The sequence below is a fragment of the Leptodactylus fuscus genome, chromosome 11 (genome assembly GCF_031893055.1).
Source record: "Leptodactylus fuscus isolate aLepFus1 chromosome 11, aLepFus1.hap2, whole genome shotgun sequence".
Lineage (NCBI taxonomy): Eukaryota > Metazoa > Chordata > Amphibia > Anura > Leptodactylidae > Leptodactylus > Leptodactylus fuscus.
This window is the reverse complement of record NC_134275.1, coordinates 10,389,705-10,461,793: the sequence shown is the minus strand read 5'-3', so window position 1 is coordinate 10,461,793 and position 72,089 is coordinate 10,389,705. Positions and strand designations below refer to the sequence as shown.

General features: G+C 45.5%; 1 protein-coding gene across 1 annotated transcript; it reads left to right on the top strand.

The window, feature by feature from the left end:
• Positions 1 to 48,760: 48,760 nt before the first annotated feature.
• AIF1L (allograft inflammatory factor 1 like) lies at positions 48,761 to 71,145 on the top strand. The gene is made up of 6 exons (XM_075260765.1): positions 48,761 to 48,932; positions 49,379 to 49,440; positions 58,107 to 58,173; positions 65,111 to 65,152; positions 65,466 to 65,628; positions 70,728 to 71,145. Exons 1-6 carry the CDS (start codon positions 48,908 to 48,910, stop codon positions 70,813 to 70,815), a joined length of 447 nt encoding a protein of 148 aa, XP_075116866.1. The 5' UTR covers positions 48,761 to 48,907; the 3' UTR covers positions 70,816 to 71,145.
• The last annotated feature ends 944 nt before the right edge of the window (positions 71,146 to 72,089 follow it).

Genomic DNA, 72,089 nt, shown 5'->3' with positions numbered 1-72,089 from the left:
CCAAGTGTACCCCAATAGTGTCCCTAATAGTAATACTGCTCCCCAAGTGTACCCCAATAGTGCCCCTAATAGTAATACTGCTCCCCTCAGTGACCTTGTCCTGCTCACACAGCTGAGAGTTTGTCACATTTGTATCCAGTCTAGACAATCTAATACTAAGGTGTATCATTAGGGGGTGTTCTCTTATATTGATTAATAAATTGGGGCCCTGATGCCAGTATTTGGGGTTCTGCCCTTTGCCTGGGGGTCACTCATTGTATATTACCCAATATCTCTTATCTCAAGGCAATGTCCGCAGCTCCCAGCTCATTCCTATGAGATATTTCTTCCCCGGGGAATTGTTGTGGTGGTGTGTGGGGATGCGGTGGGAGGGGGCTCCTGGTGTGTAGTGGAAGGGGTGTAGTGGGGGGGTGGGGGGGGGTGCTGTGGTGTGGTGGGTGGTTTTACAGCCAAGTTGCTGCAGACTGAATTAATGGTGCCAAATCCCAACCAGATTAATATGAGGGGCTGCGCCTTAATCTATGACCCACTGTGGCACGGCGAAGGTTAATGTTCCAAAAATTGAGATGTCAAGGTAGCATGCGGCTCCCTAGAGACCCCCGAACAGTCCCAGCCCCCCTCCTTTACCCAAGAAATAAATAAATATATTATCTGTCAGATAAATGGCCGCCAAAAGCCAATTGTGCGGCGTAATGTGCGTATAATTGTATCATCCCCGGGGTCCTTATATTCCTGGAGATATTACTCTGGACCGGCGCTGGCGGGATAACTGGATACAGGGGAGGGGGGCGCTGCCCGCAATCTAATTATCAGGCGGAATTTGGAACAGTCAGCAAGGCAAAATCTATCTGATTACCCAGAATTCTCCGGGGAGTGTGAATGAGCCAGAGATGGTTTAAGGTTATATCTGTACCCAGAAAAGCTGGGTGACCACTAATAAGGCCGCAGCTCTCACCCAGCTTTCCTAGCGTCCTGAATACATCATTGCCTTCGATCTGTGACACTACAGACCACGTCGGCCATCACCCAGCTCTCCCAGAAGCAGATAGAAGTGAGGAAATATAGTAATTATGACTTGTATAAAGTCCTGATAATCCTGCTCTCCCCGGGGAGTCCGGCCGGCTCGGGGGGGGGGGGGGGATTCTGCGGATTTGCTCTGTTTTGTCGGAGTAATTATTCTCGCTGCACACAGAACAATGTTGCCAGCCGAAAATAACAATTTGCGACGTCTTTTAAAGCTAAATGCGGCCGATCTGTAAGTGGCGGCTCCAGAGACGACTAATTGTCCAATGGGAGGTAAGCTAATTAGCATGCGGCACAAAGACCCGGCAAGCTAATTACTGACTAGCGCAAATTTAATTTCATTATGCCGGTGGAGATCAAGTCGTAACGGAGCGGCCGCTTTATCAGTGACTCGGCGTACTCCGCAGACCGCAGACCTGGACATCAGCCGTGGAGGAAAGTACCAAAGACATTGCTCAAAGTCTGCCTAATGTCCTAGTACAGATTCTCTACTCCAGTCACATCCAAAGCTGCACCCACAACCAGAGAGCAGGCCGTATATTACTAGAATTCTGGATGTTGCTTGGGATGTGAATGGAGAAAAACATTCAGATAAAAAAAAAGTGCAGCTGCAGATTTGAGGTGAAGTCTCATTAGGGAGCGGCTGATGATGACGGAGAAGCTGCAGAAGCCGCCAAAATTGTTCAAGCTCCATTGATACTTCCATTTATTTAAGGTGGAAGCCGCACATTCATTCTATTTAGATCCAGGTCGCCGCCTCCTCATCTGCATAAAGTGCAAAGAGCGGACGCAGATCCCGGCGCAAACTATATCGAGATCTAATAAAAGTAGAAAAATCTATGACAAATAATATTCAAAGTGCTAAAATAAAAAAATACGTAAAGGTAAAGTAAGTGAACCCCGTGGAATTCTGCCGACGACTGATACCATGTGATCTGACTGTATCTAATGGATACAATGTATCTAATCTGATAACTGACTGTGGTGCCCATCATGTCCATCAATGAGCACAGCAAATAACACCTACAGTGCAGGGAGATAAAGTAAGTGAACCCTTCAATCAGGGGAGTAACTACAGGGGTAGCAGCGGTAGCGGCTGTCCCAGGGCCAGGGACATTAGGGGGCCCGGCGGGCTCCTGATGTCTATATTTATTTTTTAATAGGCTGTTACCTGCTGGAGTAACCCCATCAGGTAACAAGGCCTATTTATTTACCAATCCCCGCTCCTGCCCACGGGAAGCGGATGCGGCTGGGATCAGGAGAGGGGATGGGTAAGTGAGACTGCAGGTCCGCAAACCCCACAAACACCGTATGGTGGTTGGGAGGGTGGCTCAGTGGTTAGCAGAGCGGCACAAAAGGTAATATGGTGGCTGAGTAGTTAGCAGGGTGACTTAGTGGTTAGAAGAGTGGCTCAGTGGATAGCAGGGTGGCACAGTGGTTAGTACAATGGCACAGTGGTTAGTATGGTGGCTCAGTGGTTAAAAATGTGGCTAAATGGTTAGTACAGTAGCTCAGTGGTTAGCAAGATGGCTTAGTGATTAGAAAAGCAGCTCAGTAGTTAGCAGAGTGGTTTAGCGATTAGTAAGGTAGCTCAATAGTTAGCAGGTTCACTCAGTGGTTTAAACTGTAGCTCAGTGGATAGTAGGGTGGTTCAGTGGTTAATACAGTAAGATACTGTGTAGCCAGGTGGCTTAGTGGTTAGTACAATAGCTCAATGGTTAGCAGGATGGCTCAGTAGTTAGTACAGTAGGACGGTGGGTAGCCAGGTGGCTTAGTGGTTAGTAAGGTGACTCAGTGGTTAGCAGGATAGGTTAGTGGTTACAGTAGTATCTCAGTAGTTAGTACAGAGGCTTAGTGGTTAGTATGGTGGCTCAATAATTAGCAGGATGGCTCACTGGTAAGTATGGTAGCTCAGTCAATAGTAGGGTGGTTCAGTGGTTAGTAAAATAGGACAGTGGATAGCCAGGTGGGTTAGTGGTTAGTATGATGGCTCAGTGGTTAAAAGTGTGGCTCAGACGTTAGTTCAGGGAGTCTGGATTGAAACCTACAAGGGCACAATCTGTGCAGTGTGAACGCCTCAGGTTTCCATGAATTAATTTGGAATTGCCCCAGTGACTCAGTGAGCACAACCTGTGTACAGCGCTCTGGAATATGATGGTGCTATTAAACCACAGAAATCTCACACCCATGTGGATCCAGCCTGAGCCTACATCTGCCATAAGGCCCGGGGACCCCTGTATGATACATATATGGCTGTATACTGCGCACCCTGTTGTATTTGGCCGGCGGCCGATCAGAACACGAATCCCTTATACATCTATGTCAGGATATTTATTTCCTTAGTTCCCGCCACAGACCATTACCCCCGAAGATTTAATGCCACCTTACACCTGGCAGGAGATTTTACACAAGAAAAGGAAAGAAAAATATCTAAAGACTGATATCACCCCACCGAGAATTAACCAATTCAGTGCCAGGGGTGGCAGCAAGATCGGAGGAGGGGATACCAATGCTGAAAGCTCCAGGAAAGGGTTAATGTTATAATATAGGCAGGTGGGGAGGGAGCGGCTGTAGGGCAGGATGTAGGGAGACGATCGGCAGCGGCTCGATATTAAAGGTGCTGTCCCCGGTTGTCTCAGTTTTATTAAATGCCCTCCTCACCTAATGTTTTCTGATGAAATGGACGTAATCCTCGCGAACCGCCGCAGACGTCTTATGGAAATCTCACGGCACACTTCATATCCTCTGTAGACAGCGACACTGATATATGCGAATTACTAAAGGACAGAGATTTAAGGGGATGCGGAAATCAGAAATCTACAGCTTATAATAGTGGCGGAGTGTAATATCAGAGGAGCGGCCGAAATCAGTCACATATATATATAGAGGAATCTCTGCATGGAGATATCATGTATAGTAGTGACCATGGGGGCGAAGAGGGGAATAGATTATATCTCACTTATCACTGCCTGATAACAGGGAGCAACAGAATGTATTCAATGGTCCTACAGTCGGGCCGATAACAGATAGTAATAGATTGTATTCAAAAACTGTTTGAATCCAGCATCCACGTAGAATAAAATAGGAAATCTTTATTTATCCATTAAAAACATATGTCCATACGACTAGAGGTGCTCCCTACCCCCATACACCAAGAAACAACTGACGTCGGCTAAGTAATAGATTGTATTCCCCTGTCCTACAGTCAGCCTCTCCTGACATGGCTGATAACAGATAGTAATAGATTGTATTCCCCTGTCCTACAGTCGGCCCCTCCTGACATGGCTGATAACAGATAGTAATAGATTGTATTCCCCTGTCCTACAGTCGGCCTCTCCTGACATAGCTGATAACAGATAGTAATAGATTGTATTCCCCTGTCCTACAGTCGGCCTCTCCTGACATGGCTGATAACAGATAGTAATAGATTGTATTCTCCTGTCCTACAGTCGGCCTCTCCTGACATGGCTGATAACAGATAGTAATAGATTGTATTCCCCTGTCCTACAGTCGGCCTCTCCTTCTGCTGACTCAGACCTCCAGATTCCTCAGTGCATGCAGTCACCACTAGGTGGAGCTCTGATTGCTGTATTCTCACTCTGCACAGAAATACAATATGGAAGCTAATAATGACTTCTTCATAAAGGGGATTCACATTAGATCCTGCTCTATGGCTAATATTCTCTATGAGGACTCCTGTATTATAGGTATCAAGTGTGGGAAATACCAGACATCATAAAATGCCCCATCAGTGTACATGGGGGTGAAAGGAGGATCTATCAAAAATCACTTTACAGACCCATCAATATAATGTATGAGAAATAAACTCCGGATTTATTCACCTGATAGCGGTGGAGGATGTCAGAGGAGCTGAGGAAAGAGCTTCATATTGAAATACTTCTGTAAGATGAGAAAACAACCTCTAATGTTGTATCTACAGAAGAACATTACTGAGCCGCGTACACACATCAACCTGAGTGCTGATAAAAGCTGCGAAGACAAGTTAGCACTACATCACCATAATAGTGAGCGCAGAGCGGAGGCCGCAATAACACACCACGGTGAGAGGAGGGAAGAGGAGAGAAATATATAAAGACAGAGACAACAAGACTATACTGCCTGTAAGTAAGGATAATACTGACCCCATATACCAGAATATAACTACTATAATACTGCCCCCTATTTACAAGAATATAACTACTATAATACTACTCCTATGTACAAGAATATAACTACTATAATACTACACCTATGTACAAGGATATAACTACTATAATACTACTCCTATATACAAGAATATAACTACTATAATACTACCTCCTATGTACAAGAATATAACTACTATAATACTTCTCCTATGTACAAGAATATAACTACTATAATACTGCCCCCTATATACAAGAATATAACTACTATAATACTGCCCCCTATATACAAGAATATAACTACTACAATACTACCCCCTATATACAAGAATATAACTACTATAATACTACCTCCTAGGTACAAGAATATAACTACTATAATACTGCTCCTATGTACAAGAATATAACTACTATAATACTGCCCCCTATGTACAAGAATATAACTACTATAATACTGCTCCTATGTACAAGAATATAACTACTATAATACTACTCCTATGTACAAGAATATAACTACTATAATACTGCCCCCTATGTACAAGAATATAACTACTATAATACTACTCCTATGTACAAGAATATAACTACTATAATACTGCTCCTATGTACAAGAATATAACTACTATAATACTACTCCTATGTACAAGAATATAACTACTATAATACTACTCCTATGTACAAGAATATAACTACTATAATACTGCTCCTATGTACAAGAATATAACTACTATAATACTACTCCTATGTACAATATAACTACTATAATACTGCTCCTATGTACTAGAATATAACTACTATAATACTACTCCTATGTACAAGAATATAACTACTATAATACTGCCCCCTATGTACAAGAATATAACTACTATAATACTACTCCTATGTACAAGAATATAACTACTATAATACTACTCCTATGTACAAGAATATAGCTACTATAATACTACTCCTATGTACAAGAATATAACTACTATAATACTGCCCCCTATGTACAAGAATATAACTACTATAATACTACTCCTATGTACAAGAATATAACTACTATAATACTACTCCTATGTACAAGAATATAACTACTATAATACTACTCCTATGTACAAGAATATAACTACTATAATACTGCCCCCTATGTACAAGAATATAACTACTATAATACTACTCCTATGTACAAGAATATAACTACTATAATACTGCTCCTATGTACAAGAATATAACTACTATAATACTGCCCCCTATATACAAGAATATAACTACTATAATACTGCCCCCTATGTACAAGAATATAACTACTATAATACTACCTCGTATGTACAAGAATATAACTACTATAATACTGCTCCTATGTACAAGAATATAACTACTATAATACTACTCCTATGTACAAGAATATAACTACTATAATACTGCCCCCTATGTACAAGAATATAACTACTATAATACTACTCCTATGTACAAGAATATAACTACTATAATACTGCTCCTATGTACAAGAATATAACTACTATAATACTACTCCTATGTACAAGAATATAACTACTATAATACTACTCCTATGTACAAGAATATAACTACTATAATACTACTCCTATGTACAAGAATATAACTACTATAATACTGCTCCTATGTACAAGAATATAACTACTATAATACTACTCCTATGTACAATATAACTACTATAATACTGCTCCTATGTACTAGAATATAACTACTATAATACTACTCCTATGTACAAGAATATAACTACTATAATACTGCCCCCTATGTACAAGAATATAACTACTATAATACTACTCCTATGTACAAGAATATAACTACTATAATACTACTCCTATGTACAAGAATATAGCTACTATAATACTACTCCTATGTACAAGAATATAACTACTATAATACTACTCCTATGTACAAGAATATAACTACTATAATACTGCTCCTATGTACAAGAATATAACTACTATAATACTACTCCTATGTACAATATAACTACTATAATACTGCTCCTATGTACTAGAATATAACTACTATAATACTACTCCTATGTACAAGAATATAACTACTATAATACTGCCCCCTATGTACAAGAATATAACTACTATAATACTACTCCTATGTACAAGAATATAACTACTATAATACTACTCCTATGTACAAGAATATAGCTACTATAATACTACTCCTATGTACAAGAATATAACTACTATAATACTGCCCCCTATGTACAAGAATATAACTACTATAATACTACTCCTATGTACAAAAATATAACTACTATAATACTACTCCTATGTACAAGAATATAACTACTATAATACTACTCCTATGTACAAGAATATAACTACTATAATACTGCCCCCTATGTACAAGAATATAACTACTATAATACTACTCCTATGTACAAGAATATAACTACTATAATACTGCTCCTATGTACAAGAATATAACTACTATAATACTGCCCCCTATATACAAGAATATAACTACTATAATACTGCCCCCTATGTACAAGAATATAACTACTATAATACTACCTCGTATGTACAAGAATATAACTACTATAATACTGCTCCTATGTACAAGAATATAACTACTATAATACTACTCCTATGTACAAGAATATAACTACTATAATACTGCCCCCTATGTACAAGAATATAACTACTATAATACTACTCCTATGTACAAGAATATAACTACTATAATACTGCTCCTATGTACAAGAATATAACTACTATAATACTACTCCTATGTACAAGAATATAACTACTATAATACTACTCCTATGTACAAGAATATAACTACTATAATACTGCTCCTATGTACAAGAATATAACTACTATAATACTACTCCTATGTACAATATAACTACTATAATACTGCTCCTATGTACTAGAATATAACTACTATAATACTACTCCTATGTACAAGAATATAACTACTATAATACTACTCCTATGTACAAGAATATAACTACTATAATACTACTCCTATGTACAAGAATATAGCTACTATAATACTACTCCTATGTACAAGAATATAACTACTATAATACTGCCCCCTATGTACAAGAATATAACTACTATAATACTACTCCTATGTACAAGAATATAACTACTATAATACTACTCCTATGTACAAGAATATAACTACTATAATACTACTCCTATGTACAAGAATATAACTACTATAATACTGCCCCCTATGTACAAGAATATAACTACTATAATACTACTCCTATGTACAAGAATATAACTACTATAATACTGCTCCTATGTACAAGAATATAACTACTATAATGCTGCCCCCTATATACAAGAATATAACTACTATAATACTGCCCCCTATGTACAAGAATATAACTACTATAATACTACCTCGTATGTACAAGAATATAACTACTATAATACTACTCCTATGTACAAGAATATAACTACTATAATACTGCTCCTATGTACAAGAATATAACTACTATAATACTGCTCCTATGTACAAGAATATAACTACTATAATACTGCCCCCTATATACAAGAATATAACTACTATAATACTACTCCTATGTACAAGAATATAACTTCTATAATACTGTTACTATGTACAATAATATATCTACTATAATACTACTCCTATGTACAAGAATATAACTAAGTTTTCAATCCACTCAAACCGAAGTTTGATTGACGGGTCAGCAACTCTTTAGCGGTAAAAAAAACTTTTTATTTCATCTGTTTAAAACTTTTTCCTTTTTTTCTTTTGTCACCCTTGGCTGGGGTACACATTTAAGAACAAACAAACATAGTGAAGACAAAGACACCAGACAATGTGAATTAAAAATCGCTGTCCATTTGGTCCATTTGTCCATGGGTTCCAGACTTAAGGCAGTGATTGCCTCCAAAGGATTCACAACAAAATATTGAAAAAAAAAATATTTTGTTTGGGTTATGTTTATTTGTCCAATTACTTTTGAGCTCCTAAAATGTGGAGTGTTTGTAAAGAAATGTGTACAATTCCTACATTTTCTATCAGATATTTTTGTTCAACCCTTCAAATTAAACGTTACAATCTGCACTTGAATTCTGTTGTAGAGGTTTCATTTCAAAACCAATGTGGTGGCATGCAGAGCCCAACTCGCGAAAATTGTGTCACTGTCCAAATATTTCTGGCCCTAACTGTATGTACAAGAATATAACTACTATAATACTGCTCCTATGTACAAGAATATAACTACTATAATACTGCCCCTATGTACAAGAATATAACTACTATAATACTGCTCCTATGTACAAGAATATAACTACTATAATACTACTCCCTATGTACAAGATTATAACTACTATAATACTACTCCTATGTACAAGAATATAACTACTATAATACTACTCCCTATGTACAAGATTATAACTACTATAATACTACTCCTATGTACAAGAATATAAATACTATAATACTAGTCCTATGTACAAGAATATAACTACTATAATACTACCTCCTATGTACAAGAATATAAGTACTATAATACTACCTCCTATGTACAAGAATATAACTACTATAATACTACTCCTATGTACAAGAGTATAACTACTATAATACTACCTCCTATGTACAAGAATATAACTACTATAATACTACTCCTACATACCTCCCAACTTTTGAAGAACTGAAAGAGGGACAAAATGTGCGAAGCGCGCCGCGGGAACTTTAGCCCCGCCCACTTTTGTGTTGACTCCGCCCACTCATTAACTTTTCATGTGCCCGCACACAGTATAATCCTCCTACAGTCACCCGTAAATTATATGTCCCCCCTCTATCTCTCCCCCAGTTTCATATACACCCTTCATCTGCCCCCAGTTTCATGTCCCCCTTCCATCTCTGCCCCCAGATTCATGTCCCCACATCTCTGCCCCCAGTTTCATGTCCCCTCCATCTCTGCCCCCAGATTCATGTCCCCTCAGATTCATGTCCCCCCCCATCTCTGCCCCCAGATTCATGTCCCCCCTCCATCTCTGCCCCAAGATTCATGTCCCCCCTCCATCTCTGCCCCCAGATTCATGTCCCCCCTCCATCTCTGCCCCCAGATTCATGTCCCCCATCTCTGCCCCCAGATTCATGTCCCTCCATCTCTGCCCTCAGATTCATGTCCCCCCATCTCTGCCCCCAGATTCATGTCCCCTCCATCTCTTCCCCCAGATTCATGTCCCTCCATCTCTGCCCCCAGATTCATGTCCCCTCCATCTTTGCCCCCAGATTCATGTCCCTCCATCTCTGCCCCCAGATTCATGTCTCCACATCTCTGCCCCCAGATTCATGTCCTCTCCATCTCTGCCCCCAGATTCATGTCCCCACATCTCTGCCCCCAGTGTCATGTCCCCCCATCTCTGCCCCAAGTGTCATGCCGTCCTCTCCTTCTTCTGCCCCCAGATTCACGTTCCACCTCCACATTAAACTTACTTTCTCCTCCACTCCCTTGCCGCTCTCTGCGCGCCTCTCTCGCTGACACATGCGGCTGAAGAAAGGAGCTGACACAGGTCAGCTCCTCGCTTCAGCCGCAGACACATCGCGTCTGCAAGCCAGGAGCCGGCGGCAGCGGCGAAGCGAGGAGCTGACACAGGTCAGCTCCTTCCTTCAGCCGCATGTGTCAGCGAGAGAGGCGCGCAGCAGCGAAGCGAGGAGCTGATCTGTGTCAGCTCCTTGCTTCAGCCGCATATGTGTTCAACTCAGATCCACGTCTTCTGGACGCAGAACTGAGTTGAAATCGGGACATACCTCCCTCCAACCGGGACCGCGGGACATGTCACCCAAATCATGAATGTCCCGCGGAAATCGGGACGGTTGGGAGGTATGCTCCTATGTACAAGAATATAACTACTATAATACTACCTCCTATGTACAAGAATATAACTACTATAATACTGCTCCTATGTACAAGAATATAACTACTATAATACTACTCCTATGTACAAGAATATAACTACTATAATACTACCTCCTATGTACAAGAATATAACTACTATAATACTACTCCTATGTACAAGAATATAACTACTATAATACTGCTCCTATGTACAAGAATATAACTACTATAATACTACCTCCTATGTATAAGAATATAACTACTATAATACTACCTCCTATGTATAAGAATATAACTACTATAATACTGCTCCTATGTACAAGAATATAACTACTATAATACTGCTCCTATGTACAAGAATATAACTACTATAATACTGCTCCTATGTACAAGAATATAACTACTATAATACTACCTCCTATGTACAAGAATATAACTACTATAATACTACCTCCTATGTACAAGAATATAACTACTATAATACTACCTCCTATGTATAAGAATATAACTACTATAATACTACCTCCTATGTATAAGAATATAACTACTATAATACTGCTCCTATGTACAAGAATATAACTACTATAATACTACCTCCTACGTACAAGAATATAACTACTATAATACTGCTCCTATGTACAAGAATATAACTACTATAATACTACCTCCTATGTACAAGAATATAACTACTATAATACTACTCCTATGTACAAGAATATATCTACTATAATACTGCTCCTATGTACAAGAATATAACTACTATAATACTACCTCCTATGTACAAGAATATAACTACTATAATACTGCTCCTATGTACAAGAATATAACTACTATAATACTGCTCCTATGTACAAGAATATAACTACTATAATACTACCTCCTATGTATAAGAATATAACTACTATAATACTACCTCCTATGTATAAGAATATAACTACTATAATACTGCTCCTATGTACAAGAATATAACTACTATAATACTACCTCCTATGTACAAGAATATAACTACTATAATACTGTTCCTATGTACAAGAATATAACTACTATAATACTACCTCCTATGTACAAGAATATAACTACTATAATACTGCTCCTATGTACAAGAATATAACTACTATAATACTGCCCCTATGTACAAGAATATAACTACTATAATACTACCTCCTATGTACAAGAATATAACTACTATAATACTGCTCCTATGTACAAGAATATAACTACTATAATACTACCTCCTATGTACAAGAATATAACTACTATAATACTACTCCTATGTACAAGAATATAACTACTATAATACTACCTCCTATGTACAAGAATATAACTACTATAATACTACTCCTATGTACAAGAATTTAACTACTATAATACTGCTCCTATGTACAAGAATATAACTACTATAATACTGCTCCTATGTACAAGAATATAACTACTATAATACTGCCCCTATGTACAAGAATATAACTACTATAATACTACCTCCTATGTACAAGAATATAACTACTATAATACTGCTCCTATGTACAAGAATATAACTACTATAATACTACCTCCTATGTACAAGAATATAACTACTATAATACTGCTCCTATGTACAAGAATATAACTACTATAATACTACTCCTATGTACAAGAATATAACTACTATAATACTACTGCTATGTACAAGAATATAACTACTATAATACTGCTCCTATGTACAAGAATATAACTACTATAATACTGCTCCTATGTATAATAACATAGTTGTCAGATATGAGGTATTGGGGTGGGTGTTGTCAGCTCCTCTGCTTCCTTGTCTGTGCCCAATTTGCTGGTATGACTTGGCCCCGGTTCGGTGTTTTTGCCCTCTTGAGTCTCTACTCATGTCTCTGGTCCCTGTTCACATTTGCCTGCAGTTTTCCGCCGGTAATGATATCGGTGCTGCAGGCAGTAGGGATTAGTATCGCTGGCTGTCTTGATGAGTTGAGGAGGTTGCAGGATTTGGATGGCGTCTGACAGAGTCTCCTGGAGATCTCGGCCCCTTCCTCTTCCATCCTGCCAGCTCGGGGCACGGCGCCAGCTCTCATTACCTCTTCCCCCGGTCCCCGCTTCGCTGCCTCTTCCCAGGAATACTAACACAGCCGCCGGCAAGACTCTGCCAGTAATACCGCTCTGAGCAATACCCCCTGCCCTCCAATCACACTCAGCCGCAGCGAGGGCAGCCAAGACCACTGTGAAGGTCGTGTGTGAACACGGGGGAATGACTCCTTCTGCCCTGAGGCGAGGCATGTGGCCTGATGAAGGGAAAAGTTACTCCAGGATCACCCGCCTTAAAGGAGAAACTGCACAGTAATGCCCCATATCAGTATTATCTACAGATCTCCCCCATAACAGTGCGCCATGGTAGCCATATTTGTTGTCAGTCGTTTTTCCACTTGGGTGCAGTACTGTGAGTGGCAGCTCTTGTGGAATATTCTAGACTCAACGCTCAGAAGCTTAAAGGACCTTGATAGAAATGTCTAATATCAGAGGAGGGAGCGAGAGGAAGATCAGAGGAGACAGATGAGACTCCTGAGGGGTGGAAGGACAGCCCTGGAGGGGGACCTGCGGCCTCTCTGCCTTCATCCTCTGATCAGACGTCAGCGCTGGCACAGCCACTTAATTCTGGGTGACAGGAGACTAAACTGGCAGGCAAACCCCCAGCCATCACCGTCCTGTCCCTGATAATCCTGCCCGGCTTCAGGGACAGTGTGGAGGTCACAGAGATATAGAGCCGCAACGTACCAGTATATCCAGTGAGGAGGGGAGACCCTGTGTATACATATAACACACTATATCACCCTGAATAACATCCTGTATTATACTCCAGAGCTGCGCTCACTATTCTACTGGTACAGTCACTGTGTACATACATTACATTACTTATCCTGTATTATATTCCAGAGCTGCGCTCACAGCGCCGCAACTCCCATGAGGCGACCTGAAGCGACTGCTTCAGGCGACGCTATGCCGGGCCCCCCCGGGGGGGTGGTGGTGGCATTTTTGCTGACCTAAGCCAGTCCAGGACAAGCTGTCCTGGACTGGCTTAGCGTCACCGTCTCGGCAGCCCGGCACGGGAAGCGAGCGGTGGATTGGGGAGGCCCTGTGGACGTAGCGCTGCTCCACCGGCCTCCCCTGACGCTCATGCAGAGAGCAGGTCCTCTCCCTGCCTGCTAATGTCGCCCCGTCCGCTCCTTCCCGCCCCCTCCTCCCGGGGAGGCGCGGCTTTCTGTCGTCCGCCTCAGGCGGCATAAAAGCTAGGTTCACCCCTGTGCACTCACTATTCTGCTGGTACAGTCACTGTGTACATACATTACATTACTTATCCGGTATTATACTCCAGAGCTGCGCTCACTATTCTGCTGGTACAGTCACTGTGTACATACATTACATTACTTATCCGGTATTATACTCCAGAGCTGCGCTCACTATTCTGCTGGTGCAGTCACTGTGTACATACATTACATTACTTATCCTGTATTATACTCCAGAGCTGCGCTCACTATTCTGCTGGTGCAGTCACTGTGTACATACATTACATTACTTATCCTGTATTATACTGCAGATCTGCGCTTACTATTCTGCTGGTACAGTCACTGTGTACATACATTACATTACTTATCCTGTATTATACTCCAGAGCTGCGCTCACTATTCTGCTGGTGCAGTCACTGTGTACATACATTACAGTACTTACCTGTATTATACTCCAGAGCTGCGCTCCCTATTCTGCTGGTGCAGTCACTGTGTACATACATTACATTACTTATCCTGTATTATACTCCAGAGCTGTGCTCACTATTCTGCTGGTGCAGTCACTGTGTACATACATTACATTACTTATCCTGTATTATACTCCAGAGCTGTGCTCCCTATTCTGCTGGTACAGTCACTGTGTACATACATTACATTACTTATCCTGTATTATACCCCAGAGCTGCGCTCACTATTCTGCTGGTGCAGTCACTGTGTACATACATTACATTACTTATCCTGTATTATACTCCAGAGCTGTGCTCACTATTCTGCTGGTACAGTCACTGTGTACATACATTACATTACTTATCCTGTATTATACCCCAGAGCTGCGCTCACTATTCTGCTGGTGCAGTCACTGTGTACATACATTACATTACTTATCCTGTATTATACTCCAGAGCTGTGCTCACTATTCTGCTGGTACAGTCACTGTGTACATACATACATTACTTATCCTGTATTATACTCCAGAGCTGCGCTCACTATTCTGCTGGTACAGTCACTGTGTACATACATTACATTACTTATCCTGTATTATACTCCAGAGCTGTGCTCACTATTCTGCTGGTGCAGTCACTGTGTACATACATTACATTACTTATCCTGTATTATACTCCAGAGCTGCGCTCACTATTTTGCTGGTGCAGTCACTGTGTACATACATTACATTACTTATCCTGTATTATACTCCAGAGCTGCGCTCACTATTTTGCTGGTGCAGTCACTGTGTACATAAATTACATTACTTATCCTGTATTATACTCCAGAGCTGCGCTCACTATTCTGCATTTACAGTCACTGTGTACATACTTTACATTACTTATCCTGTATTATACTCCAGAGCTGCGCTCACTATTCTGCTGGTACAGTCACTGTGTACATACATTACATTACTTATCCTGTATTATACTCCAGAGCTGCGCTCACTATTCCTGTATAGTACTGGTAATTGGCAGTGTGTGGCGGTATTATTTACAGCCTGATAGTACTGGTAATTGACCCTGGCACCCGTACAGACCTCCCTCCTGCCCCCCTCCCCCCATGTGTAGTGTTTCTGTGTATACTGCCGCGCGGTGCTCGCCCCGTCTCCCCCTCCTGGGACTACAATCACATCAGAGCAGGTAATCGCTTCCTGCCGCAGACACAAATAGCTCACAAAGTAATCGTAATCCGCAGTAACCGCCATTATACACAGATCTGAAGAAAAATGTCATTTCCTCCTCCAGTATGTAAAGTAACACAATATTATCTCATTTTAATACCGCGTTAGCCAAGTACAGGCGGCGTCCGCGTAGGAAAACGGCGAAATTATACCTGCCGAGAAGAGTCGTTACGTAAACTTCCATTAGGCAAATGGAAAACGGCAGGTATTACTTGTGTGGAAGAAAGGGCCATTTATCTAATCTTCTAACATGGCCGCCCTGCACGCCGCGCCCCATCCCTCATCGCACCCCCCTAATTCCTAATTACGCCATTCTTACCCTGCATTAATGCTGTTTATGCGGCGGGCCCGAACCCTGCAGCACAGTGGTACAGCATGTATTGTATATGAGCCGCTACTGCTCTCTGTAGTCAGCCACACCACAGGCTTTCTATGGAAAGACACCGATCGCTCTCAGCCGATTACTGGGAAATCCAATAATCGCAGCATCAGCCATAAAGTGCAATCACATCAATGTCTCCCCATGTCCGGACACACGCCGATCCGGCAATTACTGGTAAATATCTCATTAACCCCTGAACACCGATCACTAACATAGGTAGGTGTCACGGAGCAAAGGTATACGTCTTCCTCCGGATGGTCTTTTGAATCAACACGGACGCAAGAGGTCGGGAGACAACAGCAATTTATTGTAATCCACAAAGTTAGTAGCCGGCGGCGGTCACATCAACCGTAATAACAATAAGTCCACAGAAGTCACAATCCAATGATAACTTTGGTTCCTTGGTCCTGTAACTATATCCTGGCTCTCTGCAGAGCTGTGCACAGGCCGGCTAACACATACTAACTCCAGCTACAACTATATACTAAGACTGTTACACCTATATCTGTGGGTGGGAAGGGCTGAGTCACAGATCCTTCCCCCCTCACCTATACCAAGGAGAGCAGACTCCCTGTCTACTATGGACAATGCACCATCCAACCTCTTCTTGGAGACACTGATCAGATTATCTCCACCCATTGTCCTCACTGGTCCTCACTAGTTAGAGGTATTTGCATACAATGTGCTAACACACTAGACCCTAATCAGCCAACTACACATTGATGTATATAACAGGTTAGAGAATACATTCCACATGAAATATATATTACACATGGCCTATAGTATGGACTCTAACCATCCCGTGACAACCCCTCCCCCTCTCAAAACATGTGCATGACACAATTGGCCTACACAGGTAAATTGGGGAATGCACATCAGTCTCTATAGCTCATATGTCCTCCTGCCGGGATAACCCATCTGCGTTCTGGTGTTGGTTCCCTCGGCGGTACTGAATGGTAAAGTTGTAGAGTTGAAGGGCTGGCATCTGGCAGAAAATCCGGTCGATCCATGTTGGCGTCTCTCTGAGCTTGGCTTCGGGTCACTGCTCCCACAAAGTGGCACTGTAGATTTCCAACATCGTTGCCTAACAGAACATCGGCCGGCAGCCCGCTCATCACACCAATTGTGCATCGTTTTGGTCCATAACCATAGTCAAGTTCCACGGTAGCTTTAGGAATACGTTTCCGAGTACCTCCTGCCAACTCGATAGAAAGGCCAGGGCCCTCCTCTAGGGCCTCGGGTCGAACCACTCGGGGGTCCGCTACCGTTAGGAAAGCTCCCGAGTCCCGGAATCCAACAACTGTTCGGCCATCCAGTAGGACCTCCTGCAAGTGCTTCCGCTGAAGGTTTGCGGGATGTGTGGCGGAAGGCTGAATCCCATAGACCCCTGGAGGTGGAACAGATGGGTCATTCATGGAGTCATCTGGAAATGGGGCCAAACTTTCAGTCCTAGGGGTGGTTCCCAGGTAGTGAATAGGCCGGGATGCCACGGTGGCCCGTGCCCCCATGTTAACAGGGCAACTAGCTTGCAAATGTCCAGGCCGCCCGCACCCAAAACATCTGCGCTCTAGCATTCTTCCAGTAGGTCGTTGTCTAGGGACAGGGTTGTTCATAGCTGGAGGCCGATGGGCTGGGGCAGGGGTAGAGGGGGAATTGTAATCCTGAGGCCGGGCACGAAAGGTGGGTGGCTGGATGAAGGGTGTCTGGCGGACTGTGGTAGTTTTCCGCTCCTCTGCAAACAACCTCTTCCACTGCGGCTTGATGGTCAGGCCCTCATCTGCAAGGGAAGCAGCTTGCTCCACTGTGGCTGGGTTCCGTTCCAGCACCCACTCACGGATCTCAGCGGGGCACTGGGAAAAGAACTGTTCCTTAAGTATGACTTGGAGGATCTTATCGACTGTGACAGCCTCCTCTCCTTCTAGCCAGCGCTTGCATGCTTGCTTCAACTTGTGGGCGAACATGTGGAAGGAGCTTCCCCCATTGTAAGACAAAGAGCGGAATTGAACTCGGTAGGTCTCTGGAGTGACTGCATAATACTTCTGCACCGCTCTTTTAATGGCCTCATAGTCCCGCTGATCACTAGGGTCCATGGCTCTGAGAGCTTCCGCAGCCCCATCTCGTAGGTGCCCCACCAGATACCGGACCCAATCCTTCTCTGGGACTTCCATCAGGTGGCACTGGTGTTCGAAGTCCTGAAAATATCCATCAACATCCCCAGCCGCTTCATCAAAGGTCTTGAAGTGTTTATGGGAGACATATGGTGGTTCTCTCACTGTTGGGCTGGGGGTCGACGTTTGATTATAATTCCGCGTAGTTATCTCAGCCATTCGCATTTCATGCGCCATTCTTTCCTTTTCATGCGCCATTCTCTGTTCCTCCTTCTCCGTTTCCTGAGCCCTCTGTAATGCTCTACTCCTTTGCTCTGCAGTTGCTCCTAGCCCCAGCACTGCCAACTCCTCCTCATACAAAACAACCCATCTGCTCTTTTGGGTCAGTACCTGCCACTCCCGTATCTCTACTGTCTCCTGGGGGCAGCCCTCCTCATGGTCGCTTTGCAGGGTCATCTCCTCCAGTGCCTCGATCAGTTGCTCTTTCGTTCTTCCCTGGTAACTCAGGTTTAGTTCCCGGGCCCTTACTTGTAGACTTGCCATAGTCCAGTTCCTGTATTCTGAGGTTGTGGCTCCATTAATCGCTGGGCTGTTGTAGTCCATTTCGCTGTCCGCTGTCGATCCCACCGCTGCCACCAGTTGTCACGGAGCAAAGGTATACGTCTTCCTCCGGATGGTCTTTTGAATCAACAGGGACGCAAGAGGTCGGGAGACAACAGCAATTTATTGTAATCCACAAAGTTAGTAGCCGGCGGCGGTCACATCAACCGTAATAACAATAAGTCCACAGAAGTCACAATCCAATGATAACTTTGGTTCCTTGGTCCTGTAACTATATCCTGGCTCTCTGCAGAGCTGTGCACAGGCCGGCTAACACATACTAACTCCAGCTACAACTATATACTAAGACTGTTACACCTATATCTGTGGGTGGGAAGGGCTGAGTCACAGATCCTTCCCCCCTCACCTATACCAAGGAGAGCAGACTCCCTGTCTACTATGGACAATGCACCATCCAACCTCTTCTTGGAGACACTGATCAGATTATCTCCACCCATTGTCCTCACTGGTCCTCACTAGTTAGAGGTATTTGCATACAATGTGCTAACACACTAGACCCTAATCAGCCAACTACACATTGATGTATATAACAGGTTAGAGAATACATTCCACATGAAATATATATTACACATGGCCTATAGTATGGACTCTAACCATCCCGTGACAGTAGGTCTCTGTACTCAGCACTCTAATCACTACACAACCAGCACTCTACTCCTCTATCTCTCCTATCTCTCTCTGCAGTCAGCTGGCTCTGTCCTCTCTCTGCAGTCAGCTGTCTCTGTCCTTTCTCTCTCTGTAGTCAGGTTTCTCTGTACTCTCTCTCCTATCTCTCTCCGCAAGCAGCTGTCTGTCCTCTCTCTCCTATTTCTCTCCGCAGTCATCTGTCTGTCCTCTTTCTCCTATTTCTCTCTGCAGTCAGCTGTCTCTGTCCTCTCTCCTATCTTTCTCTGCAGTCAGCTGTCTCTGTCCTCTCTCTCTGCAGTCAGCTGTCTCTGTCCTCTCTCTCCTATCTCTCTCTGCAGTCAGCTGTCTGTCCTCTTTCTCTCTGCAGTCAGGTTTCTCTGTTCTCTCTCTCCTATCTTTCTCTGCAGTCAGCTGTCTCTGTCCTCTCTCTCTACAGTCAGCTGTCTCTGTCCTCTCTCTCCTATCTCTCTCAGCAGTCAGCTATCTCTGTCCTCTCTCTCTGCAGTCAGCTGTCTCTGTCCTCTCTCTCCTATCTCTCTGCAGTCAGCTGTCTCTCTCCTATCTCTCTCTGCAGTCAGCTGTCTCTGTCCTCTCTCTCTCTGCAGTCAGCTGTCTCTGTCCTCTCTCTCTCTGCAGTCAGCTTTCTCTGTCCTCTCTCTCTCTCTGCAGTCAGCTGTCTCTGTCCTCTCTCTCTCTGCAGTCAGTTGTCTCTGTCCTCTCTCTCCTATCTCTCTCTGCAGTCAGCTGTCTCTGTCCTCTCTCTCTGCAGTCACCTGTCTCTATCCTCTCTCTCTCTGCAGTCAGTTGTCTCTGTCCTCTCTTTCCTATCTCTCTCTGCAGTCAGCTGTCTCTGTCCTCTCTCTCTGCAGTCACCTGTCTCTATCCTCTCTCTCTCTGCAGTCAGTTGTCTCTGTCCTCTCTTTCCTATCTCTCTCTGCAGTCAGCTGTCTCTGTCCTCTCTCTCTGCAGTCACCTGTCTCTATCCTCTCTCTCTCTCTGCAGTCAGTTGTCTCTGTCCTCTCTTTCCTATCTCTCTCTGCAGTCAGCTGTCTCTCTTCTTCCGTGTGTTATTGGTGAGACGTAATATTGGAGTGTTTTGCGTTCCCCATGCATCCGCTTATTTGTATCTGCAGTTAGTGGTCTCTCGGGGACGCTCTTTGTCAAATATGAGATTCCTGTTATAGCAAGAAATATTTTGTTAACATCCTCTGGCGACTGCTTCATTCTGGGCTGATTTATAGAGCGTGGCGCAGTCACTCCGGCAGGTGTCTGATGTCTCCATGCTAGATTGTTTACATTGTGTGAGGAGGAGACTCCGCCAATATTCACATGCAGGAGTCTGCGCTGGAGAAGGCAGACTACAGTGATCAGCAGTGATCCAGGTGTCGTATCCGCCATGTATACATCTAGTGGTCCAGACTGTAACAGCACCAATGGTCCGCACCATAGCAAGAACTGTCAGTCAACTCAGGCTCATGTTCTTATACTGTCAGTCATCTCTCCTCATTCCCATCAATCATCTCCCCTCATTCCCATCAATCATCTCCCCTCATTCCCGTCAATCATCTCTCCTCATTCCTGTCACCTGTCAATCATCTCTCCTCATTCCCGTCAATCATCTCCCCTCATTCCCGTCAATCATCGCTTCTCATTCCCGTCAATCATCTCTCCTCATCCCCGTCAATCATCTCCCCTCATTCCCGTCAATCATCGCTTCTCATTCCCGTCAATCATCTCTCCTCATTCCCGTCAATCATCTCTCCTCATTCCCGTCAATCATCTCTCCTCATTCCCGTCAATCATCTCCCCTCATTCCCGTCAATCATCTCTCCTCATCCCCGTCAATCATCTCTCCTCATCCCCGTCAATCATTTCTCCTCATTCCCGTCAATCATCTCTCCTCATTCCCGTCAATCATCTCCCCTCATTCCCATCAATCATCTCTCCTCATTCCCATTAATCATCTCTCCTCATTCCCATCTCCTGTCAATCATCTCTCCTCATTCCCATCAATCATCTCTCCTCATTCCAGTCACCTGTCAATCATCTCTCCTCAGTCTCGTCAATCATCTCTCCTCATTCCCGTCAATCGTCTCTCCTCATTCCCGTCAATCATCTCTCCTCATTCCCGTCAATCATCTCTCCTCATTCCCGTCAATCATCTCTCCTCATTCCCGTCAATCATCTCTCCTCATTCCCGTCAATCATCTCTCCTCATCCCCGTCAATCATCTCTCCTCATCCCCGTCAATCATCTCCCCTCATTCCCGTCACCTGTCAATCATCTCTCCTCATTCCAGTCACCTGTCAATCATCTCTCCTCATTCCCGTCACCTGTCAATCATCTCTCCTCATCCCCGTCAATCATCTCTCCTCATTCCCATCAATTATCTCTCCTCATTCCAGTCAATCATCTCTCCTCATTCCCGTCAATCATCTCTCCTCATTCCCGTCAATCATCTCTCCTCATTCCTTTCACCCGTCAATCATCTCTCCTCATTCCCGTCACCCGTCAATCATCTCTCCTCATTCCCATCTCCTGTCAATCATCTCTCCTCATTCTCGTCAATCATCTCTCCTCATTCCAGTCGCCTGTCAATCATCTCTCCTCATTCCCATCAATCATCTCTCCTCAATCCCATCAATCATCTCTCCTCATTCCCATCTCCTGTCAATCATCTCTCCTCATTCCCATCTCCTGTCAATCATCTCTCCTCATTCCCGTCAATCATCTCTCCTCATTCCCGTCAATCATCTCTCCTCATTCTCGTCACCTGTCAATCATCTCTCCTCATCCCCGTCAATCATCTCTCCTCATTCTCGTCACCTGTCAATCATCTCTCCTCATCCCCGTCAATCATCTCTCCTCATTCCCGTCAATCATCTCTCCTCATTCTCGTCACCTGTCAATCATCTCTCCTCATCCCCGTCAATCATCTCTCCTCATTCTCGTCAATCATCTCTCCTCATTCCCATCAATCATCTCTCCTCATTCCCGTCAATCATCTCTCCTCATTCCCATCAATCATCTCTCCTCATTCCCGTCAATCATCTCTCCTCATTCCAGTCGCCTGTCAATCATCTCTCATTCCCATCTCTCCTCATTCCCCTCTCTCCTCATTCCCGTCACCCGTCCCTTTCCTCGCGGTCTCTCCTCCGTCCCTGACTTACAATCGGTCTTCCATTTCTCCCTCCCAATCTCCTTGCACTTCTGTCCTGCCCGCACATTTACTGCTAGAATATCTCATGTCTCCTTCTGATGTCTCTATCTCTCTCCTCGTATTTCCGTCACTTCCTTCTCCCGTTGTTGCGCCACATGTCCACATCTCGCCCCCCCTTCCCTCCCTCATTTTGCCCAGCTATAATTAAGGGCGCTCCGTCTTCTCCCGCCCGGGGGACTCTGCCATCTCCTGTCTTAATTAATGTTCATTAAAGATGTCATAATAAATGCTGACTTGTCCCCGTTAACTCTTTCCAGGCAACCACAAAAAAGCTGAAATATTAGAAGGATGCATCGGCTGCGACACCCAGCTCCTGCAACGTGTAGGTCAATGATTATTGAGCAGCCATTGGGGGGGCCCTTGTGGGTATAAATAAGTAGTCTGTGCACCGGGCGAGTGCGGCTCCGACTTCCCTCTCATCGTACCAACGCTTTTTAATTTACAAATCAATAAAACGCATCTTCCCCTGTCGAACCAATTATATTTGATTTAGAAGCCTCCTGTACAATTCCGGCTGCTCGCCACAGACAATGGAATTCATTGTTCACAGTGAGATCGCCTCCCCCAGATTTATCATCATAGCGCTCCATAGAATAGAATATAATTCTCCTGTTATTACGCCATCAGGCAGATTCATCAAGCATGGAATTGTTTTAGACACTCCAAAAAATACAATAAAATATATTGAAAAAAAATATCCAACACATAAATATCATCTGACTGGTAGAACATCAGCCCCTTACTCTACAGAAGGCTCAAAGATCTGAAGACCCTGGAGCCCCTTCTATTAGACATCTTTATACAACCTTAGCTTTCTGATACAGAGCTCAAAATCCTCTACATAGACAGTTACATGATAAAACAGTAACTACCTGCAGCCACCACCAGGGGGAGCTCAGGAGCAGACTGCATACTGCCTACACATTGAGCCCAATAATAGCACAACATGGAGTGAGATTCAGAGTCCCCTCTAGTGGTGGCGGCAGGTAGAGACAGGGTAGAGAAGTCTGGAGGACGACAGAGGAGTCTAGAGGGGAAGAAAGGAGCTTAAAGAGGAGACAGAGGAGTCTAGAGGGGAAGAAAGGAGCTTAAAGAGGAGTCTAGAGGGGAAAGAGAGGAGCTTAGAGTGGGGACAGAAGAGTCTAGAGGGGAAAGAGAGGAGCTGAGAGTGGGGACAGAGGAGTCTAGAGGGGAAAGAGAGGAGCTGAGAGTGGGGACAGAGGAGTCTAGAGGGGAAAGAGAGGAGTCGAGAGTGGGGACAGAGGAGTCTAGAGGGGTAAAGAGAGGAGCCAAGAGTGGGGACAGAGGAGTCTAGAGGGGAAAGAGAGGAGCTTAAAGAGTGGGGACAGAGGAGTCTAGAGGGGAAAGAGAGGAGCTTAAAGAGGAGTCTAGAGGGGAAAGAGAGGAGCCAAGAGTGGGGACAGAGGAGTCTAGAGGGGTAAAGAGAGGAGCCAAGAGTGGGGACAGAGGAGTCTAGAGGGGAAAGAGAGGAGCCAAGAGTGGGGACAGAAGAGTCTAGAGGGGAAAGAGAGGAGCTTAGAGAGGGGGCAGAGGAGTCTAGAGGGGGAAGAAAGGAGCCTAGAGTGGGGACAGAGGAATTGGGAAGGAGAAAGAGAGGACCCTAGAGGCAAGGCAGAAGAGCCTAGTGGGGGAGCAGAGGAGCAGAGAGGAGGGATAGAGGAATCTAGAGGGGACAGAGAAGCCTTAGGGTGGGGCAGAGGAATCTACAAGCGGAAAAAGGAGCCTAGGGGGTGAGGCGCAGGAGTCTAGGGAGGCAGAGGAGTCTGGCGGGAACAGAAGGGTCTGGAGGGGACAATATTGTGATTATGGGATCAGTGTACACAATAATAGCAGACAGAGGAGATTGGAGGAGAGATCAGAGTTAGTGACTGAGTGACTAAAAGCAGCTCGCCACGGCTTACAAAATGTCTGACGCTAGCTTTGTATCATCCTTGTGACAACTTTGTTGCAGACTATGATTTAGATCAATGAGTGTCGCCATGATATCTCGCCATCCCCACCTAAAAGCCGCCATCTTGAATCTACGTAACACAGAATTTATATATGGCCCTCATTTCACACGCGGTTTCTGTAGTATTGATGTATGTAAAGGTCACTATCATCACTTCTCCTGCGGCTCCCTGAAGGCGTCCCTTAGCCCGTAGCTGATTAGGATGCCTCTTTTTTGCAAGGTAAGGCGTTTTTGCCGCTCTTCTTCGCTTCCTTTCTCTACTCTCGATAATATAGTGAATGGCAGGAAATGATGATATTGACCCATCGACATCAAGAGGCTGAAATAAAATCATTACGGTGATCTACGTCTTAAGCACGCGCCTGACAGCCGACACAAGGAGTCTTCTGCTGGCTCTTATTTATCAGTCATGTCTGGCGGGGGGAGGAAGGGTGTTGTATGTACATAGTAATGGAAGCTGACAAATAGTCATCAATGCTGGCCAGGTAATCTCCCACCGCAAGTCTAACAATGTGCAATGCAGCGGTGGGGGATGGTGGCCATGGAACGTTCTAGCAATACAACAAACCACCAGCGGTCTGTGCTATGGTCCACATAACATGGATGGCTCTTCTAACTTAGGGACTTCTCTATCAACGTGTGGGTAAAGGGAATGGACAACCACTGTGGACCTCATAGTAGTGAAGTTGTCACGTTCACCACAACTCCCATCCATCCAAGTCTTCTTGTAAACTGAGGATCATCTTGGCTCTTTTTGCTTTATATGGGACATCTAAGTTACCAAATCAATGATGGTTAGATGGTCAAAGAAGACCTTCAGCCAATGAAAGTAATGGAGGGAAGGACTAACCAAGAAATGGAAGACGGCCTCTTGTCTAGTTAGAGAGCTGGTGCAGGTAATGAATTCCTTCAGTGGTCCTGTGTTTTTGATGCCAATATTTGGTGGACACCACTAAGCACTTGGTATCTTCTGCCTAATATGAATGGTTCCTTTACCATAGGGACTATAATATGTGGGGGAAAGAAACTGACCCCAACCCATTTCTGTCCCAGACAACTCATCATCTGAGGATCATTGTGGTTCCTTTTGGACTTGTATGATACCACCAAGCCAATGGTGGACGTTAGATGGTCATTGGAGACCACAGTTCAGTCCTTAAAGACAGAGAATGGAAGGCCTAACCAAGAAATGGAAGATGGCCTCTTGTCCACGGTCCACTTGTCCCAAGTTCCTTGGGTTCTTGATGCCAATAACTGGTGCACCCCACTGAAGATCATGTCTACCAAAAAAAAGTCAGAGGTTCATTACATTATGTATTTTTTGGGGGCAAGGACTGAGTCAGGAGAGACAACACAGCCCATGAGATAATTGTTGGGTGGACCCGTCCAAAGTTTGGGTGGAAAATGTTAACTAGGAGATGCTGTGAAGGGCCACCAGGGGGGTCTGGACTCCATTACCAGGACAAATGTCACAAGTGATCAGATCACCGTACTCCAGAGGTCGGCTCATCCCCTGTTGATCGCCGGCCTTATACAATTACCACGCGAAGATTGTCATTGTGTCAGAGGGGCGAGATACAATGTAACACGCGGCCTCCATATCAGCGCCTGTATATCATATATATATGATGCACAACATTCACAGAGCTTCAAGTACAAGACGTCTTCCAAGAAATCCATGTATAATTCATTAACCCTTCTGTTACCAGAGGGGTGAGGACATGATCTACACAATTCTTCTACAGAGGTCTATCTGGGGCGGTCCAGCCTGCACCTCCAGGTCTCCGGACAGTTCTAGGGCAGTGCACAATAGTCAGTGATCTGATGCCGCCACCGCCAGTGAGTGGGTGTAGAGCAGGTATGTTTGTGATTACTATAGCCTTCAGCTGCCGGGTAAATAGCCTGTGTGTATGAGCGAGCGTGCAGAGTGAGCGAGCGTGTGTGATTGCTGGTTTGTTACCCCCAGGGGTTTCTTGCCGTGTTCTTTCAAGAATGCACAAAGCTTGCTCGGATTTTCTGTTCTGCAGCCAAGGGATAGGGGAGCGCAGATAACCTTAATCTATAATGTAATCGCGCCTCCTATGGTTGCCGCCTCCTCCCATCTTGTTTTCGGCTTTGCACTCTCCGTGGCAATGACTTCATGACGCCCGTTTCCTCCTCAGCACTCTTTCATGGGGTTGTCATCTAGCTTTCCACCTCTCCACTCATCTCGCTCCTCTCCAGGGGCCTCCTACTCCGTGTTTGTAGAGGTTTTTGGTTTACTTTTTGCTTTCTCTGTCCACATCCTGGCTCATACCATTCCAAGACATCTTCTCGCCCCCCCCCCCCCCCCCCCTCTAGTGAACTTCGTGTCCCATAGGTAATGGCAAGGAGATGGCTCCTCATGATCTGTACAGTATGGCCGACCATGGCTGTATCATCTCATATTTGTCCTCTTCTTGGACCGTCCTCTTCTCACCAATATTTTGGACCCTTTCTTTTTCTTCTTCCTCCGAGGTGTCTCCTTGTCCTCCTCTCTTACCTGTAGTCTGTAATACTTGTGTTTACCACCATTGTATCTAGTCTTGAGCTATATCATCAGCAGCCTGAATCTCTTAGGCCCAGTTCACATCAGCGTTCAGGTTTCCATTCTCAGGAGTCTGCTTGGGGACCCCCGAACGGAAACCTATACTCCTAAAAAGTGGTTAGCTAAGAAACCACATGAACCCCATAGACTATAATGAGGTCTGTGTGGTTTTCGCTCGGTTTCCACACAAAACATGTGGAGAGAAAAGTCCTGCAAGAAGCACCGAACGCTGATGTGAAATGGGCCTGACTTTGGCTGATAGCTTGTTACAATGTATCAGTGCCGATCCTGACTTTTGCTGATAGCTTGTTACAATGTATCAGTGCCGATCCTGACCGTTTAGCTCACAGAGGACTGTCTAGACTGGATGTTATTGTAACAAACACTCAGTTGTGAGTAGTGTTCGGTTCAGATGGTTTTTCAACTCTTCATGTACATAAACTGAAAACCGCCTTTTAACCACCTACTGGTCTTGTACCAATCTAGAGTTATATGTCTTATACTCAAGTCGCTACCAGAGCTGCAGGCAGAATTCCTGTTCTTACTGATTTCACGACTTCTCTGATGGTTTGTGCTCAGCTGTAGTGCACTGTGGGAGTAGTAGTGTCTATGCCAATGCTCAGTGCTAATAGCGATGGGTGTGTCAGATACCGAGCTGCAGCTTTGGCTGTGACTAGAGTAGAAGTCTCAGTAGCAGTGCAGGTCAGTAGATGATGTGGATTATATGAGTGCAGTGATGTTGGTGCTGGAGCGTCCTCATTATCTGGCTGCTTGTGCAGGGGGTCTCTCCGCCTCCTCCTCCAGTTTTCCTCATTATTTCTCCTCCGCTGATATCACACGTGAGGTTTCACCACTTTCTGCATTTTGATATTTTATGGGCTCAGCTCTTAGTCGTGCTTCGCCTTCTCTCAGAATCTCTGTTCCTAGACTTCAGAGGTGTCAGGGGAGACTCCGAAAACTGCCGTCCATCATATGTGACAAGGGAGTCAGGACGGACTAATAGACCAATAGACACAACTGTCTAACACTCCCCACCCCCAATGAACTGCAGGCACTGTATGGTGCTATTATACAGTATATGATGTAGGCACTGTATGGTGCTATTATATATAATGTAGGTACTCTATGGTACTATTATATATTATGTAAACACTGGATGGTACTGTATGGTACCCAGCTTTCTTGGAGACCTGAACAGTCAACCTGTCCAGTGATACGCTCTACCCTTCTACATACTTGCCTGCTCTATGGGAAAGCTGGGTGACCACCACTACCAGGGTAATAATGGCTACCCTATTGCTCTGGACCCCCCGGTGATGTCCGCCTCTCTCCTCACTAGATTGTCAGTTCCTTGGGCTGCAGATCACAGTGCGGGTCGGAGCACTTACATTATTCCGTGTACTGTCTCGCTCCCCATTATCTGTCACAGTGACATTACGAGGATTGCGCTCGTCCTATCTGCTTCCCGCCATATCGCCGCCACGTTATCTACACCGCTCATTTCTTTACCCCTCCACGTCTTCCTTTTTATCTTTTTTTTTTTCTACTTTTACTCTTTCAAACTTTTTTCCTGCTCGGTGCCTCTGCTTGTGCCTGGGGAGCAGCGATCCAGGAGGGTGGGGGCCAGCGGGCGGGTGGGGGTCTGTCCATGCATTATAAAGGTATTAGGGAGCTCCTAAGCCTGATCCCACAGCTCCACATTTTCAAAGCCCCATTAGCATATATTGAGCCGGCATCTGACAGCCTGAGCTGCTGCCAGTCCGGGCTCGGAGAGATGAATTGCTTATGGCTCCCTGGTTGGCAGATGAGCAGCGGCGGCGGCTGCAGGGGTGGGGGGCGCCCCCCGTCTGCTTCCTTCTTAAATTCCCAACACCTGTTGTCTTCTCTGCTGCTCAATGTGCCTGGGTGTCTTAAGGTAACACCAGTGACTTATGGGAGGTCCGCTGGGACCGGCCACATGACCACACTTGACGTTGGAGTGGGGTGCCGGCCAGGTGGGCACAGCTGCTGCAGCCAAGATAGGACAGCGGACCGCACATCCCCGTACAAGCCAAGAGGTTTTCTATTCCAAACGCCATTATAATAAGAATTGTTTTTTCTCTTTTGGTTGTGGGGGAGGGCTCGCGCCTTACTCTGGGGAAAACACAGGAAAAGCGAGCCAAGAGCCGGCAGGTTGTGAGAAGTGGAATTTATAGCAGAACCTCCTCTCTAATTCAGCAAATCTGGAAATAGGGAGTTTCTTTATTTCTGGTCTTCAGGGGTCTGGACCTATAAGGTCAGGGATAATGGGAGTGATACATTGTGTGGTATAAGGAGATTAGATTGTCAGCTCCTGGAGTCAGGGATAATAGGAGTGATACATTGTGTGTGATATAGAGATTAGAGTGTCAGCTCCTGGGGTCAGGGATGATGGGAGTGATACATTGTGTGATATAGGAGGATTAGATTGTCAGCTCCTGCGGTCAGGGATAATGGGAGTGATACATTGTGTGTGATATAGAGATTAGAGTGTCAGCTCCTGGGGTCAGGGATGATGGGAGTGATACATTGTGTGATATAGAGATTAGATTGTCAGCTCCTGGGGTCAGGGATAATGGGAGTGATACATTGTGTGATATAGAGATTAGAGCGTCAGCTCCTGGGGTCAGGGATAATGGGAGTGATACACTGTGTGATATAGAGATTAGAGTGTCAGCTCCTGGGGTCAGAGATGATACATTGTGTGTGATATATAGAGATTAGATAGTGAGCTCCTGGGGTTAGGGATGGGGTCCTGGGTGTGATAATGGGATTATGATGGGGTGATATATTACATGACAGTAGATTAGAATGTGAACTTCCCTATCCAGAGATCCATCTTGGCACCTGTGTTATACAGATGTGAGTGCTGCCACCACCACCCCCTCCCCCCCGCCTGTTGAGGCCACTCTGTCAGCCTGGCAGCTGTGTATGTGTGATAAGTCCATGGCGCAGAGCAGGTGGCGCACAGTGTCACATGTCAGCCGGGGGCGCCAGATGTTCCTCCACATCTGCCACGTAATGCCGGGGCGCCCTCACCACATGTGCCATCTGATTGTCTTGCACAGGCGTCTTGTCTCCCTGCTGGAGCAGGCGCAGGAGGTGAAATGACTCGTTACAGTGTAACAGGCTGCAGCTTTTTGTTTGATACAAATTGATCTATGGTCGTCTTCTTGTGGATCGCTAGCTCTTGGGGTTGCGTCAGCTCGGCACTGCGTGTTCCTCTCAGCTTGTTGAATAATTCAGTGCATGAGAGCGTGTAGATCCTCGTAGCTCAGGTGCCGCGCTGCATCCCAGATCATCCACGCTGAAACGGATTTATCTCACGCGAATGATCTGCAGCATCTGTCCTGACCTCACCGCCATTAACCCTTCACAGCATGACCCAACGGAGACGATTCTAATACATTCCATTCCTGGTGGTAATCTCCGGTGAGATTCATACAATGGCGCTGATTTCCACCACGATTAATCGCTTTCCTATGAACAGCCAAATAATCTGCCGCATGATCAGACGGTTGCAAAATGGCGCAATCAAAAATGACCTGAAGAATCCCGCCGAGAAATAGTCTGTGCAGACCCTTTAAAATTAGATTTTTGCAACTTTTTCCCTTGACTTTTGGACTAGACAGGTTACGCGTGTGGCGAGATGGAGCAGGACATGTGCGGCTGCGTCCCATAGGGCCACCCTGTGCATTAGGCTACATTCCACTCAAGGCTGCAGCAACGATCGCAACTCCCAAGACGTCCACAAAGACGGAGTGCCGCCATTGTTATATGAGGGTCAGTCCGGGCGCTCCATGACCGTGATGCAATATCTGTAACACGGCCCCCACCTGCCACGTGCCATGTGTTGTCTTATGTGGCTCCTCAGTCACCAGGGTCCGGGTGTGACCACTACCTTGCACGCCCCATGGCTATGATTCACATGTCGACTATTAGATACATATGTAAAGAATCAAACAAATACTTGAAGCCGTTTTTTCTAGTTTTTTTAAAAATGTTGCCATCACGAGTCCGTCTCTAAAGGATGGGGATGTTTCAGCGGTGCGAGTGATACCGGTCGGCGTCTAATGGCGTAATCGCGCTGATAAATTGCACATTTGCACTACTGTCCATGGCGCCGATCCTGGAACAATCCGCCACCTTTCCAGGGTGATGATGGTGGAGTCACAGACAATAACCAATCAGGGGCAATTTCCATCCTGGCGCCATTTGCTTATGTCTACACGTCTTGGGAACAGCTCCTCTCCTCTAAGACACAGCAAAATACATTCACGTATCTAATGGAGGCGCAAAGGAGAAGAACATTCCAGTCTGAAGAGTCCAATTTCATAGAAAATCTCTTCTGAAGTCGTCAAGTGGTTCACTCTGAATAAAATGTGTCCCGACAACCGGCCCCGAAACCTTCTCAGAATACAAGATTCAGCTCAAGACATCGGGAAGACATTATAAAGACTCAACAAGGAACACTAAAAGTTTTGTTACTTCTTTGCCAGATTTTGGGAAGTTGTCACCAGTTATTTAATAAACAATGTCAATGTCATCGCCAAGATTTGGACTGGATCTATCAGTGACCCCCACCCACCCTGGGAGGGAAGGACACAGGGATCATCTTCTGGGGTGTGACCCTTGGATTGAGGTGAGGGAGGAGCCTCAATATGTGGGTGGAGCCAGACAAGTGGCGTCAGCGCTGAATTTACACCAAAGCCTTAATAAGAGTTATTGACATGCCCTCCATTATCCATCGTGACAGCGAAGACACCGACAGTCATGAAGAAGAGAAGTCACTAATATTCTCTGACCGATGATCTCAAGAACACGAACGTCAGTGACACAGAAGTAACCAAATTATCTGCAGGCGACGCGAACGCCGAGAATCCTCCTCCCATCATCCACTTCACCTGCAGCACAAAGACCGCTTATGTTTTCCACTCAATTACAGTAAAGAAGCGACCGGCACTGAAATAATTATTACATAGTGGAAGAGCCAAGACATCAGCTCATTACACTAACACAAGCAGCACGGCGGGAGATTAGCAGAGAGCGCAACGCAGACAATGGCGAATGTGAGGACGGAGGGTCAGAGGGAGAGAGAAGAATAGGGTGTGCAATAATCTATGAATAAACCGGCCCCATATACCAGAATATAACTACTATAATACTGCCCCCTATATACCAGAATATAACTACTATAATACTGCACTTATGTACAAGAATATAACTACTATAATACTGCTCCTATGTACAAGAATATAACTACTATAATACTACCCCCCTATGTACAAGAATATAACTACTATAATACTACTCCTATGTACAAGAATATAACTACTATAATACTGCTCCTATGTACAAGAATATAACTACTATAATACTGCCCCCTATGTACAAGAATATAACTACTATAATACTGCACTTATGTACAAGAATATAACTACTATAATACTGCTCCTATGTACAAGAATATAACTACTATAATACTGCCCCCTATGTACAAGAATATAACTACTATAATACTGCTCCTATGTACAAGAATATAACTACTATAATACTACCCCCCTATGTACAAGAATATAACTACTATAATACTGCTCCTATGTACAAGAATATAACTACTATAATACTGCTCCTATGTACAAGAATATAACTACTATAATACTGCCCCCTATGTACAAGAATATAACTACTATAATACTACTCCTATGTACAAGAATATAACTACTATAATACTGCTCCTATGTACAAGAATATAACTACTATAATACTACTCCTATGTACAAGAATATAACTACTATAATACTGCTCCTATGTACAAGAATATAACTACTATAATACTGCCCCCTATGTACAAGAATATAACTACTATAATACTGCTCCTATGTACAAGAATATAACTACTATAATACTGCCCCCTATGTACAAGAATATAACTACTATAATACTACTCCTATGTACAAGAATATAAGTACTATAATACTGCTCCTATGTACAAGAATATAACTACTATAATACTGCTCCTATGTACAAGAATATAACTACTATAATACTACCTCCTATGTACAAGAATATAACTACTATAATACTACCTCCTATGTACAAGAATATAACTACTATAATACTACTCCTATGTACAAGAATATAACTACTATAATACTACCTCCTATGTACAAGAATATAACTACTATAATACTACTCCTATATACAAGAATATAACTACTATAATACTACCTCCTATGTACAAGAATATAGATACTATAATACTGCTCCTATGTACAAGAATATAACTAGTATAATACTACCGCCTATGTACAAGAATATAAGTACTATAATACTGCTCCTATGTACAAGAATATAACTACTATAATACTGCTCCTATGTACAAGAATATAACTACTATAATACTACCTCCTATGTACAAGAATATAACTACTATAATACTACTCCTATGTACAAGAATATAACTACTATAATACTGCTCCTATGTACAAGAATATAACTACTATAATACTGCTCCTATGTACAAGAATATAACTACTATAATACTACCTCCTATGTACAAGAATATAACTACTATAATACTGCTCCTATGTACAAGAATATAACTACTATAATACTACTCCTATGTACAAGAATATAACTACTATAATACTGCTCCTATGTACAAGAATATAACTACTATAATACTACCTCCTATGTACAAGAATATAACTACTATAATACTACCTCCTATGTACAAGAATATAACTACTATAATACTACCTCCTATGTACAAGAATATAACTACTATAATACTACCTCCTATGTACAAGAATATAACTACTATAATACTGCTCCTATGTACAAGAATATAACTACTATAATACTGCTCCTATGTACAAGAATATAACTACTATAATACTACCTCCTATGTACAAGAATATAACTACTATAATACTACCGCCTATGTACAAGAATATAACTACTATAATACTGCCCCTATGTACAAGAATATGACTACTATAATACTACCTCCTATGTACAAGAATATAACTACTATAATACTACTCCTATGTACAAGAATATAACTACTATAATACTACCTCCTATGTACAAGAATATAACTACTATAATACTACTCCTATGTACAAGAATGTAACTACTATAATACTACCTCCTATGTACAAGAATATAACTACTATAATACTACTCCTATGTACAAGAATATAACTACTATAATACTACTCCTATGTACAAGAATGTAACTACTATAATACTACCTCCTATGTACAAGAATATAACTACTATAATACTACTCCTATGTACAAGAATATAACTACTATAATACTACCTCCTATGTACAAGAATATAACTACTATAATACTGCTCCTATGTACAAGAATATAGCTACTATAATACTGCTCCTATGTACAAGAATATAACTACTATAATACTGCTCCTATGTACAAGAATATAACTACTATAATACTACCTCCTATGTACAAGAATATAACTACTATAATACTACCCCCTATGTACAAGAATATAACTACTATAATACTACCTCCTATGTACAAGAATATAACTACTATAATACTACCTCCTATGTACAAGAATATAGCTACTATAATACTGCTCCTATGTACAAGAATATAACTACTATAATACTGCTCCTATGTACAAGAATATAACTACTATAATACTACCTCCTATGTACAAGAATATAACTACTATAATACTGCTCCTATGTACAAGAATATAACTACTATAATACTACCTCCTATGTACAAGAATATAACTACTATAATACTGCTCCTATGTACAAGAATATAACTACTATAATACTACCGCCTATGTACAAGAATATAAGTACTATAATACTGCTCCTATATACAAGAATATAACTACTATAATACTGCTGCTATATTACTATATTACGGTCCGCTCTATATACCGCACTATGATTACTAGTCTATGTCGCCCGCTCTCCTGTGTTACACTATGTGGCGCTTTTCCTGCGGTTTCCATTTGGCGTCTTGTCTCCTTGTTTTGATGATACATTTATACGATTGAAACAAATCAAATTCCATACAGTGAGATTACATTAGAGTCTGAGTGTGAACGAGCCGTGCGACACCCGAGGCCCCCGCCATCCGCTCCCACCGTCAGTATCATCGCTTTCAAAATTCGGAGAGATTGAGCGCTTCCAGGAAAACAAATGGTTTGCGAATATGAATAAGTTTACTGCCGCTGGAAGGAATCAGCCAAGACTCCTCCAGATCAGTGACAAAGGTCTTTATTTGACTGGTCCCCAAAGAGCCATTGTGGATGTCTGCAGCAGACGGGGCCGATGTGTGACACCAGTCCGCCACCTGCTGGTCAGAGCTGAGATGACACCTGGCAGTCTGGCTGCACAATTACCCGCACCCCATGTGTGATCATTGGAAATTATGGGGGTCTTTTCCTCTATTGTGTTCAGCCGTATAAATGCGCCAGCGATCAGCATGGAGGAAGGCGTTACGCTCGGGTACGACCTGCAGCACCGCCATTAAGCGCCATTTATTCTCATCCATCTGTGTTTGGCAGCAAATATTTGCATTCTAATCCCGGGCCGCGGGCGGTGGGCAGAGTGGGTTACACGTGTGGGCGACGCTGCAGCTAATAAAGGGGGAGTTTTGTGTATTTTTTGCTGTGCAGCTCCCACAACCTGGAGGGCGAAACATCCGAAAGCGACTTCTTATAGAGAGCAAAACACAGAAAATAAAAGGCGGTAATGCGGAGACGGTGGCGATGGCGCCCAGGAGATTACAGCGAGAGATTAAACCCGTAAATCACATTCATTCTCCACATTACAATCAGATGGCTCAGCTGGAGCCGGAGAAGAGCAGGACAATGAAAGTGGTGGAGGGGCCCGGGGCAGGTACAGGAGGGCCACAGGAGGGACCGGGCGGGGCAAAGACAGGGCAGAATCTGTAACATGATGTGTACATATATAGCAGGGAACACAGAAAAGGGGGCGCCACTGAGAAAACTGTATCTGATTGGTACAGGATAAGTAATGTAATGTATGTACACAGTGACTGCACCAGCAGAATAGTGAGCGCAGCTCTGGAGTATAATACAGGATAAGTAATGTAATGTATGTACACAGTGACTGTACCAGCAGAATAGTGAGCGCAGCTCTGGAGTATAATACAGGATAAGTAATGTAATGTATGTACACAGTGACTGTACCAGCAGAATAGTGAGCGCAGCTCTGGAGGATAATACAGGATAAGTAATGTAATGTATGTACACAGTGACTGCACCAGCAGAATAGTGAGCGCAGCTCTGGAGTATAATACAAGATAAGTAATGTAATGTATGTACACAGTGACTGTACCAGCAGAATAGTGAGCGCAGCTCTGGAGTATAATACAGGATAAGTAATGTAATGTATGTACACAGTGACTGTACCAGCAGAATAGTGAGCGCAGCTCTGGAGTATAATACAGGATAAGTAATGTAATGTATGTACACAGTGACTGCACCAGCAGAATAGTGAGCGCAGCTCTGGAGTATAGTACAAGATAAGTAATGTAATGTATGTACACAGTGACTGCACCAGCAGAATAGTGAGCGCAGCTCTGGAGTATAATACAGGATAAGTAATGTAATGTATGTACACAGTGACTGTACCAGCAGAATAGTGAGCGCAGCTCTGGAGGATAATACAGGATAAGTAATGTAATGTATGTACACAGTGACTGCACCAGCAGAATAGTGAGCGCAGCTCTGGAGTATAATACAAGATAAGTAATGTAATGTATGTACACAGTGACTGTACCAGCAGAATAGTGAGCGCAGCTCTGGAGTATAATACAGGATAAGTAATGTAATGTATGTACACAGTGACTGTACCAGCAGAATAGTGAGCGCAGCTCTGGAGTATAATACAGGATAAGTAATGTAATGTATGTACACAGTGACTGCACCAGCAGAATAGTGAGCGCAGCTCTGGAGTATAGTACAAGATAAGTAATGTAATGTATGTACACAGTGACTGCACCAGCAGAATAGTGAGCGCAGCTCTGGAGTATAATACAGGGTAAGTAATGTAATGTATGTACACAGTGACTGCACCAGCAGAATAGTGAGCGCAGCTCTGGAGTATAACACAGGATAAGTAATGTAATGTATGTACACAGTGACTGTACCAGCAGAATAGTGAGCGCAGCTCTGGAGTATAATACAGGATAAGTAATGTAATGTATGTACACAGTGACTGCACCGGCAGTATAGTGAGTGCAGCTCTGGAGTATAATACAGGATAAGTAATGTAATGTATGTACACAGTGACTGCACCGGCAGAATAGTGAGCGCAGCTCTGGAGTATAATACAAGATAAGTAATGTAATGTACGTACACAGTGACTGCACCAGCAGAATAGTGAGCGCAGCTCTGGAGTATAATACAGGATAAGTAATGTAATGTATGTACACAGTGACTGCACCGGCAGTATAGTGAGTGCAGCTCTGGAGTATAATACAGGATAAGTAATGTAATGTATGTACACAGTGACTGCACCGGCAGTATAGTGAGCGCAGCTCTGGAGTATAATACAGACTGTAAGTTTGTGTAGTTAGTTTTGGCTTCCTTTCCTTCTTTCACCTTAAGTGGAATCGAATATAATTTGCATTGCTAACACTACTGATCTCCGGGGACCAATCACAAGTACAGGGGAGGGGGTGACAATCTGCTGACGGCAGTGGGATGAAGCCGTATCGGTCTCCTGTGACTTGTTCCTCTATACATTTTGCTGTGATGCCATAAAGTGTGTTTATGGGCTTAAAGGGCAACTCCATTCTCTGCAGATAATATTGAGTGTCGCCAGGACCCCTCCTCCGTTAGATAAGTATCAGACACTACATCTCTTCTTCTCATTCTGATCCTCACTCCCATCATGCCTCAGGGTGAGCGCAGCTTTCACGCTCTCTTTCTGCTGTGCTCACTGCTGCCCCCTGCAGTGTAGAATGTGGAAGTAATAATTATTGTTCAGGACTAATTAGTCCTAGTGGTGACTACCCTGTGGCGGCTACAGGTTCCTGCTGTCAGGACATACTAGTCACAACTGGTGAACGATAGGCTGGGAAACACAGATCTACAGAATCAGTGCCTTGTTTGTCATCTTCTGGGAAAGCTGAGTGACAATCAACATAGACTAGAAGAGCTTGCACCCAACTTTCCCAGAGTACTGAATGCTTCATGTCTGGTGCTGCAGGAATCAAATACAAGAGAGGAAATCATCTGACACAATGTATACATCGTGGACATAAATCCTGACAACCAAGGGCAGGGCGCGCCACATCCAGCGGAAGAATTACGACTGCCGGCGAGAAGAGGAAATCAGGGCGATAAATATTAATACAAGGACGCGGATCAGGGAGAGATAGGGTGTCATGGAGATGGCGGTATAAGTGCGGGGCAGCAGGTGGCAATAACAGAGCAAGGGCAGCTTCGGGGGAGGGCAATTTATTAGGGGTCACTTTGAATTGCGGCCTGGATGCCCCAAGGTGGATTGTTCCTGTACCCTGAGCTCGGCGTGGACACAGCGGACTAAAGTCGCCAAAGCTACGCTGTATTACAATTGTACCACGTAAGTTTATCCCCGTGCACCTGCAGTGCAGCGGTTGTGCGACATTGTGGCGTTATTGTAACAAAATCACTCTGCGTCACTTGTATTACCGCGCAGCGACAGACCGCTAATAAAACGTCCATCCGATTTATCGCCAATCCGATGGACAACACAAGATTTTTTCGCTATGGGAACCATCACCCCAACCTGGATACACCCTCAGTAACACCAGCACTGCGCAAATTGTGCTCAGCGGCGGTTGTCGCTCTTTTAGCCCCTCCCTCTTCCCGGCTGTTACTTCACCGCAGTGCGGTTGTCATTCATACCGCAGAATCACAGCCACCTGCGGCCCAGATCATGTACCAACAATTCCATCATACGGTAATATGACGAGATAATTATACACCTTCAGCGAGCGATCCAGAGAAGGACGCGGCGTATTCTAACTTACTGCACGACCCTGCCCCCCTCCCCCCCCGAATCATTAAAGGGATATTACACCCAAAACTGGTCTGTTGTCAGGAGGATTGTGGAAATATTGTTGTCAGATGTTGCGGTAATATCTGCAGGATTATCCTGAACACTGCGGACTCCAGGTCTGTATGCCTTTAAGAGAGGGACAGAAAGACCAGTCTGACAACTACGTTCCGACATGGTCGCTGCAGGTAAGTAGTCATGTCGCAGGAGAGAGACGACCTCAGGCAAGTAAAACAGCAGCAAACGAGTGAAGATAATCTGAACCTTTGGCTTTCAGCAGGATATCCCTTTAAGGCTGTTAGCGGAGTGCCGCCATAGAGATCTACAGCCGGAACGTTCTCTACACGTAGACAGAGGCCAACCAGGACAAAATGTACTTTTTTGCCAGCGGCGAATCAACGATAAAAGTTAAAACAGAGAGCGCAGAATTACGAGGCGGTAATAATTTACGTAATACAGAAAATTCCACGGAGGAGGGTCTGCCATCCGGCGAAAATCCATCCGCGGCCCACTGTCAAATATATGGGGCAGGGGACGACTCCAGACATGGAAATACGGCGGCTGGGCGGTAAAGCAGAGATCCCCATTACTCAATGTGACACCTTGACTAAGATTCATAAAAGAAATAAGCTGGCGAGCGATGGCCGACCCCGCCGCGCGTCTGGAGGACCACAGAACCCGTACCTGGCGGCTCCGAAACGTCCCATAAATAACAGACAGGGCTGCAGAAAGAGATATAGACCCCAGATGTTACCTGCTGACACCCGCCATGAATCTCACCGCTCCATATGCCGATCGTGTCATGGGATCCTTGTTCTAGCTAAATAGATGTGATGTTAGAAACTACCGCAGGACCATGTGACCGGCAGAACGCACCGCAGACACAGTAATACAACCGCTGATTGTTATACTCCTATATGGATAAAATAACCTCAGACTAGTACACGACCAACAGCAAACACATCATACAGCACAACAAAAAGCTAACACCAAGCTACAGAGCCATAAATTGCAGTATTATAGTAGTTACATTCTTTTACATAGGAGTAGTATTATAGTAGTTATATTCTTGTACATAGGGAGTAGTATTATAGTAGTTATATTCTTGTACATAGGAGTAGTATTATAGTAGTTACATTCTTTTACATAGGAGTAGTATTATAGTAGTTATATTCTTGCACATAGGAGTAGTATTATAGTAGTTATATTCTTGTACATAGGAGTAGTATTATAGTAGTTATATTCTTGTACATAGGAGTAGTATTATAGTAGTTATATTCTTGTACATAGGAGGTAGTATTATAGTAGTTATATTCTTGTACATAGGAGGTAGTATTATAGTAGTTATATTCTTGTACATAGGAGCAGTATTATAGTAGTTATATTCTAGTATATAGGAGCAGTATTATAGTAGGTATATTCTTGTACATAGGAGCAGTATTATAGTAGGTATATTCTTGTACATAGGAGCAGTATTATAGTAGTTATATTCTTGTACATAGGAGGTAGTATTATAGTAGTTATATTCTTGTACATAGGAGCAGTATTATAGTAGTTATATTCTTGTACATAGGAGGTAGTATTATAGTAGTTATATTCTTGTACATAGGAGCAGTATTATAGTAGTTATATTCTTGTACATAGGGGGCAGTATTATAGTAGTTATATTCTTGTACATAGGAGCAGTATTATAGTAGTTATATTCTTGTACATAGGAGTAGTATTATAGTAGTTATATTCTTGTACATAGGGGGTAGTATTATAGTAGTTATATTCTTGTACATAGGAGCAGTATTATAGTAGTTATATTCTTGTACATAGGAGGTAGTATTATAGTAGTTATATTCTTGTACATAGGAGTAGTATTATAGTAGTTATATTCTTGTACATAGGAGTAGTATTATAGTAGTTATATTCTTGTACATAGGAGCAGTATTATAGTAGTTATATTCTTGTACATAGGAGGTAGTATTATAGTAGTTATATTCTTGTACATAGGAGCAGTATTATAGTAGTTATATTCTTGTACATAGGAGTAGTATTATAGTAGTTATATTCTTGTACATAGGAGTAGTATTATAGTAGTTATATTCTTGTACATAGGAGCAGTATTATAGTAGTTATATTCTTGTACATAAGTGCAGTATTATAGTAGTTATATTCTGGTATATAGGGGGCAGTATTATAGTAGTTATATTCTTGTACATAGGAGTAGTATTATAGTAGTTATATTCTTGTATATAGGAGTAGTATTATAGTAGTTATATTCTTGTACATAGGAGCAGTATTATAGTAGTTATATTCTTGTACATAGGAGCAGTATTAAGGTAGTTATACATTCTTGTGCATAGGGTGCAGTATTATATCAGTTATGTGTATAGCCGTTCTGATCTTGCACACAGGGGGCAGTATTTCCTAGTCTTGCTTGTGTACTGTATACAGTGCTTCTCCTGCAGTCTCGGTGGGATATGAGCAGTTATTAGACTGTGAGTGTCTGGTAATTACTCTGTGTGTAGTTGTCTCTGCAGACTCAGAAGCGTCTCTCAGACTGAACAGGTGGTGACACCTCTCCCCCTTCCTCCGCTCGCTCCTCCATGGAGAGGTGTCTGTCTCAGCATCCCTGGATCTCATGAGAGCTGACACTAAATCCTAAATCTAGTTAGCAGGCAGAGAGGCCAGCTCTGCAATCCGGGGATAATAGTGTCGTTGTACAGATTAGCCCCCTGCCCCCCTCCTCCCCTATTGCAGACATGGTACATTTCGCCTTCATGTATATTTGGTTATTGTAGATATTGGAAACTGGAAATGAATGACCTGAATAAAGGTAAAATCCTCAGCAGGTGGTGACAGAGAAGAGTGCGGAGAGATTCCCGCTGCTGACGCCTCTCACGAGCTTTCATCCCACGTCCTCGCCTGGAACACAGCACTTAATAATGAAGCTTTACCCAGCATGACTTAGGAGCTGCAGACTGTCGATCAGGACTTGCTGGGGGTTGTAGTCTCCCCAATAGCTGGAAATCTTAAGTTTGCAGTTCAGGTTCTTCTAGACCTTTCTCTGGATTGTTCCTATTGGGTTTCTTTTTGTGATATTGTGTCTTATCTTCTCCACTGTCCTTACAACAAGACCTGCTGTCCTGTGCTCTGGTCACTTCGGAGTTGTCATAGGGAAATTTGTGTCTCCATTCAGTTGTTTATGTCACTGTCCCGGATCCCCTTTCCTATGTTGTATCATGAAGCGTTTTCTATAAATCCTGTGCAGGGGCCGCTGTGGGGTATAATAGAGGTGGAGTCCACAGTGACCCCTGCAACCTCTATTATGCCCCACAGCGGCCCACACAACCTCTATTATACCCCATAGTGTGCCCTCATGAACTATTATACTCGGGGGTCTGAAAAGACCCCCGAGTATAATAATCGGAGACTCAGGGGAGGTGAAGAAACCTAAAAAAAAACCCCAAAACACTGTTACTAACTCACCTCTCCTGGATCCGGTGTTACTTCTAGCACAGGCTTCGGATCATCCACGTGACTTGGGCGACATTACCATAAATGCCTGAAGCCCCCCCCCCCCCCCCCCCCCGAGTATAATAATATCGGTAGTTGTTGGGGTTCATGGGCCCAGGCCTGCTCACAGCCAGCTCTCACCTACCTGTGATCCCTTGATGGAGCCGCCGCTTCCTCTTCTGCTTCACCTACGTATAAGAGGTCTGCGTCTTAGCACAGGAGACGTGATGACCTCTTAGCATCACCTCCTTTGGTCTAAGCCAGCCCAGGACAGGTCCACTCAGTTTTGTTTTCAGAGCGTACTGTCTTGAGCTAGTTTAGGGGGGTGGGGGGGTGGGGGGAATGGTAAAATTGCCGCCTCTCTGAAATCTCACCTCATTAGCGGTGTGCCCCTGCCCCACACAGTATAATGCCCCTACATAGTATAATGGTCCCCGTATTTCCCAGCACAGTATAATGGCACACTATGTACTAGTAAGGTATATTAGTCCTTTTATGTCCTCCCCCCTTTGTCCACCATTGTTACTATTGGTGAGGTGCCCGGCTGCAAGCGGCTCTATGGAGTGGTAAGAGCGCTGAGTGATAATGGAATCCATAATGCTGCTGCTCCCCGGTCATACATGCTCTCATCTGAGCTGTGGGCCCCACCCATGTGCACTTGTGAACACCCCCAATATTGCATAATCTCCTATGTAATTGGGTCTATTGGTATGTGCACAGTCTCACCTCTACAGTAGAGAAGTGATCGATCCCTTTGATTTAGCGCCACGTCTTTGGCGGGTCCCCCTGGATTGCATATTATCACTATTGTGCGGCTGTTGCTTTATTTGTAGGTATATATCACTCTGGGGCTGTTCTGTGCCAGAGATTCCTCTTGAATATTTGAGGCGTTCTCAGCCTCGCGTCTCTTTATTCTCCATTTCTGAGTGTTTTGTGGTTCATGCTCAGAATATCTGATCCGGTTGCGCCGCTCCTCGCCTCTTTAGGTTTTGTATTCCTCGCTTGTTTGGTGTTAACTCCCTATTTGAGGTCATTTCTCGTTTGTTCTGGGTGGGTGTAAGTGAGAGGGAATGAATAGCTGGAGGCTGCGCGGCTGTTTACTGGCGCAGGGGACGTGTCAGCTCGCAACGCACAACATTTTAAGGTCCTTGACGCCTGGTTTAAACATCTGTTGGGTGGAGATGAGCTCGGATCAGCCGCGGCCCCCTGAGTGATCGCCTCACTTCCTGGACGTCTGCCTGAGCTGTGTGTACTGAGAGAAGAACCGTTTTCTTAAAGGGCATGTCCACCCAGTAAATATCTATGTGTGTGGATAGAGGCCCTGCCACGTGGGGGATGGTAGGCAACAACCACAAAACCTGTCTTAAAGGAGCTTGACATTAGGTAAAGGGTCTCCTTTTCTATCATAGACTGTCTAGAGTCTAGAGGGAGGGGTCAGAGGAGTCTAGAGGGAGGGGTCAGAGGAGTCTAGAGGGAGGTGACAGGCATCTTGAGGTGGGGGACAAAGAAGTCTGGAAGGGGACAGAAGGGACTGGAGGAGGAAAGAGGGTTCTGGAGTAGGTATCTAGAGGGGGACAGAGGGGACTGGAGTAGGTATCTAGAGGGGGACAGAGAGGTCTGCAGTAGGTATCTAGAGGGGGACAGAGGGGACTGGTAGCGACTTACTCCACTCTACCCATTGAGAACACAAGGATGCTTAGCTGGGTCAAACGTGTATGGATAAGGGGTGTCAGATAAACGGTCGGCCAACATCTAATATCTAAAGTCCATAAGTCAGAGTAATGGCCATAAGTATCCGGCAGACATGCAGAACCGTGAACAAGTCTCCCACGTCTGCACTCCGATACGTTCCGTGTATCTGGCATTGATTGAGGGGGTCTGGAACGTGTCAGTATTAGGGTTTATGGAGACTATTCCTGGTAACTTTCATGCACAATGTGTCCTAGCAGTCTTGTCCAGTCTCCTCGTCCTTGCCCCCCCCGACCCCAATCTTTATTTACTCTTAGGCGTAAAGCTTTAATCCTTGTACTGAGGACGATGAGCGGACGCCTCTGACAATCCATACCGCAGCCTCAAACAAACATTATTCTGCGTCCTCTGCTGCAGTCCCCAAGAACTGCTCTCGGCCGCGCGCCAAGATATATGCAAACAGATGCTCACTAATCCAAAATGTGTCAGATTAACCGTGCGGCCGGGACGCTCATTGTCATCTCCAGGGCAGATGAGGAGTCCGTGATGGATCTGTGAGTCACACCTGATTCATGGATCCTCCCGCTGGAATGGAGATTACGGAAACTTCTGGACTGCGACTTGTTCATGGACATTATTCTGCATCCATTACATTAACAACAAAGTCGCTGACACCGGAGCTGAGTCAGCAGGACCAATACCCACATGTGGCCATGGTTGTCAGCTGCCCCAGGTCTACAGCAAAGAAACACCACAGTATAACCATAGCCAACTTTCCACATACCCAGAATGACACAGCGTGGTGCAAATGTTTTAAGCAGGGGGTGGGTAAAATGAGGCACATAAGAATGCTTTCAGGAATTGAAGGGTTAATAGGTTTGTGGGGGTTTTTTTGTGACTGAAGAAAAGAGAAACGTAAAGGACATCAGTGTTTGGTGTGACCTTTGCCTTTTGGAGGAGGAGCCTGGAAGGGATATAGCCCTGATCTCAGCGTCATCCAGTCTGTCTGGGATGACAAGTAGAGAGAGGAGGATTGGAGCGAGCCACTATAGCTGTAAGGTGCAGGGTGCATCGCGGCACAGCACTCCAGAGAAGGGCAGCGCACATAGACAGGTGCAACGCCAGAGACTGGGGAACCCTGAGACCTAAGAAAGTGACAGCACCGGCACCTGAGACATACCTGACTGGGGACCTTTCATGTCCTCATTGATGTGCGGTATTATATACCATTAGAACACAATGGTAGTGCACCAATCTCTCCCCACTGTCAGATGGGCGGGACTTACAGCTTAGCATCATCACTGGGCTGTACAAGTCTATGGAAGAATACAGCCGGGGGATCCTTCCTTACTGCCCAGCGATGACGCTCGGAAGTAAGACCCGCCCTTTTGACAGTGGGGACATATCAGTGCCGAAACTAACACCAATATCTCCACCATACTGGGAAATCTGACAGTGCACCAAATTCAGTGTGTACTAGCGGTACAAGATACCGCACATCGATGAGGACATGAAAGTTACTTCTTAAAGAGAGTAGTGGACTGCAACCCTAAGACTAGAAAAACTGGTAAGAGACCAAGTCCTGACCACAGAGACTGGTGAGAGACCAAGTCCTGACCACAGAGACTGCTGAGAGACCAAGTCCTGACCACAGAGACTGCTGAGAGACCAAGTCCTGACCACAGAGACTGCTGAGAGACCAAGTCCTGACCACAGAGACTGGTGAGAGACCAAGTCCTGACCACAGAGACTGCTGAGAGACCAAGTCCTGACTACAGAGACTGGTGAGAGACCAAGTCCTGACCACAGAGACTGGTGAGAGACCAAGTCCTGACCACAGAGACTGCTGAGAGACCAAGTCCTGACTACAGAGACTGCTGAGAGACCAAGGTCTGACCACAGAGACTGGTGAGAGACCAAGTCCTGACCACAGAGACTGGTGAGAGACCAAGTCCTGACCACAGAGACTGCTGAGAGACCAAGTCCTGACCACAGAGACTGGTGAGAGACCAAGTCCTGACCACAGAGACTGGTGAGAGACCAAGGTCTGACCACAGAGACTGCTGAGAGACCAAGGTCTGACCACAGAGACTGGTGAGAGACCAAGTCCTGACCACAGAGACTGGTAAGAGACCAAGTCCTGACTACAGAGACTGGTGAGAGACCAAGTCCTGACCACAGAGACTGGTAAGAGACCAAGTCCTGACTACAGAGACTGGTGAGAGACCAAGTCCTGACCACAGAGACTGCTGAGAGACCAAGTCCTGACTACAGAGACTGCTGAGAGACCAAGGTCTGACCACAGAGACTGCTGAGAGACCAAGGTCTGACCACAGAGACTGCTGAGAGACCAAGTCCTGACCACAGAGACTGCAGAGAGACCAAGTCCTGACTACAGAGACTGGTGAGAGACCAAGTCCTGACCACAGAGACTGCAGAGAGACCAAGTCCTGACTACAGAGACTGGTGAGAGACCAAGTCCTGACCACAGAGACTGGTGAGAGACCAAGTCCTGACCACAGAGACTGGTAAGAGACCAAGTCCTGACTACAGAGACTGCTGAGAGACCAAGTCCTGACTACAGAGACTGCTGAGAGACCAAGGTCTGACCACAGAGACTGCTGAGAGACCAAGGTCTGACCACAGAGACTGGTGAGAGACCAAGTCCTGACCACAGAGACTGCAGAGAGACCAAGTCCTGACTACAGAGACTGGTGAGAGACCAAGTCCTGACCACAGAGACTGGTGAGAGACCAAGTCCTGACCACAGAGACTGGTAAGAGACCAAGTCCTGACTACAGAGACTGGTGAGAGACCAAGTCCTGACCACAGAGACTGGTAAGAGACCAAGTCCTGACTACAGAGACTGCTGAGAGACCAAGTCCTGACTACAGAGACTGGTGAGAGACCAAGTCCTGACTACAGAGACTGGTAAGAGACCAAGTCCTGACTACAGAGACTACAGAGACTGGTCACGAACCAAGTCCTGACTACCTGAAGTGTGTACTGAGCAATGGCCAGATGTACAAACTGCTGTAAAGATTGAAATTGCCAAAAACTGTGCCCTGTAAAGATCTGCTGTCCTAACATCTGTCCAGTTATCTTCTGTGTATGGCTGAATTATTGCACTGTCCCTGCTGTGGCCCGATACCACACAAGGCTCCAATAACCCTGCTAAGCACAAACCCCACTACCAATGTTTTACACGTACATGATGTAAAACTGTTCTGATGTTTACATAGTATGGCGCCACCTGGTGTACACCAGGTAGTGTGCACGACCAGTTGGTAAGCAGAGTGTTGGTGGACACTCAATCAGTCCCTCTCCCCGCACCCAGGTCACTAGATGTTGTTAAGCTGAGGGGTTCCTGGGCAGATTCCCGGGTGGAGCATGAACTTGCCATTTAGCAGTCATGCACAGGCTGCAGCCTAGTTGTGGAGTCATGTGGATCTGAGACACGACAACCTCTAGGTAACAGAGATTTTAGGGGACCGTAATGGGGTCTGACACCAGGCACAAGACAAATTTACAGTTCTTAGAATAAGTCTATAGGATAAGATCATTTGTTTATAGGATAAAATAAAGATGACGATGGGCACAAAAGATAGCTGCGACAATGGCGGCAGTGGTGAGCCAACAAAGAGAGGCCAGAGTCACCACGGAAGGCAGGACCTACTGGAGGAATGGTGACCAGGTGTCCCAACTCACAAGAAAGCACCTACAGCCAAATCGTGGCGACATTCCTCCAGACACAACACCATTCTAGTTCAAGGGGCTGTAACTGATATTGCAGCTTCATCTACAGGCCTTGGAGAAGGGGACAATGTGTCAGCCATGGTAAGGTAGCCATAAATACACATAGAGGGCTAAGAACAAGAGGTTGGACCAATTGATCAAGTTAAAGATTGACAATAATTAGGAATGGTGTCAGTGAATGGAATTCTATGCAGTTAGTTGCATTCTTCTTATCCACCAGCAGGGGGTGGTATTCTAATGTAGAAGCTCTGGGAATGCGTAAGAAGGCATGAGGGCTGAATTAGCTGGGCAGGGCTGGATACAGCAGCCAATGTGAGCTGTTCCTGTAGCCATCTGCTCCAAGGAGACTGAGGCGCCTGCATTTGTCAGCTCAGAAGATCAGAATCCAGTCTTGAAGGAAGTTACGGCACAGCACTCAGCATGACCTGCAACAACAAGACACAAGGTAAAAGTAACTGAAAAGTGTCCCCCTAAGAAATCAGGGGCGGGGGCCAACACTGAGACCTCCTAAGTCCTGGGCTGGAGTCCTGTGAGATGATGATGTAGACTCCGAGTCCTCCGAGGTCCTGGGTGATGATTAAACGCCGAGTCCTTCTAGAGTCTGGGGTTCAGTGTGATGTTGTAGACACTGAGACCTCTTAAGATTTGGGGCACTGTGTGACTCCTATGGTTTGGGGTCCAGTGTGATGTAGACATTGAGACGTAGGGTCTGGGGTTCAGTGTGATGTTGTAGACACTGAGACCTCCTAAGATTTGGGGTCCAGTGTGACTCCTCAGGTTTGGGGTTCAGTGTGACTCCTCAGGTTTGGGGTCCAGTGTGACTCCTCAGGTTTGGGGTACAGTGTGATGATGTAGAACTTTTCTTCAGTCTCTTTCCTTTCTTGTCCACAGGTGGGAAAGCCTTCGGCCTCCTGAAAGCGCAGCAGGAAGTGCGGTTGGACGAGGTGAACAAGGTGAGGGGCGCTGTGCACACCGGGGGGATGCTGGGATGGGATCCTGTGGATACAAGGACTAGTTCTGGTTCTAGATCTATCACTGATGTTGGTTCTAGTTCTGGGACTGTTGGGAATTATGACACTTGTGGTTCCAAAACAGTTTGGGAAATTTGGCGCTTTGCATTAGTAGTTGATGTAATACTATGATACAGGTCAGGGTGTGATACTATGATATGGTGTGATATTATATACGGTATGTTATATTGCTATAATATGGTGTGGTATGATGTAATACAATACAGTATAATATGGCATAACAGGATAAGTTATGGGTGTTATATGATATGTGATTTGCTATTGTGTGGTATAGTGTGACATTGTATAGTATATAGTATACTCAGTATATAGTATAGCTCAGCCAGGTATATTGTGTAATATGATAGATCTGTAGATTTGTGGATACGGCTACTTTTTCCTTTTCTCCCCTGACTTGCTTTTAGCCTCTGTTCATATGATAAGGAAATGGTTTCTGATTAATGGGAGCCCGAGCGGTCCAGGCCCCGGAGATCATGGGAATGGGGGTGAGCGAGTCCCCCCTGTGTGCCCGTGACCACTGCTCCAGTCACTTCTATGCGACTATGAAGCAGTGGTCACAGATGTAAACCACTAGTCACACAAACCATCCAGGGACCAATGTATCTGTATAATAACCTATAAAACTCATTAAATATACGGCGCAGCCTCAGCAGCCATCATAGTGGTGCAAAACCATAAAAGATCCCAGAGTGTGCAAATATACAAATATATAGTCAGAAATCAGCCATATAAACACAGCAGAGATGAAAGCCATGCGATACCAGGAGGACGGATGGGCCCCTACACCCGCTTCACCCCTAAACTTTGGCAGACGGCTCTACTATGTCATCTGGGTGTCTTTTACTGGTTTCGTGCTAATATTGTTGTCCACTATTACTGTAGTGTTGTTGATATGATGTGATATGTATGAGGTTAGAGGTTATATTGTACATTATGATATAATACGGTATAGTATCATGTAGTGCAGGGGCAGGGAACCTTCGGCTCTCCAGCTGCTGTGAAACTACAACTCCCAGCATGCTCCATTCACTTCCATGGGAGTTCCAAGAACAGCAGAGCAAGTATGCATGCTGGGAGTTGTAGTTTTGGAACATCTGAAGAGCCGTACGTTCCCTACCCCTGATGTAGTGCATGATGTAGTATGTTACTGATCGATCAAGGAGTCTGGCTATGGTAATGGCGCACATGCCACAGGTCTGCCACCACTGGTATAGTATATTGTACGGTATTATAGAAGACAGTTTAGCATGTTATGATATAATACAGTATAGTATAACATAGTGTATGATATAAGTTATATTATACGGTATGATATAGTACAGTGATGGGGAACCTTTTAGAGACCGAGCGCCCAAATTGCCACTAAATTATCACAAAGTGCCAACACGGCAACTTATCCTAAATACTCAGCGGATCCACAATTGTGGACAGTTATGGACATGCAAAATGCAGTGATGTGAATGGGGCTTTACAGAGCTTTCAATAATACAAACAACTTCGTACTGAGCGGTCTCTGCATCTGGTCCTTATATACAACTAATGGTCACTATTTACATGGCACAGATCTGTGTTATAGTGACTGTGCAATGTTATTACAGCCTGTACTAATATCACATCTGCTAGAAAACAGATACTGTGTGATATAAATAGTGGAGGGGCCCCCACATAGCACAATCTGCTACACAGTGGGCCCCGCACAGTATAATATACTCCACAGTGGCCCCCACACAGTACAATATACTCCACAGTGGCCCCTACACAGTATAATATACTGCACAGTGGCCCCCACACAGTATAATATACTGCACAGTGGCCCCCACACAGTATAATATACTGCACAGTAGCCCCCACACAGTACAATATACTCCACAGTGGACCCCACACAGTACAATATACTCCACAGTGGACCCCACACAGTACAATATACTCCACAGTGGCCCCCACACAGTACAATATACTCCACCGTGGCCCCCACACAGTACAATATACTCCACCGTGGCCCCCACACAGTACAATATACTCCACCGTGGCCCCCACACAGTACAATATACTCCACAGTGACCCCCACACAGTACAATATACTCCACAGTGGACCCCACACAGTACAATATACTCCACAGTGGACCCCACACAGTACAATATACTCCACAGTGGCCCCCACACAGTACAATATACTCCACCGTGGCCCCCACACAGTACAATATACTCCACAGTGGCCCCCACACAGTACAATATACTCCACAGTGACCCCCACACAGTACAATATACTCCACCGTGGCCCCCACACAGTACAATATACTCCACCGTGGCCCGCACAAGTACAATATACTCCACAGTGGCCCCCACACAGTATAATATACTCACAGTGGCCCCTACACAGTACAATATACTCCACAGTGGCCCCCACACAGTACAATATACTCCACCGTGGCCCCCACACAGTATACTATGCTCCTGTACTAACCAGCACTCCCACGAAGAGCAGTAGAACCTCTTTCTTCCACTGCAAAGCAAGCGCTGATGAATGAGGTCGCCGTGCCTGCGTCAGGGCAGAGGTCACTCTCTGCTGTCAGTATAAGCTTCAGACCTGCGGCCTACATTGACAGATTTCAGGTGTATGTGCATTTACTGGATCACTTGCTGAAGGATCTGGGACAGCCCTCCTGGATTCCCTGTTAGTGATCGATTGAGGAGCCTGGCTGGGACAATGGCGCGTACCCACAGAGATGGCTCGGAGAGCCCGGCAGGCGTGTCATAGGTTTGCCACCACTGATATAGTATGCTATATTGTATAGTATTATATAAGACAGCTTAGCATGTTATATTGTATGGTAGGATATAATACAGTATAGTATGATGTAGTGTATGATAGAATACAGTATAATTTGTTATATGGAATGATAAATAATTACAATGTATCGCTCTGGAGATCCGGCCGTTCTGCTCAGTGGATTTCCTGGGCTTGATACAACTGTAGCAGACCCTCAGCCGTGTGAGCAGGACTAGGTCTAGGATATTCCCCGTCAGAGCCAGAAAGGGTAAAGAAATAACAAAGTCTATTAGAAAGTTGCAGAACTTTTCATTATCGGATGAAGTGGCAGCACTGTAGGGGTTAACCCGGAGGAACCGGCGCATTCCTGCAGTATCTTCCTGGTGCGTAGGGATAAGGAGTGCACGTTCAAGGTCACCGTCTGGTTATATGACAGTGTGGGACACACCGTACCAGGGAAAGTTGTGGGGTTTATCAGAGGTGGGAGGAGCTGGCGGTGTGCACCTGCCCGAGGGTCCGCCCCCAGAGCTCTATCCGGACGCCGGTCGGAAAGATAACTCAAACTTTCTTATCACTGGTGATACTTTGATGTTAACGCCAAACCGTGACATCTGTCATGTGACTATACTTCGTGGTCACATGACACAATCCTAGTTATCCATAATTCTCCTATAGATAACGTTCTGAACTTTCCGGGTCCTTGTGGTTCAGTACGTCACCATTTTCGGGATCTCTACTGATGCCAGTGAATGACAACTTTGACAACAATGACAATTTTATTCAGGTTAAAACCCCCCCTGACCGAACACGTCTCAGAGCTGAGGGTTTGTTAAAGTTGTATCCGGTCTACATATCCTCATGCACATTCCCCTCCACTGACACATTGTAGCAACAGTCAAGACAAGAGAACATTGTGCTGCAGATGTGTGTGGCTCACAGAGGATTGTATAGACTGGATGTAACAACCCTCAGCGTCCTCGCCTGTCCTGGGCTCCCACATGGTGTCCATCTGCGGCCCCCTGGCCTATGACTGGGCCTGCGTGGTCACATGGGGTGCGGCGAAGCAATGGATGCCACAAGGGAGCCCAGGAGAGGTGAGGGGTGGCGAGTATCAGGGTGCATAGTTTGGGCACCTCCCCTGGGTCTGCATGTGGTATATTCTGGAGGCTGAAGAGACCCCACAGTATTAAGAGGACGTGTCAGTGATTTTAGGAAACCTCATCACGGCCTCTGACATCATCACTTCTAATTATTGATTTTCCACGTTGCCCCGCCCACAACCTCACTGGCCGCCATTTATGTACACATTATGGCAGACATATTGGTCGACACCCAGCTTTCCCAGTAACTGATGTAAAGCCTGAATAGAAAGCGAGTGACATTCCTTGTACCGCAGAGCCGTCTCTTCCTCATGATGATAAATCAGTATCGGTTACACAATGAAATGACATTTCCTCATGGCAGAGCGACCAGAAATCCAGCTTGTTAATCACAGTAATTACGGTAATTACCCCGCTATACATCCAACACAATGATTTCGGGGCAGGAGGGGCGTCGTGAACACGGGCCTGGTCCAGGGCGGGAGTGATCATGTGACAGCTCTGACCTGGACTGACCTGACCTAGATCCCTTGTAAACACATACAGTATATTATCTATCAGAGCCTATGGCCCCTCCTTCATCATTCTGAGCCTCCTGGTTCATGAATGAAATTCCAGAACTACAGTGCAGACTGTCACAGTGATCAGGGTGGGGATGTAATTCTACATTTTTGTCGATTTATAGGCCCTTAAGGACAACCCATACCAGTGCTGTGATGTCACCCAGTATAATCCCCCCACCCCAGTGACTCATACATCTGATATTAGTAAGCCGTATAGCCGCTGCGGTCCTGTGCGCTACTCGCGGCGGTGTCTAATTATAGATTATCAGCACCTATAAATCCACAGCACGCCCCCGCCCTCGCTCTGTAGTGGGGAGACGCCATGCCAATAATCACTATTGTGCCCCTCCCATCTGACAACAATCGGAAGTGACAGGGGCCGGGTCCAGAGCGCCCGAAATTCAAACACACACAGTAATGGGGCACCACAGAGTATAGCGCCCCCTTAATGCCACCATAGAGGCCTCTATACAGTCTATTGCCCCATAGTATAATGCCCCCTAGTGTCTCCCCACACACAATGGCACCCCTGAAAAAATAATAAAAAAATAAATACCCACCTATGCCCGTTCCCTTGGTCATCAGGTGATTTTCCTGTGGTTTGTTCCATCTGCAGGTCGTTGATGATGTCACTGATCACCCCGGACTGTGCCAAATGGCTAACACAGGGGGTTACAGCGACCCCTCCCCGCTACACAATTGTATTCATCCTCAGCAATCACGACTTCCCGCAAAAGATCTCAAGATCTCTCGCTGAAGGATTTGCTCACCCAACTTTCCCAGGATCCTGATCTGCCCAAACGTGCAGCCATATGTAAAACATCAAAGTCATGCAGAAATGCAAGACGCGGCAATTAGAAAGCCGCCATATCAGGAAATGTCCAGGCAGCCATACGGCTCGTCACCCAGCTTTCTCAGACACAGATAGGGTGTATAAATGCCCCATCAAGGTACTGCCGTAATCTAAGGCCGAGTTCACACCAGTGCTCGCTGTATGGTCAGGGTTTCTGTCCCCGACCCGCATAAAAATTGCGCAGACAAGTCCTTGTCCCTCTGTATTTTTCAGGCAGACGCCATTATAGTCTATGGGGTCACCGGGGGCCGCAGTAGCCGCTTCCCAAGCAGGGTAGCCTTTCGTTTTTTTGGGTCCCCACGCGCACCCGAAGAACGGAAAGTCGAACGCTAGCGTGAACCAGGCGTGTGGAGGTGCGTGTGTCATATTATGGTTCACAGCCTCCGCCATTGTCATCCATCTGGTGAAAACTGCGCCAAAAACATTGTGTTCATATATTTGGACTATGAAATATTATCGAATGATCAGTTACCATAGAAACAGTTTGTGGTTACGCACATGGTCTACGGATTTGAGGGTGATTGACATCGTCTTCAGGAAGGGAATGGCGGGAAAGCGTCTGTGAAGAATATTTGGGATTCCAGCTGGAGAAAGGAGCGCAGGGCACCTTATATGGAAAATGGCAGCCGGGCCAGCCAAGTGGGCCTCAAGGGGAGGAGTTATCCACAGCAACCAATCCAAGGACGCCTTTCATTTTAGAACTTACTATGAAAAAAATGAGATCTGGATTCTGATTGGTTGCTGTGGGGCCTGTGACCTCCTAGGTGGAGTCCAGGGAAAATCAGCAGTAAGCCATAGCAACCAATCAGATTCCTCCTGATACAGTCTTATCGCGAGCTGGATTCTGATTGGCTGCCAAGGACAATCACCCCAGATACAGATAGGCCTAGTTCACACGGAGTTTTTTGGTCAGGGTTTTGAGGCCGTAAACGCCTCAAAACCAGGACCAAAAAGACGGCTCCCATTGAAATCAATGGGAGCTGCGCAGGAGCTTTTTCCGGGAGCCGTTTCTTCCGCCTCCCGGAAAAAAGAAGCGAGGTGTTCATTCTTTGGCCGAGTCGCCTCGCGAGTCAGCCTGAAGACACACCCTCTTCCGGACTCGGCCCATTCATTGAGCCTGATCCGGAGGCGGGTGCGCAGCTGGAAGCCGGTGCCGTGCACCAGCTTTCAGTTCCGCAACACGTTTTATGGATCGGAACCTGAGGCAGCCTCCGCCTCAGGTTCCGATCCAAAAAACTCTGTGTGAACTAGGCCATAAAGGAACGGATGAGGATTTCCACAGCAACCAATCACAACGCTTCTTATATTTTCTTACCTGCACAGATACAATAAAATGCAAAATATGATTGGTTGTTATGTCTGAAAGGCTGGCATTGGCAACCAATCACGTTGCTTCTTACATTCTATACCCTGCACGCATACAGTGAAAGCTGGGCTGTGATTGGTCACTATGAGGGCTCCATTAGTCATGTGACATTAAAAATGGCGGCAATCCAGAATATCTTTATAAATTACTGTATGGGGCCATATTGGGGAAGATTTATGAAGACTGGCTATATATTACCGCAGTGACCAATCACAGCCCAGCTTTCATTCTGTATTCTGCTCTCGCTAAATGAAAGCTGTGCTGTGATTGGTTGTTATGGGCAACCAACTTTTAGACTGCTTTTCATAAATCTGTCCCATTGTACGACACAGATACCGCAATATGGCGGTCGCCACACCTTCCCAAAACGGTCGCCACTTGAGGGGAATGTGTCACAGATGGAGCGGCGTCCTGCAGAATTGCGCCTATATGGCGGCTCCTCACATTGCAGATTCCTTATGGGCGCTAGGAGCGCGGTTGTCCTCGCAGTCGCCGTAAATTATCAGCAAGGAATCTTAATTAGTGTCCGCGGCGGCGAGATAGAGTATAAGACTTATCTGTCCTATGCAGAGGAAAAGAAGCGAACAATCCGGTAATGTGTGAAGGCCTCGGCCGCGCCAATCCTCCGCTTATAAGGAAACACTGAAGGAAATTCTATTTTTACCTCCCGTTCTTATTTTTAGACATAGAAGAAGTGCGAAAGTTTCAGAAAAAACGTGCTGTGGTCTTAAGGTGACGAAGCCGAAACTTCAAGAAGGCTGAACCCCCACTAATGGCCGCCATTATGTCGCCCGTCATGGTCACCCATCTGTCCACACACCCAAAATGACATATAAATTAGCAATGTTATTAGTATTACGCTCCCCTAGCCCACTTCTTAGCCCGTGTCAGTCTTCACTGCAGATCTGACATTCTATTCATGAAGCTGAGAACAGATAGCGCTGTGACCGTAACCTTCTGAGAGGATGGGGGAGGGGTTTATATTGAGAAGTTTGTGCACGGATCTGAGGACATCGCAGCGTTCCCACAGCCTCGCTGTAGACCCCCGCCAGCAGCCGCCACCAGGCAAGAATAGGGGCTGTGAATAGCTGGAGTAGACAATGACGCTACTGCGTCCGAGAGACCGCTGTGCGTATTAATGTAAGCGATGAGAACAGCGCAGGAGCCAGGCTCTTCTGTCCTCGCACTTAACCCTTCACACCCCCTGACATCAGCCAGAAACAACGCGACTTCTCTACCCGAAAACGATATAGTCGCAGAAATTCACATAAATATTCCGACCTTTTTTTCCTCCTAGGAAAGCTGGGTGACTACCAATATGGCTGCCATTACCACTTCCTTAGGTAGTAACCCAGCTTTTCTAGAGCCCTGGATGGGTGATCTGTCTGGATACGTGTCCTCTGCTCATGTTCTACGGCACTTCCCCATCACGGGGCGCGGAGACATTTATTGTTATTTTGCTGGTCTCTTCTCCTGATTAAAGGGAAGTTATAAAAAGGATCCGAAATAAACAGCGTTATCTGTCCAGGCAGAGTTTAATGAGTCACTACAACCCCCATCATACAGCCGCGAGATTGTGCGCCGCTATTAAAGGGATAGCAGGCTGTACTTTCTAACCAGGAACTTGTCATAGATTTATTACAGTCGATTATAAAGATGTCTCTGATAATTCCAGATGAGCCTTCCTGACAGTTTTATAGCATCTGAAATATCAATACAGCGACTAGTCCATAGAAAGGGGGCGCTGTTGCATGTGATTCTATGGGAAAAATGGAGGTTGCTGATAAAGTGGTGAAAAAAGATACTGCAAGCGAGAAAGGATGGAATAATATTATAAGATCTCCTCCAGTCTACAATGGTTAATAATTAGAAGATGTCTTAAAGGCAAAGTCAGGATTCTTAGAGAAAATCCCTTTTTTTTTTTTCTATTTTACAGGAATTCCTGGCAGATGAGAAGTACATGGATATGGAAGACATAGAGGAAAAGCTGACGTCATGTAAAAGTAAGTGCAATCGCTGTCAACCAGGGTAGGAGCTCCGCCCCAGGGTAGAAGATCCACACTGTTACATTAGTGGGGTGTTACATTAGGTTTGGTGTTACATTAGTGGGGTGTTACATTAGGTTTGGTGTTACATTAGTGGGGTGTTACATTAGTGGAGTGTTACATTAGGTTTGGTGTTACATTAGTGGAGTGTTACATTAGGTTTGAGGTCACATTAGTGGGGTGTTACATTAGGTTTGAGGTCACATTAGTGGGGTGTTACAGTAGGTTTGATGTTATATTAGTGGGGTGTTACAGTAGGTTTGATGTTACATTAGTGGGGTGTTACAGTAGGTTTGATGTTACATTAGTGGGGTGTTACAGTAGGTTTGATGTTACATTAGTAGGGTGTTACAGTAGGTTTGATGTTACATTAGTGGGGTGTTACACTAGGTTTGATGTTACATTAGTGGGGTGTTACATTAGTGGGGTGTTACATTAGGTTTGATATTACATTAGTGGGGTGTTACAGTAGGTTTGATGTTACATTAGTGGGGTGTTACAGTAGGTTTGATGTTACATTAGTGGGGTGTTACATTAGTGGGGTGTTACATTAGGTTTGATGTTACATTAATGGGGTGTTACATTAGGTTTGATATTACATTAGTGGGGTGTTACAGTAGGTTTGATGTTACATTAGTGGGGTGTTACAGTAGGTTTGATGTTACATTAGTGGGGTGTTACAGTAGGTTTGATGTTACATTAGTGGGATGTTACATTAGGTTTGATGTTACATTAGTGGGGTGTTACATTAGGTTTGATGTTACATTAGTGGGGTGTTACAGTAGGTTTGATGTTATATTAGTGGGGTGTTACAGTAGGTTTGATGTTACATTAGTGGGGTGTTACAGTAGGTTTGATGTTACATTAGTAGGGTGTTACAGTAGGTTTGATGTTACATTAGTGGGGTGTTACACTAGGTTTGATGTTACATTAGTGGGGTGTTACATTAGGTTTGATGTTACATTAATGGGGTGTTACATTAGTGGGGTGTTACATTAGGTTTGATATTACATTAGTGGGGTGTTACATTAGGTTTGAGGTTACATTAGTGGGGTGTTACATTAGGTTTGAGGTCACATTAGTGGGGTTTTACAGTAGGTTTGATGTTACATTAGTGGGTTGTTACATTAGGTTTGATATTACATTAGTGGGGTGTTACAGTAGGTTTGATGTTACATTAGTGGGGTGTTACATTAGTGGGGTGTTACATTAGTGGGGTGTTACAGTAGGTTTGATGTTACATTAGTGGGGTGTTACAGTAGGTTTTATGTTACATTAGTGGGGTGTTACAGTAGGTTTGATGTTATATTAGTGGGGTGTTACAGTAGGTTTGATGTTACATTAGTAGGGTGTTACAGTAGGTTTGATGTTACATTAGTGGGGTGTTACACTAGGTTTGATGTTACATTAGTGGGGTGATACATTAGGTTTGATATTACATTAGTGGGGTGTTACATTAGGTTTGATGTTACATTAATGGGGTGTTACATTAGGTTTGATATTACATTAGTGGGGTGTTACATTAGGTTTGAGGTTACATTAGTGGGGTGTTACATTAGGTTTGAGGTCACATTAGTGGGGTTTTACAGTAGGTTTGATGTTACATTAGTGGGTTGTTACATTAGGTTTGATATTACATTAGTGGGGTGTTACAGTAGGTTTGATGTTACATTAGTGGGGTGTTACAGTAGGTTTGATGTTACATTAGTGGAGTGTTACATTAGGTTTGAGGTTACATTAGTGGGATGTTACATTAGGTTTGATGTTACATTAGTGGGGTGTTACATTAGTGGGGTTTTACATTAGGTTTGAGGTTACATTAGTGGGGTGTTACATTAGGTTTGGCGTTATGTTAGGAGGGGTGTATTATTAGGTTTGGCCTTACATTAGGCGGGGTATTATACGTGGTCATACACTGGCAGCCTTGACTGCTTCGGCCTCTTCTCGTGGTTTCCTCAGTGCGGTCCCACAAGGTCCCTATTGTATGAACTCCAACGCCCTGCACTGAACACTCAGCTGTTCCGCCTTATGGGGCTGCAGTGCTCGGATCCTGACAGGCAGGTCAGGGCCAGGAATCTTCAGCGTCCACTGGGGCAGGGGCGAGCGAGGCCGGACATGAGGTCCAGCAGCACAATGAGAGTCTTGTTACACATCTGCCGCCGATCACTCTCATCATCTCCTGCGGGGTGAACATGCAACATGACACTGCGGTCCTTTAGGGGGGGGGGGGTTCACATACTTCTTTTCATGTCACTGCTATTAACTTTCTAATAGACTTAGTGCTTTGATACTTCACTATTTGTAGGATCTCTGCTTGCGGTCAGTGACTAGGCGCAAGATGAGACTGTACAGACTGTATATTTCTGACCGTTGTATCCTTGTGCCGATCGCTCCTGGGGTGACTGTTTGTTACAATGTGTCAGTGCAGGTAGTGAGCGCTCAGAGGAGATGAAGCATTTCCTATCAGAAAATTCAGCTTGCTGCAAAAATATTCAGACCCTAAAACCAAGAATCCTGCAAAAATGAGGAAGTCGTGATATAAAAACCACAGCTTGTGGGTGAATTCTGCAGCATATGGGGGAGGGGGTGCTACAAGCTCAGACCCCCGACTATAGAAACAGGAAGGTGTGAATGTGACAGATACCAGAGAGCAGAGCTGCAGATATTACAGCAGTGATTCTTCTGGAGCCTCGGGGCGCGCCATTGGACTATTCTATTTAATATTGCACATGGTGATGGATATTATTACAGCTCTGTACCCGTCCCAGAAATGAGCGACACCCCGAAGAGCGGGAACTAATGTCTGGGGTGGATGTGGAATCACAAGAGTGTATGCAGGGCTGGGCGACCAAAGACAAGTCTCCTGAGGCTGCAAGGGAGAGACATGATAGGTACAGCACTGTGCAAAAGTTCTAGGCAGGTCTGGAAACAATACAGCACAGTTAGAATGCCTTCAGAAACAGAAGGGCTAGTAGTTTATTTTGTAAATGTAAATCCCCTCAATATTTGGTGAGACCTTTGCCTTTTGCCTTCTTCTCGGTACTTGTAGACAGTATTTGTGTCTAGTTTATTCTGTTGCAAGACCACAACCACCAACATCCGCAAATATGGCCTCAGTCTCAGCATCATCCAGTCTGTCTGGGATGACATGAAGAGACAGACGGATTGGAGAAAGCAACATCCACAGAAGATCTAGGCTTGGTTCTCCAAGATGGCGGCAGGAACAACCTCCCTGCCCAGTTCTACCAAAAACCAACTACAAGTGTACAGAGAAGAACTGATAGACGACAAAGGGGCAAAGGTCACACCAAATATTGATGGGGTTTACATTGATTTCTCCTTTCTTCAGTTGCAAAAAGAATGTATTAACCCTTCTATGTCTGAGAGCATTCTTACTCCTGCCTAACACTTTTGCACAGTGCTGTAAATAGTAGTGTATGAAAGGTTAATGGAGCTCTCTGGGCAGGGACTGATGTGCTATTAATTTCCATGTACAGTATGGCAGTGGCGGTGCAGCCGCGGGGCGGTGTGCGGCGGGTGTGCGGGCGCTCGCTCATTACTCGGCCTGACTGCTGACTCTGTATCCACAGGCAAACTGCTAGTAAAAATGGCAGATGTCACCGCTGATCACAATCCAGTGCAGAGAGCTGAGAGAGGAACAATGCCGAAAACTGGAGAATGAGGGCAGTAGTGTGCGCTGGGGGGGTAAAACTCTCCGGGAACAATCACTTGTAACAATGTGTCAGTGCAGGTAAAATGGGAAAATCTCCCTGGATTGTCTACATCGGTTACAATTGTAACAAACCCTCAGCTGTGAGAAGTATATCTATATCTATAGAACATGGTGAGGAGTCAGTGCCACCTACTAGTTCTCCTGGTAGGAGACGAGGCCCTGCGATACTTCCCTTCAAGGAATTGCTCAGCACGCCACTGTTCCGCTTCCCAAAAGAGATTTCACTTTCAGGCAGGCCGGGGGATTTACCAAACTGGGTCTCCGGTATAAAGTAATAGAATACACAGCATTGCCTAATAATGGAGGTGCCCCGGCCGATTACTACACAGGAGACGGCAGAGCAACAGTGCCAGGAATAGAGGAAACCACAAAGGAGAGAAGGAGTAACCTGTGTATCTAATCCCGTCATGTGTGATACTGTCTGCTATGCAGTGTATCTAATCCCGTCATGTGTGATACCGTCTGCTGAGCTGTGTATCTAATCCAGTCATGTGTGATACTGTCTGCTGAGCTGTGTATCTAATCCCATCATGTGTGATACTGTCTGCTATGTGGTGTATCTAATCCAGTCATGTGTGATACTGTCTGCTATGCGGTGTATCTAATCTCGTTATGTGTGATACTGTCTGCTGAGCTGTGTATCTAATCCAGTCATGTGTGATACTGTCTGCTATGTGGTGTATCTAATCCCGTCATGTGTGATACTGTCTGCTATGCGGTGTATCTAATCGCGTCATGTGTGATACTTTCTGCTATGCAGTGTATCTAATCCAGTCATGTGTGATACTGTCTGCTATGCGGTGTATCTAATCCCGTCCTGTGTGATACTGTCTGCTATGCGGTGTATCTAATCCCGTCATGTGTGATACTGTCTGCTATGTGGTGTATCTAATCCCGTCATGTGTGATACTGTCTGCTATGCGGTGTATCTAATCGCGTCATGTGTGATACTTTCTGCTATGCGGTGTATCTAATCCAGTCATGTGTGATACTGTCTGCTATGCGGTGTATCTAATCCCGTCCTGTGTGATACTGTCTGCTATGCGGTGTATCTAATCCCGTCCTGTGTGATACTGTCTGCTATGCGGTGTATCTAATCCTGTCATGTGTGATACTGTCTGCTATGTGGTGTATCTAATCCCGTCATGTGTGATACTGTCTACTATGTGGTGTATCTAATCCCGTCATGTGTGATACTGTCTGCTATGCGGTGTATCTAATCCAGTCATGTGTGATACTGTCTGCTATGTGGTGTATCTAATCCCGTCATGTGTGATACTGTCTACTATGTGGTGTATCTAATCCCGTCATGTGTGATACTGTCTGCTATGCGGTGTATCTAATCCCGTCATGTGTGATACTGTCTGCTATGCGGTGTATCTAATCCAGTCATGTGTGATACTGTCTGCTATGTGGTGTATCTAATCCCGTCATGTGTGATACTGTATACTATGTGGTGTATCTAATCCTGTCCGGAGTGTTTCAGCCCTGGACTCCGGCCATTATCTGTGCAGGACTCACGTATCACCAGTTATGTGGATATTAGAATCTCGCCGCCGCCGCCGCGGCTCCTCCGGGGTTTCTAATCCTTTTTTCATGTATGAGGACAGTTTTATTAGCGGATTTAATAATGTATAATTACCGCTGAGAGGAATAATAGAAGAACAATGGCGGAGAGCGGCGAGCAAAAACCGAAAGAGAGTGAAGACCAGAAAGTAAGAGGAAAATGAGACTCAACAACTGGGCGCCAAATATGAGAAAAGCGAGAGTGCTGCACCCAAAGATCTCAGTGGGGTCACTGCAATGTGAATATACATCAACCTTCCCTCTTAGGCAGGGGCGGGATTTACAAATATCTATTGAAGGCGGAGTATTCGGGGGAGGTCCCTCCTGCATCAAATTGCCTCTCATGAGGAGTCTAAGCCCCACCCCTTGCTTGTGCACTGAAACTGTACTACTACACATACAGAGCCGATCACATGACCAATCAGTGCTGACCATTTTTTACGGGTAGTGTCCCTTTAAATGTCCCAATAATTCCCCGCTCCTCTTCACTGTGTTTTCTTTTGACCGGATCAGCTTCTTGGCCTGATATAAGAGCGCCCCCTTCATTCTCCCCATGACCTCACAGGGACTGCTGCCAAATTATTCACAGCCTAGAGGAGGACGGCAGCGACAGCAGCGATGCCAACCATTGTCTGTGCGCTGCGGCACAAAATACGAGAATATTCCACAGGAATAACATGACTGGGCATTCCTGGGCGCCAGCTGATATGTCCCAGGTCACACAAGCACCCGCCCCAGGGTAATGTGACCAGAGGTGCCCCTGACTCATGACAAACCCCACTCGCCATACATAGTGCAGGAAAGCTACCGCACATAGACTACCTGCTTGGTAAGCCTGTGCTTATACAATGCAGACGATGTGGGCAAGCAATGCTGCAGTGTAAAGTATGGGGATATACTCGTACCTGGCACTCTGCTGGAGCAGGGGGTATTCTTCTGACTACCCAGATTATAACAGACAATGTATTACTCACCTGTGCTGTGATGGAGCTGAACTGCAGTGTAAAGTAAGGGGGACAGAACGGCAGAATATACCAATGTAAAAAGCAGCAGACAGTAAATATCAGCACTGAAAATAAACTTCCCCCTTAACAGTCATTAAAGGAAATGCATGAAGGCTGGGGTCAGAGGTCATAGTTGTGCTTTGAACAAGCAGAGTTGCAGTGTAAAGCAGAGGGGGGCGCAGCCTGAGCACTGTAAGAGACCAGACTCCAGGCCGATGTGAGCGCACTAAGAATCCCGAAAATGTCCGGACTCTGTATAGATGATACATAAATGACATGAGACTATCACCGGACGCCATAACTATGTGCTGACGCGGCCTCTCGTGTCGCTGCGTCCGTGGCGAGTCACCGCTCCTGTCAGTTTCGTACGACGGTCATAGCGAGGATTTCCTGCAGTGATTATTAATTTACATATTCTCGGGAATTGATGATGAAATTGTTTGCATTGTTGTGGGCGTCGCTGTATACATTGTAACCATTCAGTAATATTATGTGGGCGGAGCAAGAACACGGCACAATGTAACACAATGTTTACCTGTTGATTCATTGTATCCTCTGCTTCATCCTCATCCTCCTCCTCTCTTTGTTCTAGAAAAATTCATGGAATTTGACCTAAACGATCAAGGAGACATCGGTAAGTGACATCATCACCAGACTACGCCATGACGGCTGCCACATGACTTGTCACCCAGCTTTCTCAGACTCCAGACACTGTATACAGTGATACACGCTTGTGGATCTACCAGAAAGCTGGATGGGAGCGGCCATATTGGTTTTAGCTCCGCTATATAATTAAAACATAAGAGAAAACCAAAGTGTTTATATGAAAAAGCACCAGAAGGGAATGGATGTGCGTACCCCAATTTATAATCTCCACCCTCCCCCACCTGTTACTACTGATAACACTAGAGGGCGACTCCATAGTAATCTACTGACAACTCTTCTAGACATGATGGGACTCAAGATGATGATGGAGAAGCTCGGAGTGCCCAAAACACATCTAGAAATAAAGAAGATGATCTCAGAAGTGACCGGAGGAATCAGCGACACCATCAGCTACCGAGACTTCATCAAGATGGTGCTGGGGAAGAGATCCTTAATACTGAAGATGTAAGTGACCCCCAACGTAGGGGAGCAAATGGTGACACAAGGGGGAATGGTGGGCAGGGATAGTATAACTCATATAATACTGCCCCCTATGGAGGTCATGTGACAGGTCTAATAGTTTTGTCCTGGTCTTATAGATGATTTTGCTCTCACACCCCTCGGGGTATTTGGCAGCTGTCGCCACCTGCTGTTCGCTCCCAGCTGGGGTAATATAACTCCTGGGCTCAGTGGGACATTTAGGTTAGGTTTGGTGACAACTCTCACATTTGGCCAGTGACAGGTGCGGTTGATTTTGGGCAGCTGTTCTGCAGGGTCACATCATGGGCTCGGCTCCACATCTGCTGCTGAACACTTGTGCCTTCCATCCCACAGACATGTCACATACTCCGCACAACTCACCCTTAGAGCTGCCGCCCCACATCCGCTGCCGGTCAGAGTGGAAATTTCATCTGTTTATCCTGGAGATGAAAGAGTTAAAAATGTCAGATATTTCTAGAAGGTGCAGACAGTTCTGGACATAGTGACAACACTGCATAACATGCTCTACTCTAGTCACACCCAGAGCTGCATCCACCATTTTACTGATTCCCCTCACAGGCACTTATTTTGCTCTCAATTTAATAGTTCTGACTGTAACTCCTTGAAGCAGAATTGTGAACGCAGCTCTGGATGTGACTGGAGTCAGTACAGTGTTAGTGACATTATACGGTATGAGTGATGTGGGCGGCGGGTGTACGCTGTGACCTGGGGTTAATGGCATTCAGGCTGCGCCCGCTGCTGTGTATGGGCACCAGTGTGGAGGATGCCCGCATGGTCTCTTGGAATGTGCTGGGTCATGTGACTGATACAGAGCAGCTGGCGGCAGCTGGTGACAGCCGGGCTCCTGCATCCACCACCGAGCGGAGCCAAGTGTGCGGGTGCCAGGCCGAGGGCAGGAGCTGTGACACTCAGCTGTGCAAGCGGGAGGTGGCAGAACACAAGGCCTAAAGTCACATCCAGAGCTGCACAGCCCGTATACACCGCCTCTGTATATATAGCACAGCCCATATACACCGCCTCTGTATATATAGCACAGCCCATATACACCGCCTCTATATATATAGCACAGCCCGTATACACCGCCTCTGTATATATAGCACAGCCCATATACACCGCCTCTATATATATAGCACAGCCCGTATACACCGCCTCGGTATATATAGCAAAGCCCGTATACACCGCCTCTGTATATATAGCACAGCCCGTATACACCGCCTCTGTATATATAGCACAGCCCGTATACACCGCCTCTGTATATATAGCACAGCCCATATATACCGCCATCCGTTCAGTGCAGGATTATTGCAGTTTTGACAGACAAAACAATTTTGCCTGTTTACCTAATAAGTGACCCATCAAAGTCACGCCAGGAGGTATCCGAGCCCCACCCACAGCTTAGATACACCCAGATTCTGTACACATGCACACAGGAGACATGTATACTGGCAGACGTCCCTGTGTATAGGGCTGGGTGTCAGCTAACCCCCCCCCCCTCCAAAAAAATAATTCACATCTTACACGGTGCCCTGATTAATCCCTGAAATAACAATGGCTGCCGCCAGCTGAGCTGAACCTGTTCTACGACATGAGCCCGCACTGACATATCACTATGTGGAAAGTGTATGGAACCCCGTATACAGCGGGCACTGCCCCCCCACCCCCATATAGAACATCTATCCTGTACTGTACTTCCTCCCTGTAGCAAACCCTCAGCTGTGAGAAGTGTTCATTCTGTGCAGGGTTTCTGACACCCGGCAGGTTCTGTACATTCACTGTATAGTGTGGTCAGATGCTTCTATAGCATGATGTCTTCTCCTGTGGGGGGCGCTGTCAGCTCAGTCCGGGGGTACACAGTGAGAGGCACAGAGATGGCAAACCTAGAAATACCGGCGGTAACAATCCAGCGACGCCCACACAGCGCCGAGAACAATAGCGCCCGCAGCGAACACCGAACATACACAAAGAGCCATTTATCTACTGCCAGGACATGAGAGGAGGAGAGCAGCACGGACGGGCTTAGATACACCGCCCAGAAGAGTGTATCACACAGCATGAGATTAGATACAGCACAGACCACATATGATGATCCTAGAGAGTTCGGATATATTGTGACCGGCTGGAGGGCTCCCCTAGTGGAGGGGCTTATGTAATAAGTTGTTAAGTTGCGCCCCCTAGTTCCCTCCCACAGGGGCCCTCGGGTCCAGGTTACACAGATATATCTGAGCTATGAGGGACCTCCAGGAATCACAGCCCCTCATTGTGTCCCCGGAGATGTGGGGGAGACAGCGTCAGGTACTGCAGCGCCCCCTGTCATGCATGGTGGATCATCATATTCCTCTTGACACTCAAGGCTATATCTAACTACACCCAGCCTAATGGTCACCCAGCTTTCCCAGACACAGATAAGGGTTCAGGCACCCTCCTAACGCCAGGTTCACAGTCTTTTGGAGGGGGCTTAGAGTTGGCTAAGGTCCCCAGACTCCGCCCCTCCCAGGGCTGATGTGGCGGGTGGAGCGCAGCTGGTGACAGCAGACACCGCACAATTAGTCGCCCCCTGGAGGACTCGGGAGCAGACAAAACAGCCAAGAGCGAAATATGTCTCAAGACATCACTAGATAAGGAGGTAACCCTCTAAGGAGCGGCGCAGCGCTGACTATAGCTGTACAGGTGTAGTGTCTGTCATTAACCCCTTCACCCATCGCCCCAAACCTTTTCCTACAGGGATCACCACTCAGCTTTCCCAGAAACAGAAGCCAAGATTTTTTTTTAACCCCTTAACAAGACAACTGGTGAGATTTTGATGTTATGGTGACTTTTCTGCTGCGGGTCATTCTCTGCCATTGGGGCGGCGCAGGTATTATTATATTCTCTGCCATTGGGGCGGCGCAGGTATTATTATATTCTCTGCCATTGGGGCGGGGGCGGCGCAGGTACAGTGGGATTGTGATCTCTTCCCGCGGGTTTGGGTTTCTTATCTCTGGACAGGTTGGGGTCTGTGCGATCAGGTGACGCGGCCTCACCTTTCAGAGGATAAAGCCCCATTATGGGGGCGACACTGCAGGTTCTGTGTCCTCCAGTTACCGCTGCGGCGTGTGGGAACAGTGCGGCCCTTTGTGCGATGTCTTCCTCTATCCCCCCCCCTGTTATCAGCCATTATCTGAGGGATCAGGAGAGACCCCCTCACATGGCACCCTGCCGAAACTGCCAACAATCCGTTTTCTGTGCGTCTTGTGTCCCCCCCCCCCCCCCCTCTAGAGGCTCTTACAGCAGGAACAATCTCCTCAATGCATTCCTATGGGGGGCCCCAAAGAGACCAGTGAGAGGAGGGGGACACAGGAGAGGAGAACGGGGGGGTGGGGGGGGGACACTGCACCAGGGTAAATGGTGTCAGGGGTATAAAGAAGGGATGGAGCAGAAGAGAGGAGCGGAGACTATAGAAGCCTGAAGTCACTGCTCTCTGTTATCAGCCATGTCAGGAGAGGCCGACTGTAAGACAGGAGAATACAATCTATTACTATCTGTTATCAGCCATGTCAGGAGAGGAGAGGCCGACTGTAGGACAGGGGAATACAATCTATTACTATCTGGTATCAGCCATGTCAGGAGAGGCCGACTGTAAGACAGGAGAATACAATCTATTACTATCTGTTATCAGCCATGTCAGGAGAGGAGAGGCCGACTGTAGGACAGGAGAATACAATCTATTACTATCTGTTATCAGCCATGTCAGGAGAGGCCGACTGTAGGACAGGGGAATACAATCTATTACTATCTGTTATCAGCCATGTCAGGAGAGGAGAGGCCGACTGTAGGACAGGGGAATACAATCTATTACTATCTGTTATCAGCCATGTCAGGAGAGGCCGACTGTAGGACAGGGGAATACAATCTATTACTATCTGTTATCAGCCATGTCAGGAGAGGCCGACTGTAGTACAGGGGAATACAATCTATTACTATCTGTTATCAGCCATGTCAGGAGAGGCCGACTGTAGTACAGGGGAATACAATCTATTACTCTCTGTTATCAGGCGGTGCCGCGGTACTGTCCCCTCACTACTCAGACACCTGGTATATCACATACACAGCGGCGGTTCCTCATCTCTGACATATAACTTTGGATTATTTCTCTTTGAAGCTTCTGACTAAAGGGACAATAAACCTGAAGTCTAGAATTTATGGCATTGCTTTATAACAAGAGCGTCTGATATCGGTCACATAGGATGGAGAGGTGTCTGGAGGATCTCAGCAGTGGAGAAATGTGACATACAGGAGGGATCATGGCTGGGGGAGGGGTCTCTACATTTCAGGACACTCTCCCCACCTCCTGAATGGGCTGACATCAGGGGGTAATAGACTGCACAGGGCTCTCTGTCCACCACTCTTCGGTGTATAGACTGTGGTGCCCTCTGCTGGTGGCCGCTGGCCGTGCACTGACATTACTGCAGTTTCTTCTCTTTAGGGATTATTTTGTGTTATTTTTCATCTTTCTACGTTTGAGCTTCTCATTGAGTTTTTCTCGTCATTTCAGCCACCAGGTGGTGTCACTCGGCTCCTCTTAAAGCTCCAGTTTCCTATTTCCGTCTATTTTTGCAATGTTTATTATTTTTGTTCCTTTTTTTTCACCTTCCCCTTAATAAATAACCACATAGAGGAAATTCCAGAGGTCACAGCATCGGCCCCCTGCCCGCACTTATATCACTGCAGAATGTGAGGCTGGGGTCCCTCTATATGGGGCCTGGCACATGACCCGTCTCCACCAATCACAGCAGGAGCGGGGAGGGGTGGGGGGGCATTAAGTCATGTATATAATGTATATAGGGACATACGCAGAGGACCGGGCCCCTACAACAATAGTAACAACTATGGGGCCCCTTTTATGCTCCGCCCCTTCAATGGGCTCCAGTGATGCTGTATGGACTCTCTCTATAGAATAAATGGGGGCAGCTATAGGGGATTTCTGGCTGAGGTGGAGCCCCCTGGTGTCTGCAGTGGTGTTTGGGTGGGGGGGTTAAGTGTCCTGCACCTTCTGTGTAACATTAACCCTTTCTTTCTCTTTTCAGCATCATGATGTTTGAAGGCAAAGCCAATGAAGCCCCCCCAAAGCCTGTGGGCCCCCCACCCAAAAGAGACATCAGCAGCCTTCCATAGAACTGCAGCCCCCCAGCCCCAAGTCTGCGACCAAGAACTGTGACCAATCATGTGCCTTCAGAGTGATTGACAGGCGTCACTCTCCCCTCCCCCCCCCCGATCCTCACCCGCTCCCTAGAGCCTCCATTATTTATTACAGGGACTGTCCGGTGAAGATTTCAGCTCAGGCGCCCATCCTGTAATAACCTATAATGTTACAGAGGTGAGGGCAGCCATTGTCCCCTCCCCCATATCATATCACATTAGAGTGTCAGCTCCGGGGCACTGAACGCTGCCTGGACCAGTGTAATGACGCACATAACCTGATGTATATTTTGTAAAGAATTCTCTATACCATTCTGTCTCTGAGGTTTTATTTCCAGATCTCTGCTTTTTGAGCCCGACAACCTGCCCTGAACATCCAGCTGACCCGGCTGCAGGACTCGGTACAGGGTGTCAGAGCTCTATCCGGGGGCTGCACCTCAGCTCCAGTCACATCCAGAGCTGCAGTCAGAGTTCTGCTACGTGAGGCAGTGAGGACTGACACATAAGGACTGGGGGGAGGATTGTCTGCAGAGCATTGCACTGTGTCCTTGTTGTCTGCTGACTGAGGCGCGTTCTCCTGCAGATATGGAAGCAGAAGTGGGATGTGGAGTAATCGGCCAAAGTCACTTCTCCAATCTTATTATAGACGGGCGAGAAACTGCTGACGGGGTCACTCAGAGGGGGGCGTAACGGGGTCACTGCTGCATGGAGACCCAAACCAAGGAGAAAGTTGCCTTGTCCTCAAATACCCGCCTGACCCCATCTTGGGCAAAGAACTGTGCAGCTCCCCCAAACACAGCCACAGTATCCCCCCCCCCCAACACCAGCTACAGCCCCCTGAATATGGCCAGTGTCCCCCCAAAACAATCTGCAAACCCCCAATGCAGCCTGAGTGTCCTGTTACAGCCATATTGCTCCTATAATGGCCACAGAGACCCCCGGGGGCTGTCACCTGATACTGCGCCTCCTCTGTAGTGAGCGCCATCTACATACAAAGCGCTGCCAAGACACCCAGCTTTCCTACAAGCCTTCCTAATGCAGCAATATGGGAACATCTCTGGAAGGCCAAGAACATTTGCCATTCAGGACTTTGGAAAAGCTGGGTGATAACCCTTGTAGAAGTTGTAATGGCCATCACATTGGTTGCCCCCCCAGCCTTTCTGGAAGGATCTTTTGTTTACTCAAGGCCAAAATTTCTCCAGCGTCACATGACGGGGGGCCGCGTCACTTCACCATATTTTGACGCCCAG

Excerpts from the sequence above, each read along its gene's own strand:
- AIF1L (XM_075260765.1), top strand. The coding sequence starts at position 48,908 with ATGACCTGCAACAACAAGACACAAG. Across the intron at positions 49,441-58,106 it reads GGTTGGACGAGGTGAACAAG|GAATTCCTGGCAGATGAGAA; the intron begins GTGAGGGGCGCT and ends TCTATTTTACAG. Across the intron at positions 58,174-65,110 it reads AAAGCTGACGTCATGTAAAA|AAAAATTCATGGAATTTGAC; the intron begins GTAAGTGCAATC and ends TCTTTGTTCTAG.